General features: G+C 41.5%; 3 protein-coding genes and 1 non-coding gene across 4 annotated transcripts; 1 reads left to right on the top strand and 3 right to left on the bottom strand.

The window, feature by feature from the left end:
* Positions 1 to 7,286: 7,286 nt before the first annotated feature.
* On the top strand, positions 7,287 to 17,813 carry LOC131911374 (zinc finger protein with KRAB and SCAN domains 3-like). The gene is made up of 3 exons (XM_059263356.1): positions 7,287 to 7,941; positions 10,258 to 10,414; positions 16,328 to 17,813. Exons 1-3 carry the CDS (start codon positions 7,525 to 7,527, stop codon positions 17,188 to 17,190), a joined length of 1,437 nt encoding a protein of 478 aa, XP_059119339.1. The 5' UTR covers positions 7,287 to 7,524; the 3' UTR covers positions 17,191 to 17,813.
* A 9,664-nt stretch (positions 17,814 to 27,477) lies between these two features.
* On the bottom strand, positions 27,478 to 27,559 carry Trnas-gcu (transfer RNA serine (anticodon GCU)). The gene has a single exon. It is a non-coding gene; the product is annotated as a tRNA-Ser (tRNA).
* Positions 27,560 to 40,378: 12,819 nt separating this feature from the next.
* Zkscan8 (zinc finger with KRAB and SCAN domains 8) lies at positions 40,379 to 57,437 on the bottom strand. Its single transcript, XM_059263347.1, has 6 exons — positions 57,286 to 57,437; positions 51,908 to 52,408; positions 50,519 to 50,687; positions 47,470 to 47,561; positions 47,060 to 47,183; positions 40,379 to 46,188 (listed from the first exon to the last, which is right to left on the bottom strand). The coding sequence occupies exons 2-6, from the start codon at positions 52,325 to 52,327 to the stop codon at positions 45,227 to 45,229; spliced, it is 1,767 nt and encodes a 588-aa protein (XP_059119330.1). The 5' UTR covers positions 52,328 to 52,408; positions 57,286 to 57,437; the 3' UTR covers positions 40,379 to 45,226.
* A 6,432-nt stretch (positions 57,438 to 63,869) lies between these two features.
* LOC131910452 (putative olfactory receptor 1F12P) lies at positions 63,870 to 65,007 on the bottom strand. The gene has a single exon (XM_059262383.1). It carries the CDS (start codon positions 64,911 to 64,913, stop codon positions 63,972 to 63,974), a length of 942 nt encoding a protein of 313 aa, XP_059118366.1. The 5' UTR covers positions 64,914 to 65,007; the 3' UTR covers positions 63,870 to 63,971.
* Positions 65,008 to 71,743: the final 6,736 nt, after the last annotated feature.

Below are 71,743 nucleotides of genomic sequence, written 5' to 3'. Positions count from 1 at the left end.
CAACCTCTACCTTTGAAGTGTTTGGATTATAAGCATATGTCACCACACAGCTCTGATACTAGGACTCTTAAACAATAAAATACGTTGAAACTGAATAGAAATGGGACAGGACATCTGTTCTAAGAATATCCTTCAAATAAAAAAATTTTTTTTTTAAATCTGGAATCAGGGGTTGGAAAGGTGGTTCAGTGGATAAGAGCACTGGTTGCTCTTCCAGATGACCTGAGTTCAGTTCCTAGCGCTCACCTGGTAGCTCACACTAGTCTGTAATTCCAGTTCCAGGGACTCTGATGCCCTCTACTGACCTCTCAGGCACCAGGTATTCACTTGGTACACAGACATACGTGTAGGAAAAACACCCATACACATAAAATAATAATAACTGTAAAAATAAAAAACAATTGAAAATGCGTTTAATGATTGTGGGTTACATATAATCTCTTTAATCTATAACAGTTTCTCTGCCTGTACCTCCATAAATGGCTTGCATGTTTGTTCTTTCAAATTCATATGTTGAAATCTTATCACCAAATGTGTTGGTGTGAGGAGGTGAGGCCTTTGGAAGTTATTAGTACGAGGGCTTAGCCTTCATGATTGGAGTCAGTGCTGTTATAAAAGAAGTCTTAGAGAGCTGCCTCACCCTTTCTGTAGCTAGATGATGCCTTCAGTTGAGAATGAAAAAGGCCTACAGTGTCTCAGATTCCAGAACCATGAGAAATAAATATCTGTTGTTTATAAGCCACTCAGTTTGTGGTACTTAGTTATTGCAAACAAAAAGACTCCACTTCATTTCTTCTCCTAACTTTGAAGAGTCCAGGCTGACTGTTGTGTGAAATCTCCTACAAATTTATCTGACTGGTTTGTGATGTAAATCAGGGTAATCTTGCTTGATCACGCTGGTGATATGACTGTGTTACATACATCAGCAGGCACTTAATATCCGTTTGTCCCAATATGTATTCATTAAGAAATTCCTAACAAGCAAATTAATGAACAAATTAACAGCAAGGGCAAGGGCAAGCTGGAATTCAGGTCCTTTCCAAATTGCATTAGACTGTTTTCACAGATATATTTAATGTAATTTAATATGTTTGCACACAAAACATCTATATATTATATTATTATACAATATATATTATGTTAAATATGCAAATTTAATATACTTGCTCACAAAACATCTATAAAGGCAATGTTTTACATTTCAATTGAGATATTTGCTAGTGAGAATTATTTATAAAAATGAAAAAAGTCTGATATAGAATAATGTTTAGAATATGAAGTTGATAAAACATTGAATCAGTAACATGTCTGTTCAGCGGTTACAACTGTGCAGAAAACCACATTAGCATGCGCATGCATGTATGTGTGTGTGGTGTCTACATGGCTCAGTCAGCAAAGCGCTTGCTGTGAAAGATGAGGACTTGAGTTTGATCTCCAGAGATGAAGATGGCTGGATCCCTGAGGCTTACTGGCCAGCTAGCCCAGCCTACTTGGTGAGCTCTGGACCAACAGAGCCTAAATGCCAAGGTTTTTTTGTGCTCTCCACACCCAGGAACATGTGCTCAAGCATGTGTACACACACCTATCCCAAGGAAATAAATAACTTGTGGTTCTAATTCAGGATTGCTGCAGGTTGCAGGAATATATCATAAGACCTCAGTTGATTATGGCAAAGTCACTACCTGGAGGGATCAAGGAATTTCTTCAGAGGAAGCCAAATCCCAAGGAGTTTTTGGTGTTACTTGGCTTGTTATATATCAGCTGTCTTCTGTTATGAAAATCATGTGTGCCTTCATAGTTTTCCCAATTGACTTTTCCCCAAGAAGGGCTAACAGTGTAGACTGATCACTCTCTGGACATACACATTCCAGGTATTTGGAGAACAGCCTCAGGAAAGTCTTTCTCTAAATCAGATATCTCCCTTAGCTACTTTCAAGGACTAGTAGTAATAACAGCCCACATGCAACTCTCCTGATTTAAGGTAAATTCCACAAGGAGACACCGCCTAGGTCATGTGGATGTTAAGTAATAGCTTTACACAATTTAGCCCAGACCCTCCCTTCTTACAGCCTTACTAACTTTATGGACCTCTAACTCCTTACCTAACCACTTCTAGGAATATTTAGATAACCTGTGTGCTAACAGCTATCCTCAGCCGGAACCCCAGTTCAAGCCTCCCTGTAATTATCATCATTGGCAGCATCCGGCCAGGTCCATCCCCAGATGGAGGAAACTACCTTATCAGAGATACCTCTACACTCTCTAAGAACAGACTTAAGTGTCCGGACTACCTGTTTAAGAAGGCCTGGCGGATGTGCCAATTAAGCTTTACTTCCTGCTTTCCTAAACCTTACCTCTAGTTCCAGATCTCCCTTTAACTATCACCAAAGGCATCTAGCTGTACACAGGTTGCCTAGCGACCGAACACACTTTCCCCGACCCTGCAGAAAAAACGGCAGATAGCTTGGACAGATAGGAACAGGAAAAAAGAAGGCAGTTTTATTTTCTCCCATTGACCTAGCAACTTATAGATTCTTAACATTTTTTTTACCAATCACGTTTAAGACTATAGTGGAGCATGTAAGATCCCTCTTCTTAGATATTACCCGAATTTAGCCTTTAGTTAATTCATTTCCCCATTGGTCACTTCCCTTTGGAAGTGATAATGATAATGATCATTATCAAATGATAATTAACGGTTATTGCCCCTCTATGTGATTCTTCTCACCCCTTCGTTTGACCCTGGAAGCCTGGCTTTACACTGCTTATGGAATACTGCTTGTAAATGTATATATACCAGGACTTTCAGGGCATGAGGGGATGGAGAAGAAAAAAGAGAATGGAAGAACTAGATGAGTAATAAATTGAGAGGAAGAAACTGAGATGTGAAGAACTAGATTGAAGGGCTAGAAGAGAGTACCAGAGGAACAAGATGGAAGATGAGGAAGAGCCAGATGGGGAAGAACAAGATGAGAGAGAAGGAGATGGGAGAGGAGCTGATATGGGAAAGAACAAGAGGGATGAGAACCTAGATGGGGCAGAACTAAGATGAAGGAATTAAGATAGAGCCTAAAGGGGACAACAGAGAAATTGGGCAAGAAAGGAGCTAAAAATGAGAGCAGAGTATAAGCTTGTAGAGAGAACTGACAGAATAATAAAGTGTATGGACTAAGGAGTTTCGTGTAGATAGACTCATTTCTTTTCATCAGAGATTATTTATCATCTAGTTATACATTCTTCCTGGACCCTGGTAGGGGACTATCGAGGGGCTGGACCCCCCTAGTCCCCAATATAGGATACCTTTGGATGTGTCTGTTGTACTGGCTTTTCCCAAAAGGACTGGCTGAGGGAAAAAGAACCACAGTGATTGTGGGTGGCTCTATTCTATAGGCTGGAATCCTAGACCAAATAAAATAAGAAATAGAAGAAAGGCAGATGGACATCCGAATTTATCTCTCCCTGCTTCCTGATATGCCAAGATATAGACATGACCAAGTAGCTTCATGCGGTCTCTGCTGTCATGTTCCTGCCAGAATGGACTGTCCCCTTAAACTGAGAGCCCAAATACACTTTCCTTAAGTTGCTTCTTATTGTCAGGTATTTATCATAGCTATGAGAAACTAACTAATAACACTGGTATATTAGTTAATTTTGTCACACTGTGACAATATCCCCAACAGAAACAGCTTGGGAAGAAAGACTTATTTTGTCTCATGGGTTTAGGTGGATTTCAGTCCATCATGACAGGGAAGGAATGATGGCAGTCGTATGAGGCTGGGGCTCTTCACATGTCAGCTAACTAGGAAGCCAAGAAAAAGAATATGGGAGAGAGCCAGAGAAAGATATGGCCCCTGAGGGCAAAGCCACCAAGACCTACTTTCTCCAGTTAGGCTTTGCCTCCGACTTTTTACCTCCACCCAAGTTATATCATCTTATAATGAATCCATCAAGACACTACACTGCTTGTAGGGTTGTAGCCTTTGTGACCACAGTCTAGAAGGCGTGTGTTTGTTAATCCCTAGGTTTTTCTGAATTGTCAGAGCCTTCCCACGAGTCAACTGAGTTGCTGGGTAGAGGCGTGCGGATTAAAGAAGAGACAAGGATTCAGAACAGAGTTGGCAGGACTGCCAGTCAAAGCCGAACAGTCTCAAGTTTATTTCACAGCCTGTGTATACACCAACTGAAAGGCTGAAGTAGAACAATGCCCAGCACAGACAGTCAGACTCTATCTTAAGAAAAAACCTTATCCCTATTCTGTCCTTGGAGTCAAGGAACAGGCAGTTTCCTTATCTCATCATGTGCCTCCTGCTAGCACCAGCAGCCTGCCTAGGGTTGCACATTAGCTAGATAATTTGTTCTTTCCCATGGGCTAATCAGGACATTCTCACAGCTCTCAAGGAGAATGGAGCAATCAAACTTGAACTCTTTTGACTTATAAGTCAGAATGGACTCCAGATTCCAACTGAGTCATATGTGGGCCCCCACACTGAATCCACTCAAATTGACAAGATTAATATCACAACAGGTTAAGCCAGAATGGGATGTCACTCTGGGCTGAACTGCCATCTCCTTTCCCATCTCTTTTAGACCTATGTAATAGTTTTTGGGCTGAATTATTTACTAATGAAGGAAAGTAGAGTTAATTAAAAAGAAAATAACTGTGGAAACTTTGTTTTTGTAAGTCTACAGAGACATTACAATGCATCCCCATATGCCTCTCACCCAGCTTCAACAGTTACCATGTTTGTGTTATTTCTTTCCTTCTTTCTTTTTTGCTAAATATCTGCTTCAACAAATCTCAGACATTGTATTGGCTCATCCATCTGTACAGGTATTTCAATATAAAGTTCTAAAGGATGACTTTAAAAATGATAGAGAGGCAGGAGAGATGTCTCAGTAGTTAAGATCATTTACAGTCCTTCCAGAGTACCTATGTTGGGTAGTTGTAATCAGACGGTTCTCTCCTGACCGCCAGTTCCTAGAGGCTGATATTACTTATAAATGCTTGGCTATTAGCTAAGACTTATTACTAACTACCTCTTACAACTTAACCCATTTCTATTAATCCATGTACTACCTCAGGCTCGTAGCCTTTATCTCTATCCCATTTTGTATGTCTGGCTCATTCTCCATCTGGCTCTCAACCCTCTGGACTCTGCCCTTCTTCCTGTATCTCCCTTTGGCTTTCCTGCCCAGCCTTGTTCTGCCTGGTTATAGGCCAAATCAGCTTTTATTATGAACCAATGAGAGCAACACATATTCCCATCGTTCAGAAGGACATCCACAGAAGTTAGTTTTTGCCAACTTGAGAAAACTAGAGTCATCTAAGAAGATGGAACCTCAACTGAAAAAATGCCCTTATGCTGACCTGTGGGCAAGTCTGTGTGGCATTTTCTTGACTGATGATTGATGTGAATGAGCTAAACCCATGGTGGGCTGTGCCATCCCTGGCCAGGTAGTATTGGGGTGTATAAGAAAGCATATTGAACACACCAGGAGAGCAAGCCAGTGAACATCATTCCTCCAAGGGTTCAGCAGCATTCCTTCAAGGATTCTGCTCCAGTTCTCAACTTGGGGTTCTTGGCTTGAGTTCCTGCCCTGACTTCACGATGGACTGTGATTGGAACTTGTAAGGCAAATAACCCCCTTTTCTCCCCAAGTTGTTTTGGTTATGTTGTTTATCACAGTAATGGAAACCCTAACTAGGACAGGACCTGAGTTTGAGTCACAACTGCCTGTCACTCTAGCTCCAGGGGACCTGACATCCTCTTCTGGTTTGTACAAGCACCAGCATACATATGGCATACACAGAGCACAAATAAATAAAAGTAAATCTTATAAAAATGATAGTATCATTCTAACAGTTAAATTGCCAATAATTGCTTACTATTACTGAGTTCTAGTTTTCCCCATTGTCTCGGCTGTATTTTTTTTTTTTTTTTTTTGCAGTATTATGGGAAGCTTACCAGAGATGACCACTCAGACACAGCCTACAGCCAATTGAAGTCTTTATTCAGCTGGCTGGGACCGTACCCAAGTGTTCTTGGGACCTAGGTATGGTCCGTAGTGTCCAGAACATGAGGTTTTTAAGGGCGGAGACCTCATCGCGGCATCGCCTTGGGCAGCTGCAGCGGGGACTTTGCAGAGGAAGCAGTTTTAACAGAAGCTAAGAGAAGCGGTTGGTCAACCAGAGGGGGATTCTGCCCAAACAGCTAAGGCAAAGGGTTATCTGTAGAAGATTCCGCACAAACAAGCAGTTCCAACAAAGGTTAGGTAAGTTAGATAGGACATCCTGACCTTTGATTCCTAGAACAGAGGTGGATAGTTTTCCCTGGGATACCCCAAGGAGATCAGATTCTCCTTACACGGGGAAACGGCCTCAGCAGGAATTTAAGATGGAGGAACTCATGCACTATCTTGCCCCCATCACAGCAGTTGTTTTGTTCTAATCAGGGTCGAAATAAAGTTTATCATTGCACCTGGCTGATCCGTCTATTGAGTTTCTTTTAACTGACGACAGTCTGCCTTTCTCAGGTTTGGGAGTCTCTGCATCTTACACTTGTGCCTGTCTGTAAGTCAGGGCAGCAGAGAAACAGGAAGGAATGAAGTAGGAACGGGATGTCCCGAGGCTGGAGACTAGAGAGTTTCTGGAAGTGCACAGAGACAACTTGGATGCTTGTCATGTGCAAGCTTTGTTGCTGAAGAGCTCAGAAGAGTCGGGACTCTAGTTATTTGGGCAGGTGCCACAGCAGCGGCTGCACTGGCGCTTTACTGCTTACAGTGTGTCATGAAGTGGCAAGAGGTGGGGGAGGATTTCTAAATGGATGATTTCTCTCAGGTAGTTTGGCCTGGAGAGGAAGGAAAGAGAGCAGCAGGAAGAGGGCAGGACCAGGGGTAGGCATACTCTCCAGACAAGTGAGTGCCCTGCTTTTTTCGTGGTTTCTAAGAGGTACCAAATTTCCTACCACGTTTTACCTTTGCATTCAGCCAATGTACTTCCCAACCGAATTTTCGTGTCAGCATTGTGACAACTATGAAGGCAAGCTTTAGACTGGAAAGAATCTAAGATTCCTGGTAACTTACTGTGCAAATACCACTACATCCTGGGCTTAAACCTCCACTCCTGTAGGACTGAGGGCCTATAATCCTTTCCTCAACAATCATCCCTTAAGCGGAGGTACTGATAGAGTCACTAATGAGTTAATTCGGATAGAACCACTGAGAAGAGCATCCTAGATGGCCCAGGAAGTGGCTTGGGTTCCCATGTTTCCTGTGCTCCAGCCAGTGTCTGGATGTAGTTTATTTGCCCCGGGGCATTCGTTGAGACTTTTTATTGTGCGGTTAGGGTGAGGTGCAGAGGAGGACTCCGCAAAGGCAAGGATTTCTGGAGAAACCTGTGCAGCTGTGCCTCTGGGTGTCCCGGGGAACAGGGGGAGGAGACAGGTCCATACTGAGTTCCCGTCTTCCGAGAATCCTCTGAGGATCCACAGCTTGCAGCTAGCGTGAGCCTAGGCTTAGCACAGAATGGCTAGAGAGCCCGGAGTGAGCGCAGCCCTAAACGCTCGATCTGCACTAGAGGGGACTGGGCTTCTGGTGGTGAAGGTGGAACAGGAAGAGGCCTCCCCCTTGGCAGAGGAGGCCAGTTGGCTGGGCAGCCCTGGGCCCGACCGCTCCCGCCAGCGCTTCCGCGCTTTCCGCTACCCCGAGGCCGCTGGGCCCCGGCAGGCGCTGAGCCGGCTCCGGGAGCTCTGCAGACAGTGGCTGCAGCCAGATATGCACAGCAAGGAGCAGATCCTGGAGCTGCTGGTGCTGGAGCAGTTCCTGACCATCCTGCCAGGGGAGCTGCAGGCCTGGGTGCGCGAGCAGCACCCCGACAGCGGGGAGGAGGTGGTGGCGCTGCTGGAGTACTTGGAGAGGCAGCTGGACGAGACACCTCCACAGGTAGAAGGAACAGGTTTAGGGTCTGAGCCCTGTGCTCTGTGCCTTCCAGAAACCTCAAGCAAGATCCGAGGGAGGCATTGCTTAGAGCCCGAGAAGTCTCGGTCTGAACTGGGAACCTGAGGCAACCAGCGAAGTGACCTGGACCCCTCAGAATAGTTAAGAGCACAAAGGAAAGTACGAGGATTGGGAAGAACGCAGTCCCAGTGAAGCTCGGGTAGAATGTGTTGAGCAGAGTGGTGACAGGTTAGCTATGCACTTTTTAGCTCGTGGGCTGAGTGAGACCCAAGGACAGGGCGGAGCAAGCGATGCTAGGCACAGACGACTTGTAGTTTTCTTGGTTTGTCAACGTGACAGCATCTTCAGTGCGGCGGAGCTTCTGCCGCCTTGCTTTGTTGTTCTCGTTGACAGTGGAGGGAAAGTCCAGTTTTCTTAGCATCTAGAAGGGTTTTTCCTATCCAAACTCTTGAACCCCTGGTAGAAAATGGGCTGGTTTTAACCTCTACCTTCTGGCCTTAAAATACCTTTTTTTTTTTTTTTCAATTTTATGCACGTCAACAATGTGTCTCCATCATATCTGCCACCAACCCCTCTGCCCTCCAGTTTCCCCCAGCCACCACGTGTCCACTTCCCCTCTTCATACAACCGTCATCTTTATAACCTACTAAGTCCAGTTAGTGCCCCTAGCTGGAATGTTGACTGATCATGTTGTTTGATCTTGTCCAGGTAACCAGAGCTGCAGTGAGTTCCTGAGCCAGTAACTATGTCTTTTCCAGGAAGTACCATTTTGCAATACTCTTCTCCATCCCAGGTCCTTTGTTCTTCCTGCCCTACCTTCCTTGAGGTTCCCTGAGCCCTGGGGACTAGGGGTTGATGTAGATGTCCTATTTAAGGATGAGCACTCAGCAGTCATTTATTCTCACGTCTTCGACCAGTTAGGAGTCTCCACATTAACTGCTGCCCACTGCATAGAAAAGCGTCCCTTGCTAAGGTTGAGGGCAGCACTAATCTATACATGCATTTTGACCTGTTTTAGGAGATCTCTTCTCTGCAGCCTGCAGTGTCCTTGTGTCAGAGGACACGTGGTTAGAACCTTCTAACTAGTGACCAGAAGGCCAAGGTTCTGGACTTGGACTTGCTGTTCTGAGCCCTGTAACAGTGGAAAGTCAGTTCAAGTCTTAGAACTTCATTCTCTGTAAAAGATGTAGGAAACTCTGAGCATTGTTTTGCTATCAACGTCTGCAAGGAAACTAAGCTTTAATGAAGTCTCACTACCTATTATGTTCTGTGTTAGTTGGTTTCACAAACTGCAGTCAATTTTGTTAGTTTCTTAAAAACCCTGTTGTATAGAAATTACTATGTTTATCTTTCAGATAAGATGTTGATACTTTTATAGATTTTCCCATCGGCTTCCTAAGGGTAGAGAGGCAGAGCAAGGAAACAAAGTCATGGGGGTAATCCAGAGGCTCTGCAGCTGATCCGCCTGAGCTCCCAGTACAGCATTGCTACTTAGGAGCTGGATGACATGGACAAGCTGCTTAAACTAGGCCTCAGTTTCAGCTACAAAATTCCAAACAATTCCATAGTTTACTGAGGGGGGTCCCTGCAGGTGTCATACAGGGAAGTGTACCCCACAAAGAGATAAGAATGAAAATCTGGTGCAGATTGATTTAGTCAACCTGGATCAGACTTTAGGAAGTCTAATACCAGGCTGTTTATTGAGAAAAGTTTCCTGGCATAATAAAATCCTCGATATACAAGGAAGTGTAACTACACTGAAATGCAACTCAGGGTGCATGTCATTTCTTCCAAGAAGATGGGTTCCAGAGATGGGCTACCTGTACTATCTTAAGGGCCTAAGGGTCTGGCCTGGTTTCAGTCTTACAGATAGCATAGAGGTCATTTGGGATATTATTCATTGTGGGAGCTTGGGGGAGCCGCTGGTTGTAAGGGTCATTTACATTACTAGCCACCTCCGGTCTTGGATGTAAGAGCTTGATAAGGCCTGCCCCAACAGATAACACAGATCACCAGGCAGTTAATAATTTGTAATTCTCAGCTTTCTGGTTAGAAGAATAGGTTTTTCGTCATTCCCATTGGAAAGACAATCCTGTATGCTTAACATTTCTGGTTTCTCTGGAGATCTGTGGGTGCAAGGACCTTCACACTATGTTCCCATTGTTTCACAGGGCTGTCTATATTTCAGTGAATTAACATCCTTGAAGCTCTTAGAATCAGTGCCTGATAATAGAAAGTCCTCACAAAAAGTGTGATGGGAAAGTTTGATTGAATAAATAAAAGTAAATGAATGACTTTTAGGTCCCAGCTCGTGAATGGAGTCGAGAACTTCTCTGCTGCAAGGTGGCATTGTTGACGCCATCCCAGAACTCACAAAGTAGCCACTCCCAGGCGATGAAGTGCCTGCTCAAGCATGAGTCTCAGGAATCTTTGGAGTGTTCGCCCTTACAAGCAAGAGGTGAGAGAATGTTTGTGAGTGAGCGAGTGTGTGTGTGTGTGTGTGTGTGTGTATTTGTGTATGTGGGTATATCTTTGGAGCCCTTTCTACCATAGCCATTGGTGTTTGACACCGGGAACAGAGCCATTAGTAAAACTGAATTTTTGCTCTGATAGATCTTAAATTCTAATGATAGCAGAAAAATCAATAGTGCAATTTTGGATGTTCAAGAGTGCTGCAAAGAAAATAAGGTACATTTTAGCCGGGCGGTGGTGGCGCACGCCTTTAATCCCAGCACTCGGGAGGCAGAGCCAGGCGGATCTCTGTGAGTTCGAGGCCAGCCTGGGCTACCAAGTGAGTTCCAGGAAAGGCGCAAAGCTACACAGAGAAACCCTGTCTCGAAAAACCAAAAAAAAAAAAAAAAAAAAAAAAAGAAAATAAGGTACATTTTGTAAAATCAGAGCATCCCAGTGTCTTAGTTACTTTCCTATTGCTGTGATAAGACACCATGGCAACTTAGAGAAGAAAGAGTTTATTGGGGTCTTGTTTACAGTTTCAGAGGGTTAGAGTTCATGACCATCACGGTGGGTGGGGAGGGGGTATGGCAGCAGGCATGGCACTTGAGTTGTAGCTGAGAGCTTACGTTTTGATCCATAAACATGAGGCAGAGGGAGCTACTTGGGGATGGTATAGACTTTTGAAACCTTAAAGTCCACCCCAGTGACACACTTCCTCCAACAAAGCCAATCTTTCTAATCCTTTCCAGACAGTTCCACCAACTGGGGACCAAGTAATTCAAACCATTTGAATGTATGGAAGCTGTTCTCATTCAGACCACCACACCTAGAAATAGTAGAACTGGTGTAAATGAAACCTATTAAACCTTGCAAGGCGTGGAGGCTGGATTCCAGAGTGGTCTTATCTAGAGCTTTCTTCTGTCTTAGTGATCCAGGTCCCTTGGCTAGTTCAGGGGTGCAGGAGCAGGGGAGAGTCTATGATAGCCGCCAGGCCCACTCCACCACCCCAGATGAGCTTCTTCCCATCTCCAGCATTCAGGATCTTCCTTACTGTGGGTCCTCCCATTAGGTCCTTGTCGTGGTTTGAATAAGAACGGCTCCCATAGGTTTATGTATTTGAATGCTTAGTCGTCAAGGAGTAGCACTGTTTGAAAATGATTAGGAGGTGTGGCCTTGTTGGAGGAAGGATGTCACTGGGGATGGGCTTTGAGGTTTCAAAAGCCCACATCAGACCCAGAGCCTCTGTTTGCCTACAGATCAGGTTCTCCAGCAGCACACCTACCTGCTGCCACGCTCCCCACCACAATGAAAATGGACTAGCCTCTGAAACTGTACACAAACCCCAGTTAAATGCTTTCTTTTACAGGAGTTGCTTGGTAGTAGTGTCTCTTCATAGCAATAGAACAGTGACTAAGATGGTCCTTTCTCTACAGTTCTCCATCCTCATCCTAAGTTTACACAGCAGCAGCAGTTTTCATTTTGGGCTCACTTAAGGGAACTTTTCTGTTCTATGGCTGCCTTGGAGGATTCTCTGTGTTCTCAGATCTCTTCTAGCCCATTTATTGCTTTGGTCAGTCCCCTCATTGGTGGGTTTCAGGAAATTCAGGAAATGCAAATTAAAGAATCTGTGTGTGTGTGTGTGTGTGTGTGTGTGTGTGTGTGTGTGTGTGTGTGTGTGATAACGGTAGTTTAGGTGTTTTGTTTTGTTTGTCTTTGGTAATGTTCGGGTTCCAGCTGAGGGCTTCATATATTCTAGGCCAGTACTCTGCCACTCAGCCATTGCAGAAGCCTTATTTTGTTGTTTTAAAGTATAATAAGATATACTCTCAGCGAGGGACATAAAGACTGGGATTCTACCCTCAAAGACTTATAGTTCGAGGGGACAGATACAGCACGTCCTTTAGGGCTACTAAAGTGGTGGTTATATAACCTAGAATTTCACATTCATTCAGTTTTTCACATCCTGCTTGAAGTTATCAGTGTTTGGGGTGGTAATACTACTCAGTACTTTTTTCTTGATTTTTTTTTCTTACCCCGGACCCAGATTTTATTTTATTAAAAAAATTAATAGAATAAAATGCGCCCTCACCTTCAGTTTGCCAGATCAAACCACACATCTTTGGAAGCTTGGAAATGGTTTCACAGAACCTTGTTTTCTAAGCCTGCTTACCTCCTGCGCCAGTTATATATTCATAGGAAAGCACTTACTCTCAAGCAGGTAGTAGTTCCTACCGTTTATATAGCCATGTGAAAGCACTTACCTTAACTCATGCAGTATTTTTCACCGTTGACAGTTTGTTTCTTTTTGAGACACGGTCTCTCAGTATAGCCCAGGCTTGACTTGAACTGAGATCTTCATTGTCTCCCAAGTGCTCGGAATACAGGCATGCACCATTGTGTTTGGTTAAGAGTTTTGTATACAGAGTTAAGTAAGTGGAGATATGCCTTAAAAGACTTGCCCCCTTTTCAAGAGTCCCTTTAAACAGTTTGTATGTACTGTTTCATGTGTCCTGGTTTGGGAGTGTGAGAAGGAGGTACTAGTGGGATCAGTTATTTTTTTAAGAGTTGCTGACCTTCTCAGGTGGGTGGACAGAGCAGGATTAATCTCAGATGAATCTCTATAGAGATGAGAGGCAGGAGAGCTCTGGTATCCTAGTTCCTTGGAGAAGAACTGACAGGCACGATCGGCTCCCAAAGTCTTTTCTTCTGTGTGTTATTTGAGCCAGGTGGTGGTGGCTCAGGCCTTTAATCCCAGTACTTGGGGGGCAGTGGCAGGCAGATCTCTGTAAGTCTCAGGCCAGCTTGATCTACAGAACAAGTTTCAAGACAGTCAGGGTTACATAGAGAAACCCTGTCTCAAAACACCAAAACCAAACCAAAACCAAACAGAAACAGAAAATAAACAAACAAAAGCTATTTGATTCTTAGAAGCAGTTTGCTGTGTTTGGTTTCAGAATTACCATTTCTGAGTCCTGTTAGTGCCCAGCTGTGTAACTAACTCTTTAAACTCTCTGATCCTTGCTTTGTTCTCTACTAGGTGTCCACCAGGGGGAGGGAGCAGAAGCAAGTGAGTAGGGTTGGACAGCAGTGGGTCTATGGAGGTAGCACTTTGGGGAGACAGTTTAAATGTTACAGCTCCCAGAAAGAGAGGGAGATAAAAAGACTGGGAACAGTGGCTGGGACATCACCTAATTTGCATTGAATAGCACACTTCTATCATAAAGCTCCTAGTACACGTCATAGTTATCATATGTGGAAGAATGGTCCTATTGTAAAGCTCCTAGTACACGTCATAGTTATCATATGTGAAGAATGGTTCTATCATAAAGCTCCTAGTACACGTCATAGTTATCATATGTGAAGAACGGTCCTATCATAAAGCTCCTAGTACACGTCATAGTTATCATATGTGGAAGAATGGTCCTATCATAAAGCTCCTAGTACACGTCATAGTTATCATATGTGGAAGAATGGTCCTATCATAAAGCTCCTAGTACACGTCATAGTTATCATATGTGAAGAATGGTCCTATTGTAAAGCTCCTAGCACGAAGTCTATTCACCATATGAGCAGCAGGGGAGAGCTCTAGAAGGGAACTATGCCAAGGCTCACACTAGAGATAAATCAGGCATCCAGGCTTAGGGACAGCTTTCAGATAAGGTGAGGCCTCTGGGCCTGGAGATCTCTAAAAGGGCAGGTAGAGAGCAGGAAGTCCTGCTGGGGAAGGAGTCCTCCATGTTGTCAAGCTTGGAGAGAGCTGCCAGGCCATTGTATGTGGTGATATTTTATCTGTGTCCCCAATAAAGTTTATCTGAGGATTAGAGGAAAAAGATAGCCAATATATTAAACATAGAAGTCAAGCAATGGTAGCACATGCCTTTAATCCTATCATTGGGAGGCAGGGATCTCTCTGGATCTCTGTGAGTTCAAGGCCACACTGGGAACAGAGCCAGGAGTGGTGGCACAAGCCTTAAATTCCAACACTAGTTAACCATAAAGGTCTGGAGGTCTGTACAGACAGACAGGAAGTGACGGAGCTGGGCAGGAAGAAGAGGTGATGTAGCTGGGAGGAGAGAGGAAATGAGATGACAGAACAGAAAGGCATATAGGCATAGATATAAGGAAGTAGATCTCTTTGGAAGCTACAGAGGCAGTGAGGTGAGGTTAGCTGTGGCTTTTTCTATTCCTCTTGTTGTGCCCAGATTGCGACCCCCAGAGAGACCACCAAAGACGAGCATGCCGGAATGCAAAAGCAAGTTTTAATTCTGGATATACAACACAAGCCTAGGCAGGGACTTCGTCCAATACATCCAACGCAGTGGAGGCTGGAGGAAGTGCCCGCCTGTCTGCAAGCTCTGTTTTTAAAGGCAAAAGCCACAAGGTTACATCATTTAGGGGTGCTAGTATGGGTACAATTCTGATTGGCTCGCTTCTAGGGGCTTTCTAGAAATCATGGCTTAATCTTACTTCTAAGGTAGTGGTTACCCGCCACCATTTCTCATTGGCTGCCCTCAGGTGGGGACATTTCTGTGGTCAGTTACCCTGGAAACCAGGGAGAGGAAATTCCATAGTCCAGCAGTCATTACCTCGTGACTACCTTGTGACTCTGTACTTTTACACTTCCTGGTTTCTGGAATCTGAACTGACTGGTTTCAGTAACTAATGGCCTATTCCTAAAAGGAGAAATCTTAGGCTTTAATTTTAGGGTGAAAGCATTTTGGTCTTATTTCTAAGATGGTTCATTTTGGTTTCACATTCTGATCTCTCAGGTTTTAACCCCAATATCTGGCTTCAGGTTTTTTATTTATTAAGACCTTTTAAGATTCGTGTTACAGGGTTGGGGATTTAGCTCAGTGGTAGAGCACTTGCCTAGCAAGCACAGGCCCTGGGTTCAGTCCTCAGCTCCAGAAAATTAAAAAAAAAAATTCGTATTACAATGGTAAACTACAACCTCTGACCAGCAAGTCCTCCTAACAGGATACTTCAGGAAGTGGGCCACAAAGTCACATTCTGGGAGTCTAGAAGTGACCGTAGGTGCTAGACCTAAGTCCCTGACCTTGGAGGTGAGAGTGCCAAGTCACAGAGGGCAATATGGCTTCTCAGAAGCCACAGAGTTCTTTGATGGTGCCTCCAACTTAGAACCCCCTCGTCAGTGATTGTTGGGAACAGAGGTGACAATGCATATCAGCCACCCATGACTGATCTGTGGGAGGTTTCTACCTTCTTAGTCTCTTAGAACATGTTTCAGAAATCTTTTACTTGCTGTTTCTGTTGCTTTTGCGCAGCCTTTGGTATCTAGTCTTAGATGCCCATCTCAGCCTTATTATTGGTAGAGTCCACGCTCTCACCCCTCCACCACATCACAGTGCCTCCTTTCTCTAGGCTTCTGACCTAAAGCCTGGCTAGAGAAGACAGGGATACAGAAAAATATTTTTAGAACCTATTATTCCAGACACTAGAAAGGATTTATAAAGTCAAAAAAACGACACTTTTCATGTTTTATTAAATGCTTGTCAGGAATTTTTTGTGCTGATTGGTTGGCCACTGGGTTTCATGGTCTTGGTCCTTACCACATTTCCCCCACTTTCTGTTTTTCCATTTAATCCCAATTCCCATCAGGTTTTTTTCCTCCCCAGTACTCCTGTTGTCCCCTCTACTCTCACTCTTATTTCTGCATTGAAATATTAAATATAAATATTAAAATTAAAATAATATCATTTAAATTATATTAAAATATACAGTTAATAATTAATAACATATTAATTTATTTATTAAAATAAACGAACTATTAAAGATTTAATTTAAATATTTGCCCTTGGCATTCAGAGAGCTCTGTAACTTTTGCCTCCTAGTTGTTTTTCTCAGAGCTTTCTCCCATGCAAAGCACAGTTAACACTTGCTGACAATTGTGTTTCAGGCCTGGAAATGGAGACTGAAACCAGGGACTTGTCTCCAGCTGAGGACTACACAGAACAAAAGCCTGAGCAGCCAGTGTGCTTCCTGACTGAAGACACTGCTCAGGTTCCTGCAGGTGCAGAAGCCAGTGAGCAGGAAGGCAAGTCACAGACAACACAGAAGAATGCCACAAGGAGTAGGCGACACTATTGCCATGAATGTGGAAAGAGTTTTGCTCAAAGCTCAGGCCTGACCAAACACAAGAGAATCCACACTGGAGAGAAGCCCTACGAATGCGAAGACTGTGGGAAGACCTTCATTGGGAGCTCTGCGCTTGTCATTCATCAGAGAGTTCACACTGGTGAGAAGCCATATGAGTGTGAAGAATGTGGCAAGGTCTTTAGCCACAGCTCGAACCTCATCAAGCACCAGAGAACCCACACTGGGGAAAAGCCCTACGAGTGTGATGACTGTGGGAAAACCTTCACCCAGAGCTGCAGCCTCCTTGAACATCACAAAATTCACACTGGAGAGAAGCCATACCAGTGCAAGTTGTGTGGCAAAGCCTTTAGGCGTAGCTCACATCTCCTGAGACACCAGAGGATCCATGGTGGTAAAACTGCCCACAAGCCTCTGCATGGAGAGGCCCGGGAAGGTCAGAGTAGGGTGGAAAGCCAATGGGATGATACTAAAACTCCCATAACTTATCAATGCAGTGAGTGTGAGAGAAGCTTCACTCAGAATAGAAGCCTTATTGAACATAAAAAAATCCACACTGGTGAGAAACCCTACCAGTGTGATGCATGTGGAAAAGGCTTTACCCGAACTTCATACCTTGTTCAACATCAGAGAAGCCATGTGGGGAAAAAAATTGTAGCACAGTGACCGGTATGATATCTGCCAGAGATGGTGCTCACTTGTCAGTGAGCTGAAGATACTCTGGAGCCCTTACTAACTGCAGAAGTGGGGATATTGCCAATACACACCATCTAGTGTTAGTTGTTATAAGCTGGCTGAGGTAAATTATCTTTTATGTTCTAAAAGTAACTGGAATTAGACTCATTAATAGGCAGATATGAGAGTGTTCTCTTGATAAGGTAGCACTGAAGTGTTTTGTTCCCACTCTTTGGATCTACAAGGCCTTCTAGAACAGTTGCCCTTAGCCCGCACATCTTTCTCCTGGGTGGATGGTTCCAGAGTTTGGAGCATACTCTTCTTACTATTTGTTTGTCAACATGAGGCTTTCATGCTTTGGTCAGATTCCTGAGGTCTTGGCCTCCTAATGTGCCTTGTGTTAGTAAACATTTACCACAGGGACTAATGAAATGAATGATCTTCAAAACTCTGAAGCTCTGTGTCTAGATTTCTGAAGAAGTTCTAACGTGGGCCATTTGTGTTTGCATCTAATTTGCTAAGGTTCTAGACTCTGAGTCAGTCCTACAGATTTCATACTAAGTATGTGATGTTACAGAAATTGAGTTGGTGATTCCATATATCTTCATGAAAATAAAGAGTACAGTAAGAATGCCTTAAGCAATATCTGAAGACATTGGGAGACTTCCTGTCCATAAAACTCCATTAGTGCACATTTAGTTTTTCACTCTTTACAGTGAACGTTTTTAGTCAGGTAAATAAACAGCAATTCTATCTTCATAGGACAAACTATTTAATTAGAATTTCTATTGCTGTGAAAGGCACTATGACAAAAAGCAACCTGGGGTGAGTGGATGGGGGTTTATTTCAACTCACAACTCATTTGTTTCTACTCCATCACTGAGGGAAGTCAGGGCCGGAGCACAGGGCAGGGACCTGGAGGCAAAAGCTGAAGCAGAGGCCATGGAGGAATGTTGCTTACTGGCTTGCTCTTACTGGCTTTCTCAGCCTGCTTTATTCTAGCACCCAGGACCACCAGCCCCGGGGTAGCACCACCCACAGTGAGCTGGGCCTCTGACATCAATTATCAATCAAGAAAATACCCCACAGACTTGCCCTACAGGTCAGTCTGGTGGCAATATTTTATAAGTCGAGGTTGCCTTTTTCCAAATGACTATTTTGTGTTGAGCTGACATAAAACTAGCCCGCACAATAAATGATGGCGCAGTTGATGTATTGTCTATACTGCTCAATGTATCAGTTACTTTCCCCAGGGCTGTTACCAGAAACCTGAGAAAAGCAACTTAAGGGGTAAATGGTTTGTTTGGGTTCAGGGTTTGAGCTGATACATTATGGTGGAGAAGCCATGATGGCAGAAATGTGAATCAGTTGGTTGCACTGTGTCTGAAGACAGGAAGCAGAGATCAATGCTGATGTTCTGTTGGCTTCCACTTTTTTTCCTTTTAATTCATTTCTGGACCTCAGGCCTCGGGATGGTGCTGCCCACATTCAGGCTGAGTCTTCTTTCTGGATTCACCTTCACAGACATGCCCGAAATGTATCTCCTAGGTGATTTAAAATCCAGTCAAGTTAATAATGAAGATAGATAATCACACTCAACATCTTGCTTCTCACTTTTCCCGTACCTTGCCCCTAGCCAGATTTTAGCACATATTTTGTATCCCTCTCCTCTTGGAATCAAACTGAATAAAGACTATGCTAGCTGAGCTCAAAGTGCCTCCAGGCCAGAAGCTTCACACCAAATAGTCATCCTCATTATTTGTGCCTTCAAAACTGCCCTGTGGGTTGGAGAACAGAAAGCGATGGGTGAGGGGTGTTAACCCCAGTGGAGACTGTAGGAGAACACATGTCTGCTAGGAAGCAGGTTGAGAATCTTGGATGGAAAGTGCTCCACAGGGTGAACCTGGAAGTCATGGCTCAGTGCTCTGTGAGTTAGTCATAAGAAGGAAGGTTTTCTAATGATGGCCCCCATAGTTCAACCCAATCGTCTGGCCCTTTTTGTGAAATGACGCCGTGCTTTGGTAAATCATCAGCATGCTGTTCTTGTCTACTCCAAAAGAGCACCTGTTTATGAATTCCTGTTTTGAAGTCTCATGAGTTGACCTCTGGCTTTCAAAACTTAAGGGCTCGGCTCTCTCTTTAATAATGCCCTGGAATCCTCCATTGCCTTCATTATCCCTTCATTTCTGCCTTGTTAACACTAATTGAGCCTTCCAAAATTCTTTAGACTTGACTATGGAATCTTCTAGCATTTAATTTGTTTCTTACTTGTGCTGTCTTCATGAAGCTGCTCAGCAATTACTCTTCTCCTTTAGTATTTTTCTAGGATCACCTGTTTAAAGCCAAATTGAGACATGGTATCAATGTCAAGCAGATTTAAAATAAGTTATATGACAATAAATTAAAAAAATATTTGCTTTAGCCCTAAAACTTCAATACTCAAATTCTTTATGAACTACTTGGCTTATTTTTCTTTGGTCTTTAATTTGCTTGGCTGTTACCTGACTGTTTATGAAGTCCTTTTACAAACCAGAAAACTTGGTGCAAGTGTGACTTACATTAACCAAGAAGCCCTGTGTCTCCTTTAGGCTTCTGAGCCTAAAGCCTCTACAGAGCAGGGAAATATAGAAAAGTGTGTACTCTTCTAGACACTGAGATTGACTTATAAAGCACACAAAAATGCTACTTTGCATGTTTTACTAAATAATTTTTAGGAATTTTGTGTTGACTGGTTGACTATTCTGTTTCATTTCTCCAACTGAAATGAGACAGCTTATCGCTATTCGTTTCCTTCTGTTCCTTTCTTTCTCATTTATTTATGTTTGTTTTATGTTATTTATTTATTTATTTATTTATTTATTTATTTATTTATTTATTTATTTATTTATTTATTTATGAGTCATGTGGCCCTGGCCAGCCAGGAACTCCCTATGTAGACTAGACTTGTGTTGAACTTACAGAGATCTTAGTATTTGAATTAAAGGCACGTGCCACAATGCCTGATTTGTAACAAGTTTTTTTTTTTTTTTGTCAGATTATCTTTGGATTGCCAACCTCCAAATAATGACATGGAGACTTATTATTAATTATTGTTATTATTAATTATGAAAGCTTGGCTTATTTCCAACTAACTCTTATAACTTAATTAGCCATTATTTTTTAATCTACATTCTTCCTTGTGGCTCGGTTACCTCTCCTCAGTATGGTCCAAGTCAGCTGGCGAAATCCATGTGCCTGGATTCTTCTTCCTTTTCCTTTCTCTCCCTAGAAATCCTGCTTACTCTCTCCTGCCTAGCTATTGGCCATTCAGCTCTTTATTAAACAAATCAGAAGGCACCTTAGCCAAGACATATCTTCACAGTGTACAAAAAGATTATCCTACAACATGAATTAACTTATTCATTTTCCTGTCTCTTATTTGAGTAAGAATTGGTTGTGATACCTTTCCTCTTCTCCGGTAGAATGCTAAGAACTTTCAGTGAATGACCCATCTAAATTTCTTCTTTTTCTCATTTTTAAAGGGTTTTTTTTTTGTGTGTGTGTGTGGTGCTGGGATTTATCCCAGGACCTTGAGTATCTGAAATGTCCTATCACAGAGCTATCTTCATGCCTCTTTTTGGTTTTCTATTTGGGGATAGGGTCTCACTTCTCACGAAATTGCCCAGACAAGCCTTGAATTCACTCTGTGGCCCATGCTGGCCTTGAACTCACTTTGTATCTCAGGTTGGCCATGAACTATTGATCCACCTTCCTCAACCTCCTATGTATCTGGAATTGTAGATTGATATCACCAGGTCCAGCTAGATTTCTTCATTGTCTTGGCAAGGAACATATATTCCTATGAAAGGTTTTCTCTACCTCTTCCTTTACTGGATAAAAGAAATAGGAGTCATAACTTACCTCATAAGGTTGTGATCAAATGCTTATACAAGCAAGAAGTGTTATGTGAATATTCTGGAAATGCATATTGGTATAGAAATGGAGATGAAACACTTTGTTATGTAAAACCTCTGTTAGAAGTATGTTTGTTAATTGTAAAGATTGCATTTATAGGTTTCTTATAGCTTTGTGATAGTGTTGCTCTTCTTGCAATCTAGTCTGTGTGATCATCTTCTTAGAGATCAATAATGAGGACTTCAACAACTAAGAAACTTAGATATCTATTTTTCTCCTTTAATTCATCTTTGTTTTTCCTGTGATGGTCAAAAGTAGGTTTGACAGATTCATCCGAGGACGGTTTGTTTTTTTGTTGTTTTTGTTTTTTCCAGTCAGCTTTATGTACTGTCTGCACATTTCAATAATTTCTGCCACAGAAACTTGTTCCAGATGACTTGCTTTTTGTGAGCGTTATGTCTCTGTCAGAAATACTCTGACAAAAGCAGCTTAGGGGAGAAAGGGTTTGTTGGACTTTCGATTCCCGGTCACAGCCCATCATTGTGGAGAGGTCCGGGTGGCAGGAACTTGAAGCAGTCAGTCATACCACATCCACTGTCAGGAGCAGAGAGCAAAGAACCAGCTAGAGTTCCCCATGCTTACACATTTCAGAATTCCCTTCCTAGAGGATGGTGCCACTCACAAAGGGTGAATCTTCCCATCTTGATTAACATGATCGAGATTATCCCTTGTAATAAGCCCACAGGCCAACCTAATCTAGACAATCCTTCCTTGAGTCTCCTCGAGTGGTTTTAGTATCAAGTTGACCAATAAAACTAACTGGCCCATTGACTGTAGAAACATGTTTTTTTGTGGTTTCTGGGGTTAGTGATTATTCCCTGTTTACAACACCCGTCAATCCAAGATGCTGGAGTTTGAACACAGCAAGTTTCTGTCTTCTTTCTCGATTAAGCGTTGAACACAGAGAAGTCAGGTGTGGTAGTACAGGACCATATTCCCAGGGTTTATGAGATGGAGGGAGGAGCTCAGCTCCATGGTAAGTTTGAAGTCAGCCTGGGATGGATACATGAGAGCTTGTCTCGAAAACCAAAGAAACACGAAAAGATGTCATATATTCTTACCCACTCCGTGTGTTTCCTTATTAGAGTTTAGGTAATTATCTAAAAATACATACATATATATGGAGATATATGATTATATATCTTCCAAATCCTTGAGGTGTTCATTTGCTCACTTGTTGCTTTCTAGAAACCAGTCCACCCACTGCTTAGTCAGCTGTTAGATCCACACACAGAGAGTGTACTACCTTGCCTGACTAAGACTACGAAATTCTCCATGTCCTTCCTGCTGCCCCTCAGCATCCCCTTCCTAAGGAACTCACTACATGAGGAACCAGCACGGGGCAATGATGCCGGCCCTGGTGCAATTCCCTGGGAACGGTGGAAATGAAGGCTTGGTGGGGAGGACGCTAGCTGGCCAGTCTTCATGAGCGGACCCAACCGAGACACTCACGGTCAGGTCTTGGGCTGCAAGTCTCAGCGTTCTTCCTCTTCCTGGTATCAGAGAAACCAACTTGGGCTTTCCTGACATCCAGATCCTGAAGGTACTGGATCTCATTGTCTGAATTGCATGCATATATGGAACACATACAAGACTTAAACCGAAAACACTGATAAGACAAGCACCATTAACTATTGAAAACGCCTATTTCAGAAACATTTAAAAACACGTTCTTTATGGTTTAAAAAAATGCCAGACAATGCCAAGATCAATAAAGTTAAAGACAGAACATACCCATCCCTCCTCAGTCCTATCACCTGTGATAGCTGCTGCCACTGTTAGTTTGGACTTTTGGGTTTACCTTTCTGACATTTGTGTTACTTAGCTTTTTACTCACAACCCATGTTTTCATTTCATGTACTGTGTCTTTTTTTTTTTTTTTTTTTTTTGGCTTTTCAAGACAGGGTTTCTGTGTGGAACAGTCCTGGCTGTCTTGGATCTCGCTCTGTAGACCAAGCTGGCCTCGAACTCACAGAGATCCACCTGGCTCTGCCTCTCGAGTGCTGGGATTAAAGGTGTGGGCCAGTGCTGCCCAGCCATAGACATCTTTAATCCATCATATAAATTACATTTACTAACAGCATTAAGAATCCACGTGGTCCCTGAACAATGTTCTTATCATCATCTTCCCCTCTCAGTTTCTCCATGCCACCTCTGTTCTTTCCTTTCTCTTTCTGTCATTCTGCTATAAAAGTCATCAGGGTCCTTAATAACTATACTAAACCAGGCTAAAACCAATTAAATAAGCATTATTGTCACAAAAACATAGTTACTGTTGCTCATAATTTTATTGTGTCAACCAGAATAGTGGCACTGGGTAGGCTAAAGTGTGTTTTGTTTAAGCAGAATCCCATTGTTTATTACTGTGGACATGTTCTGATGCGCATGGCTGCACTAGTCTCACCCGAGACAAGGCTGCTTTTGCTTCAAAGAAGGCTGGACTCAGTGTAAGGCCCCTGCCGCCTCTGAGTAGGACCAGAAAAAGTTAATCTCAAACTCTGGCTGCATTTTGTTTTATGGCATTCGGACAAGCGCGCTGTAGGGAGAGAATTCTATGGTTGATCGAGTAGGCTCAGATCTTCAGAAGTCTGACTCCTACTGGCCCCAGTGCCTTGCACAGCCAGCCAGTGCCAACACATGACAACCACACTGTAAAACTCATTCCTCAGCAAAATAATGAGATGTCTGCCTGACCACCTAAATATGAACCTCACGCACACAAGTGTCTCAGCCAATAAGACAACAATTTTTCTTTAATTCCTGTAAAAAGAGCTTTCCCTTCCGGTGGGTGTGATCATTTCTCCTAGAACTTGCCCACCAAGGTTTTTGCAGTATCTTATTAAACCTTGCTTTTCTTCTCTGGTCTTTGGTGAATTTGTTCCCAGCAGGAGCACCAGTAGCCTGTCACTGCCTTTCCCCCTATAAAGGCTGCATAATCAATTATCGTCGGCTCTCCTTTCTGCTTTGTTGACTGAGAGTGCATGTCTACCAAACCCTTCGGGAGAAAATGTGACAACATCCTATGTATAAATAGACCAAAGGTGCAGAAATGCCCTCTTAGATATTGAATACACTCAGCATGGTGGACCCAAAATTATATATAGACATTCTTCCAGCTTGATCTCTGTTGCTGTAAGAAACACCATGGGGTGGAAAGGGTTTATTTGGCTTATACTTTCAGTCACAATCCAACACTGAAGGAAGTCAGGGCCGGAACTGGAAGCAGAAACCACAAAGGAATGCTACTTATTGGCTCCCTAGTTCTGCCCTTCTTAAAGCCCAGGCCCACCTGCCTAGGATTGGTACTGCCCACAGTGGGGTGGACCATCCTGCATCAACTGGCAATCAAGAAACTGCTGCTAGGCATGCCCAAGTGTTGTAGGACTGTATCAGAGTCACTGTACCTAGGGTGAACATTAGAAGGCACGGTTGTTTTCTAGAAGTACTTAGACCTTGAAGGAATCATTGTGGAAAACAGTGATTGTTTTCTGTGATTTGTAGAATTGTTTTTCTGAGTTTGCTTTATAGCCTTTGCATGACTGGCCACAAGACCGGCCTGGCACACCTGGAGCTCTTGGACTATTGGGTACTGTAAATGGTACGCAGTAAGACTGAAGTGGTGGGGGTGTGCTTTCCTTCAGAAAAACAATATAGATTAGATCAGGGACTTTGGTATTAAGAACTTGTTTGCCCAAAAGCCAACTTTGTGTAACAGTCAATAAATAATGCCTTTGAACGGCTGCTGGAAGTTCAGTTCACCAGAAGCTGGACCTTCCTGCTGCCGCACAGGTGGAAAAAATTCATTTTTCTTCGACCAACTCAAGCAACACAGAACACCCGACACCCAAGACCAATCTGATGGAGGCAATCCCTGAAAGATATTTCCCCAGATAACTCTGCATCAACTTGACAGCTGAAGCTAACTAGGAGAGATATATTTACCACTTTTTGCAAATAGCACTCATGCATACATATACATTGTATCATGCCCTTTTTTCCCACTTAACAATTTATCTTTGTTTGACCTCAAAACCACAAACTCAAACTAAAAAGAAACAAAACAAAAATAATATATGCCTGAGATCTTAATTTTCTATCACTTGCTCACTTTATTTTAAGAAAGATACACAAAATCTAGTAACAGTGTCTGGTGTGAAGGGTAATGGATGAGAATTTTTGTTGTGTATATTTTTGTATTTTCTGAATTGTATGAATGCAGTACTTGCCAAAATAGAAGTAATAAAATAAAAATGTGAGGAAACGTGCTATTCATTTTCTCTTTTGAAGATCAGCTAAGAGTAAATCACAAGTAGAAACTATGCAGTGCTGATATTCTTTAATTTTTCTCAGGAAGAAATCTTCAGTATCAAGATTATATAGAATGAGCTTTTCTGTTTGTGACATTTCTAAGAGAAACACAAGTGTTCTTGTCAAAGGCAGGGTCTATGTACAATGACAGTAGCCTTAAAAGTTTGCAAAGAGCCAGGTGTAATGACTTGAATCTCTTCCCAAATACTCAGGGCTCTATGTTTCTGAGGCTGGAAGTCACTAGGTAGCCCTAGGCTGGCCTTGAACTTGTGGCAATCTCCCTGGTCCTAGCTCCTTTGCATTAAAGGTTTTTTCATCATGAACAGCCGAGACACACATTTTCATGAGTATAACTCCATAGATGAATTTTCAGCTCATTTAGATTGTTATGCAATATTTTCCTTCTTGTATAATATTAGAGGGACCAGCCTTAATATTATACATCGCAGGGGTTCAGAAGAGAGAACTACTAACGGCGAGGACTATTTTGTGGAAATAGAATCTCAGCACACCAAGCTCTATAGTCCACTTGCTTTAATTCCTCTGGGATAACATCCTATATACACAGCTTCAGTTCTGTTCTCATGCCTAGCTCCTTTCTTGCCTGATTTCTCTCTATATTTATCTACTCTTAATTCTGCCTCATCTAGGTCCTTTTCATCTTGTTCTTACCCAGCTAGTACTTCCCCATCTGACTCTTCCTCATCTTCCATCTCATCCACACGTACTCTCCTTATCCCTCCCTCTCCATTCTCCATCTCTCTGTTCTCCACATTCCTCCTAAGTCTCCCAGGAATCCAGTTATAAACCCAACCAATAGCAAGCCCCTGGTCGAGCAAGGTCACCAGGCTTGAATTCTACAGGGTCATAAAGGCAGGTAAGAATTTTCCTCAGGCAGTGACCACCAGGCTTCTAGGGTCAAACGGAGGGGTGATAATCACATAGAGGGGTAGTAATCGTTAATTATCATTTGCAACCCAAAAGGGAAGTGAGTAATGGGGAGATGAATTAACTAAAGGCTAAATTTGGGTAATATCTAAGAAGAGGGATCTTATATGCTCCACTATATGTGATTGGTAGAAAATGTTAAGAATCTGTAAGTTTCTAGGTCAATGCGGAAAAAATAAACTGCCTTCTTTTTTTCTTGTGGCTTCTATCTGTCCAAGCTATCTGCCGTTTTTTTTCTGCAGGGTGGGGGAAAGTGTGCTCAGTCGCTAGGCAACCTGTGCACAGCTAGATGCCTCTGGTGATAGTTAAAGGGAGATCTGGAACTAGAGGTAAGATCTGGGAAAGGAGGAAGTTAAGCTTAATTGGCACATCCGCCAGGTCTTCTCAAACAGGTAGCCTGGATGCTTAAGTCTGTTTTTAGAGAGTACAGAGGTATCTCTGATAAGGTAGTTTCCTCCATCTGCGGATGGACCTGGCCGGATGCTGCCAATGATGATAATTACAGGGAGGCTTGCACTGGGGTTCTGGCTGTGCATAGCTGTCAGCTCAGGTTATCTAAATATTCCTTTAGTGGAGGGGAAATGGTGCCCCAAAAATGATGTAAAAGCTACAATAGCACACAAGAAACTCATAGCAGGAAATAGCTGATAATCAAAAGCCAATACCACCAAGGCTCCTTGAGCCTCTGCTTGACCTCTGGAACGCCCTTGGCCCTGTCATAATCAGCTGAAATCCTACTTTGTATATTTCTGCGGCTTGCAGCATTCCTATGGCCTTCAATTCATTTGATTCTTAGTGGGAAGTAAAAATTTGATGGGGCTGTGAGGCATCAATCAATTAAGTTGCCTGATAAAATTGAGTTGACAGCAGGGATAAAGATCAAGTGTGATACCAGAGCATGGAAAGATTGGGGGGAATTACTTTTGATGAACAAAGAATTAACTTATCAAAAGAGAATATCCATTATCTAAGATTCCCTCTAAAATTCAAAACAAATTTAAACTCCAAAGTAAAAACAAAACTCTCAAACACTTGGCAGTTAGGACTGATGCAAAACCATCTGACAGTCGATGAGGATGGGATTCGAACCCACGCGTGCAGAGCACAATGGATTAGCAGTCCATCGCCTTAACCACTCGGCCACCTCATCTTACAAGAAATTGCTCTTTATAATTTCTTCTCCTGTGAAGGATTCCCAGAAACCTTCTGTATGAGTGTTTTAATAGCCTTCCTCCAGCTAAATCTCCAAAATTGTCTGAGTCAGATATCATAAAGAAGATTTCAAAACCACAACAAAAAGAGAAGTGAGCTTACTTGGCACATATTCGATGGGTTGAACCAGTGCCTGGCACACAGGACTGGACAGGCAAGGCAGTGGTCTTGGCTCCATTCAGTCCTGGCTGAGCTTGCATTCAAGGGAAGGAGCGTTCCAGCCTTTCATACAGAGCTTCTTCCAATTCCCTGTTTCTGGGTCTCTACTAACTGGGCTCTTTGCTTCCTTTTCATTCATTTCTCTCCACCGTCACCCCTCCCGCTTTCTGTTCCCTGGATTTGGCATTGATCACCCTATGGTGGATCAGTGTGAACTTGGCTGAAAAGTGGTGAGCAAGGTGATGTATCTAAGGCAAGACTGGTCCGGCTGGGAACTTAGGCGGTTAACTAAAGGATCTCACTGACATTTGAGAGACCATTCTCTCTCTAGGTGCAGGGTGGGGAATATATTTGTGTTCATCATCTTGGTCATTGGTTATTTCAGTGTCCAAGTAAGCAAGAAAAGAAAACAGCAATAAAACACTAAAACAACAAAACAGACCCATCCCCGAAATTGTTGAGTTACTGAAGCAATCCAAAGTTAATCCAAAATCGAATCACTACAATTAAGGTGAACAGGTATTTTCAACTAGTTAAACCTTTGCAATTAATAATCAGTTTTCTAAAGAAAAAAATTCAAGCTGGGAGTGGTGGCTTATACCTATAATCCCAATAATTGGAAAGCTGAGGCAGGAGGATTGCCACGAGTGTGAGGCCAGTCTGCCTACATGTGAAATCTTATCTTAAAGAATCATAAAATTAGCTGGGCAGTGGTGGTGTACACTTTTAATCCTAGCACTCAGGAGGCAGAGGCAGGTGGGTCTCTGTGTTCAAGGCCAGCCTGGTCTACAGAGTGAGTTCCAGGACAGCTGTCTCCAACAAAACAAAACAAGTCATAAAACTATGATAAATGTTAATGTGTTACTATCAGTGAAAGTGCTTAGAAAGTTAGAGAGCAAATTGTTACCACTGTGTAGGTCATTTGGTATTGGGGTTGTTGTTTATCATCTAAACTAACAGAATAGATATAAAATACTAATCAATTACTTGCAATTACGTCTATTAAGAAAAGAAAATGTAATAGAGAAAAGCTTTTCCTGTCAGGAAATGTATGTGTATCTGTTAAGCTACTTGTTCTCTTTGAATGTATTATTTGTTCTTCCCTGGTCACACCACAAAATCTGGCACATTTATGCCTCAACTTCAACCTCAACTAGGTGAAACAACAAAACCGAAACCTGATCCACCAGATTGGAGAAGCAAGTCAAGTACTCACGTGTCAAACCTCGCTCCACGAGGAGGGCGGTCAGCAGCCACTTTACAGTCTGGCTAATGGTCCAGAGGCAGCGCTATCAGCAGGTGGTGGTACCAAGGGGGGGCGGGCTACAGGGCAGGAGATGGAGCAATGTCCTTCCATCTGGTTCTCATAATTCCGGGTCAGAAGTTTAAGGCCTGATGGGTAATACCTTCCTAGCTTTGGACTGTGCTAAGCTCCGTTCTGAAACACAGTGTTTTCTTCATTCGTGGAATCCCAGAGCCACCACTATGAGGTACCACCTCTAGTTTTCTGCTTGCCCAGGGTCGCAGGAACTGCAGTGTTTAACAAGAGCAGTCTGTGTCTGCTCAGCCCGCTTTCTTACTCAATCTTGAGTATCGGATGAACACTGAAATACCAAATACTAGAATTTGAAATGCACCCCCTGCTAAAGTTCAAGGAGGACACACAAGTTAGAATGGTTTAAGGCTTGGTGAAATCCTTCAGGGTTAGTGAAATTTTGGGTATTCCTAAAATTAGAAGAAAATCTTGGAATAGTTCAAGCCTTTAATCACTAGGAGTACTAGGGAGGCAGAGGCAGGAGGAATGCCTGGGGTATTTAGTGGGACTGCCTCAAAAATCCCCCAAATAAATGAGTAAAATAAAATAAACAAGAAAGGTCCAGAAGGAACTCTTAGAACACTGCTGCATCCTAAAACCCAAACTAGAATAGAACCTACTGACACCAGTGCATGATGGGGTGGCTTTCTTAGGGTGTCACCCTGAGCTTGAGTCCCCAGGGCCTCATAGGTCCATGCCCCTTCAAGTCAGTTGCCAGAGGTGAGTCTTTCCTGTGTGAATGCTTCAAGTGTGGAGGTGAGGACGCATCTGGTCCATCCTCATCTGGAGGGATTGCTAATGAACCACTAGGAATTTGGCATGGTTGGCTTTCCTCCAGTTACCGGTTTATGTGAGATCCCAGGAGAGCACCCAGCTGCAGCCTGGGTTCAGGTCCTGAGACAGGGAAGGGGCATTGGCGTGAAGAAATGAATTATCTGACCACAAGATGCGTTTCACACAAGTGGTCAGCCAGGAAGAGCTCCAGCTGTCTTTATTTATACATCAAAAACAAACATGCTTTTCCATAGCAACAAACAAGCTTTTCCCACCCTCCAACGTTAACCTCCTGCAAAAACAAATATGTTTTTCCCAACTTTTACATCAAAACATCTTTAAACCCCAAACAACACATCATTTTGCTAGTTTGGCCAAATATTGAGCCAGGTACATCCTGTCTTTACAAAACTAAAAGTGATAAACATAGGCACACATTTCCAAGAACAACAATCTCGTTCAAAACACATTTACAGAAATAGGGGTGATCTGCCTCCGATTCTGTCAGCGCTGAATCAGGACAGCTCCCGGGGTCTGAAGTGACAGCTAGCATCCCCAGACAAGATACTGGGAAGCATCAGCTCCCAAAGAATTTTAGGGGAAGATATTCGAGAAAAAATAGGGTTTCCAGGAGTGATCATATCTGTCCCATGCATGATTGACAAAATGACACTGAAACTGCCAAGAGAATCATCACTACTAAGAGAGAGAGGAGAGCATGCAGGCTGTGCAGTCCCAGCAGTATTCTGCACTGTCCAGAAGTCACTGGTCCTTGCTGAGTGAGACTGTACCCATGGACTTTTGCCTCATCTGGAGACCATGTTGGATGCCAATTGTAGACAAATGGTCTTATTAAATAAAAAACACAGAGCCTGATATAGGGGTGAAAACCTGATAGATCAGGGAAATAAGGAAAGCCACAGCTAACCTCACCTCCCCAACTCTGACTCTGCAGCTTCCAAAGATGAGATACGTTCTGTCTACCCACATCTGTATGCCTTGCTGTTCTGCCATCTGATTTGCTCTCTCTGTCCAGCTACATCACTTCCTCTTCCTGCCCAGTTCTGTCACTTCCTGTCTGTCTGTACAGACCTCCAGACCTTCATGGTTAACTAGTGGTGGAATTTAAGGCATGTGCCACCACACCTGGATCTGTTCCCAATGTGGCCTTGAACTCACAGAGATCCAGACAAATCCCCCCTGCCTGCCAAGTGATAGGATTAAAGGCTATGTGCCACCATTGCCTAACTTCTATATAGTGGCTGGCTTTTTCCTCTGATCTCCAGGCAAGTTTTATTGGGAGACACAGTATATCGGGGGACACAATACATCACCACAGTTGGGTGTATGCATATTCCAAGCCCAGACATTTCCATTCAGAGGCTTCTTTTATTGGGGCTTTCTGCAAATAAATCTAAGTCCCCTTTACTGTGAATAGAGAACCCTGAAGACCTTACCCCTCCCCAGTACTTAATCATTTCCCACTTGTAACACTTCCCCTTCATCTTTCTCCGGGTCCCCACATCCATTACACGGATAGAGGCTTTGGTTTGGGGCTCTGTTGGTAGAGGAATGGTTCCCATATCTGTTCTGATTCCTCTGCCCCCGGCTTGGTACTTCCTGAGGTTATCCCTTCCTCCTCTTGCTAATGCTATCACAGAGACTAAAGGCTGGACTACTGATCTATTAGTGATCACCTGTTTTGCCTTACCACCATAACTGGTAGCTTAGTATGCTCCAGATCAGCCCAGTTCTTGACAACAGTTTCTCTCCTAGTTCAAATGACTCAGCCATTCCTGCGCCGTCGCATTCGCATATAAAGGTTAAACCAACTATCAGTGTACTCACCTAATAAATATGTATTGAGTTGTTGTTGGGATTGGGTCACAATGCTACTTATAAAAGTAAAGCCTGTATTAACACAAAGTCAATTTTAAAAATTATTTGACAAAGGAAATAACATAAACTGTCTAAGAATAAATCCAACAGAGATTGAAGACTATGTTGGATAGTTTTATGTCAAGTTTTCACAAGCTATAGTCATATAAGAGGAGGGAACCTCAATTAAGAAAGTGTCTCCTCTTGCCCTTTTCTGAAGAGAAATGGAGGAATGGATGGGGTGGGCAGAGGGGAGGTGGAAGGGAGGGAGAGACTGGGCAGAGAGGAAGGAGGGGAAATTGCAGTTGACATGTAAAAAATGACAACAGCAATAATAAAACTATTTAAAATTAAAAAAACTTGAAGGGTACATAGAAAATATTTCATAGTTTCAACTTTGAAGGCAAGTAGTTGCAATAATTTAATTATTTTCTGTGAGACCTGAAAATGAATCATCTATTTAATATGATTCTTAAAAATTATGAGATCAAAATATTTGTCTTTTCAAAAGAAAACTTCTCTTAATCATCATGTAAATATCAAGCATCAGCTTTGTAATACATAACCATTGGTTGAATTCTATAAGTACATACTGATAAAATAATTTTAGCTATAAAAGAAGAAGAAGAAAGTGCCTCCATAAGATTGGGCTATAGGCAAGCCTTTGGGCATTTTCTTAATTAATGATTGATGGGGAAGGGCCCAGCCCATTGTGGGTAGGATCACACTTGGGCAGGTAATCCAGGGTTCTATAAGAAAGCAGACTGAGCAAACCAGGAAGAATAAGCCTGTAAGCAGCACTCCTCCATGGCCTCTGCATCAGCTCCTGCCTCCAGGATTCTGCCCTATTAAAGTTCCTGTCCTGACTTCCTTCAGTGAGGAGCAGTAATACTAAAGCCAAATAAAACCATTTCTTTCCCAACTTGCTTTTGGTCATGGTGTTTCATCACAGCAATAGTAACCCTAAGACAAAGGCCTCTGGCAAAGGAAACAATAAAACATTACTAAGAAACATTAAGCAGCATAACCCCATAGAAATAAAAGGCTATCCATGCTCATGCATTAATTTGGAGAGAATCAATAATTCTAGACGATTCTTCAAACCCATGAACATAGATAGCATTGTAATAATTTATTTGTAGATAATCTGGTGGTTTATAAATACTACTTGCAATTAATGACAGTAGTATTTCCTGTTTTCCAATATTTGTAGTTTTGTTCTTCATTACATTAGAATGACTCCCATTACCATGATAAAATGTAGTATCAAGTATCTCTCTGGAAAGTATGATGTTATATCAGCAATAAGTACTCTTCAGTGACCCATGATGACATTAGCCTTGTTGCATACATACATCCTAAATGTTTGAGATGTAGAAATTCCAAATATGTTGGCCATTTAATTTAATCATTTTTGAAGGCTGCCAGTTCCTTAAGTTGGAAATAAATAATTTTTTGGGTTTTTTTTTTTCAGGTCTTGTGCCTTGGACAGTTGAGCTGGTTCGGATAGGGCATGACATCACTTCAATTTTGACCCAGAAAGGAATTTTGTGCCCAAATGACTATCTGAAAATTCCATCTTAAGAACACACCAAGTAGCAAGGTCAGAAAGGGCAAACACTAGACATTGATCATCACACCACAGAAACATGGTGGTGACAGATCCAGGAAATTCGTTCTTTGGTTGCCAAAGGCAGGAAGATCAAAGAATTCCCACTTTCAAACATGCACAGGAAAGAGAAGTTTCCGGTGTTTTGCTGAGGCTCTTGACTTTTACCTATAAGTGTGTGCTTTGTTTTCTGATGTTCCCCATGTGAGGTTTCTGACTTTTACATTTCAGCTCCAGCTGAGTTTGCAGTGGTAGAAGATTTGCCTAACATACACGAGGCCTGATCACTAGCTCTACAAAACAAACAAACAAACAAACAAACAAACAAACAAACACACTACAAATGAGCTTCAGAGCCATGGTCCTCTCGTTTCCAACTCCTTTATCTAGCTTAAGGTTACCTGGGCTGAATGGCAAGTGCTACCATACAGCAGAAGCTTTACAGCATTCGTTTTCACTACTTGGCTCAGAATTTCAGAGTCTAACATGACTTCCTCAAGTGCTAAAAGAATTCAGGTAAGCTGCGTATTCCTTTGCCACATTGAGCCCTCCTCTGAAAATGAACATCATTTTACTATGCCAGGGTATTTCCTCCTATGTGTTCAGAACGTGGACCCAAGCAACCTGCAATTTAAAACAATAATTTTTATTGAAATGTGCATGTGCAATGTAAGTAGAGGTTCCTGTGGAGACCCGAAGAGAGTGTCTGATCCCCTGGAGCTGGAGTTGCAGGCAGTTGTGAAATGCTGAGATCCAAACTTTTCTGCAAGAGCAGCATACTGAGCTGTCTACAGTCCACAGCCTGCAACTTAGAGTAACTGGAATTTATTTTCAATCTCATATACATTATTTCAGGGGTGAAAAGAATTTCACTTTTGTTAAGCAGGTGTGAAAAATTAAAGTACAAAACTAAACAGTTTTAAAGTACAAACTCCTTATGTACACATATAGGGCTTATGGATTAAGGTGAGGAAGTTAGGCTATGGCCTGATAGAGCTCTACTGAGTGGGATTCCCACATCTAATAAATATTTTCCAAATTTGGTTCATTAACTTCCATCTTTCAAATCTGACCTCTCCTAGTTGATACTGGGTATGACACATCAGTTAATAAGTAAATCTGCGAAAGTTATCCTAAAACCAAATGCTAATCCTAATCTAGAAAGCATTTTCCAAATTTGCTTTACTTTCACATCTACGTTTGCATACACACAGAGAAACACTAACTACAAGGGTCAGAAGGCAGAAAGTCCTCTTAAAAAAACCTTTTTTTTTTGACACAGAGTTATGGTGATATTTTATTTGTATTAAAATGTTATTTATGTGTTAATAAATAAAGTTGCCTGGGGGTCAGAGCTATTAGCAAGCCATAGGAAAGCAGGGCAGTGGTGGTGTACACTTGTAATCCCAGCACTTGGTAGGCAGAGCTGGGTAAGTCTCTGTGTGTTCAGGGATACAGCCATTATTGGACACACATGCCTTTAATCTCAATACCAAGCAAGGAAAACCTGGAGGCCTATACAGATAGGCTGTGACGAGGCGGTCATGTGGTTGGGTTTACAACCAATGAGAAGGCAGAACAGGAACACTATATAAAGACTTTAACACAGGGGTAGCTAGTTCGGAGAGGTAGGACCACTGCAGGAGGAAGGGTAAGGTTTTAGCTCTTAGCTCTGACCTCTTGGCTTTCTTCTTTGCATTGGTTCTGTGTTTCTTATTTAATAAGAAGGTTGGTTACATCTACACAGAGTATCCTTGGCTGTCCTGGAACTCACTCTGTAGACCAGGCTGGCCTCGAACTCAGAAATCTGCAGGCCTCTGCCTCTCAAGTGCTGGGATTAAAGGATTGCACCATCACCACCTGGCCTAAGAAACTCTTTAGGAGGTGGTTTTCTTTGTTTTGGCTCAGGATCTCAGGTAAGTAAGGAGCTGGAAGGTGGGCCTGATGTGAATGCAGGTAATTTGCAGTAAACGGTGACCTACTACAAACAAGCTGAAATAAACCCGTCCATTCCTCATCCAAAAGGAAATAGCATGGTCACTGTACGCATAGGTGGAAGAGCAAGGAAGCATCTCCTGAATTTAGAGTACCGGATACTATTTCCGGGTTATTTGCACCCCTATCTGCCCCCCTCCCCCTGTGCACTTTGGCTTGGAAAAGCACCTTATGGACAGTGGGATACGTACGACCTGTGTCAGGAGCACCCTTGCAGTTAAGACCCACTGATGGTGGCAAGAAAAATTCCGGTTGTGGTCCCAAGAGGAAAGCAACTCCAGCTCACGGATGCAATGAATATTGAGAAAACCCTTTTCCTTAGGAGGATGCATTTGGGGGCAGTCTCTGTATCTCTTGCTTTCTTGGGTTCCTGCTTGTGACCTATTCATCTGAGGTGACATATAGAGAACTCCCTCCCAGTTCTGCAGGGAGGCATCTGACAGCTCCCAGGTCTCTGGAAAGGCTGAAATCTGTTCTTTCTGGGAGGGGCCAGGTGCCTCCAAAGTCAGGTAAGGCCTGACTTTGCTCTGGATTAGCTCCGTGGTTGCTGTCTAAATTTGGTTCTGCTTCATGACCCTTTTGTTCCTGGTCATCAAGACTCTGATTTCCTATTTTACCTTCCAAGAAGTGGGTTTTGGTTCCTTTTACTAAGGTATAAAAACTATCAAATCTTGGGATTTAAAGTCATTACAGCTGTGAAACATCTCTAGTGGGGCCTCACTATGGCCACAGGAGTTCTGGTCTTAGTAGTGATCCTGTGTGCTCTTTTATAGACTAGAGACCAGACACAAGTTTGGTCTTACTGCAAAGTTTCTCAGGCCACTTATTTAAGAAATTCGATTAAGCCAGGCATGGTGGCACACGCCTCTAATCAGAGCACTTGGGAGGCAGAGGCAGGTGGATCCCTGAGAGTTCCAGGCTAGCCTGGTCTACAAAGCGAGTTCCAGAACAGCCAGGGCTGTTACAGAGAAATCCTGTCTCAAAAAAAAAAAAATGCTTAAGACATTATAGCCAAAATGCTGGTTTGGACATATAAGCTGGTAAAAAGAATAATCCTTAAAATGAAATACTTAAGTGGAGTCATTCATCCTGTGCAGAGTGTGGATTGAAAACGTGGAGTACACTTAAAGTACACTTACAGGGTGACTCAGTGTAAGTCAGTTAGCTTCTGTGGCTCTACAGTATCAGAATGGGTTGACAAGCTAAATGATATAGCACCATTGTTTAGATGCTGACTACTTCACCACAACAGAGAAATGCCTCTTTTGTGAGGTAGACATCAGATGACTTGCTAACTCTGGAGTTGATCCTGTCGTACTTGGTTGAAGGATGCATGGCTGAACTACAAATGAAGACTAGTGTTTTCAAATGCTGGTTTAACCACGTACTTTAGGGCTCCACATTTCCTTAGACACCTGTCTTCTAAGCAGGACTAATATCGACTATGTAAAACTTGAGGTCTGAGTTCTGCTTGCAAATAGAACATTCAGGTTTATGGTTTTCTTGGATAAATGGTAGTAAATCTGTCTAGTGGCCAATGTAGACTGTGTCTGTAGCCATGTTGTTCCCAAAGCTAAAGCTTTGATAGACTGCAGTCTTTTTTCCTTTGCTTAAGAGCTAGCCCCCAACATTTTCTCTTTGATGGTATAATACAGTAACCAGTCAACATGTGAAAGCTAGATTTGTACTCTCATCTGCTCCTCAGCAGAGGCTGATGGCAGATCTGATGTTGAAAACCTTAAAACATTATCATACAGGCACAAGTGTATTATATAGTGTTTTTGACGTGCTGGTCACCAAATGCAGTGCCTAGTGTGGGCAAGGCAACAGCTCTACTACTGGGCTGTACCTTCAGCATCAAAACTGGTGTTCTGTAGATTGGAGGATAACTGTAGTCAACAGAAATTCACTACATGTTTACAAATAGCTAGTAGGAAGAACTCTGAAATACTACACACACACACACACACACACACACACACACACACACACACACAGTGTCAACAGATACACCAGCCATCCTAATTTGACCATTGACCATATTCCAATGCTGTTACCCCATGAATTACTGTGTCAATTGAGAAATAACAACAACAAACAACAACAACAACAAAAAACCAAAACTCTAATGTTACTGTGAATCCCAAATACTAAGGCTTTCTTTAATCACACAACAAAATACACAGGCACCTAGGATTCCATTGCGAAGGATACCTTCAAGGAAGCTTAGCAGCAGCTTTGAATTCTATCCACTAGATGCCAGAAGCATTCCAGCTGCTCAACAATTATATAATCCCAAATGTCTCCAGACATAGTTTAACTTCCAAACTACTACGTACACAGCAGATGCAAAACCTATCTTCCAGCTCCTTTTCCAGCTGAACTTTTATCAGAATAGGTTTGTGTGTGCATGTTTCTTACTCTTTTCTCTTTGATTTTGGAAATAAGATCTCAGGTAGTCTATGTTGGTGTGAAACTCCTTATGCAGCAAGGGTAATCCTGAACTTCTGACCTTCCCACCTTCACTTCCCAACTGCCGGGATTCTTGACTTGGGGCACTACCCATGGCTTGTTTCCTGTTTTTAGAACTCATCAATGACTTTGGCCAAGAAGATAGTTTAAAACCTTGTGGTTTCTTTTTTTAAACATAGACCCTCCTCGAATTTCCTTAAGGCTTTACTCCTGATACAAGCAAATCTTGATGAATTATAATACTTTATGGAGACTTTTTTTTTTTTTGGATAGGGTTTCTCTGTGTAGCCTTGGCCACCCTGGAACTTACTCTGTAGACCTAGCTGGCCTCCTACTCTGAGATTGGCCTGCCTCTATCTCCTGAGTGCTGGAATTAAAGGTGTACGCCACCACCGCCCAACCAGTTTTGTACTTTTTGAGTGTACTAAATAGGACTTGTCACTGAAAAGCCTGAAAGGTTTCAATATCACAAAAAATCCACACAATAATTCAACAAGCATTTATTAAACACCTACTGTGTGCTCAGCACTGTACTAGGCACTAAGAGGGTGCTGTGATACAAATGTTACAGTTATCCCTGCCCTCGAGGAGCTTACAATTTAATTTTGGAAATAAATACAAATGTGAAACTACTATACAGACTTCTAGAAAATAATTACAGAGCAAGGTATTAGTAAGAGCATGGATCACAGTACAAGCCTGAAAGTTAACTGCTCCCGCAACACAGAATACAGGAAGATCTTGATGTGAGGTGAACTCAATCAGGAGGTGCTCACTCAAAAGACACAAAAGTGGCAAGTTTTGAAGAGTGAACAGGAGTTATGGCCAAAGAGTAATCTAAGGAAGAAAAAGAAAAACATGAGAAAGGCACAGAGGCAAAGGCTTGTAAGACAACAGTAGAAAGCTGTAGGAGGTTTGAGTGTGATGTGTCAAGGCGAACATGTTAGGGAGTGAGGAAAGCTGAGGCTGACTAAGAATGGAGAGCGAAGTCATGTACCACTACCATTCTGGTGGAATTATCTGCTGGGAGATCAGTAAAAATGAGGATCATTTCAAAAGTGTTATATAAGTTGGATATTCTGAAAGGAATTCCAGTAACCTGAGCCTACATAATGTGGATGTGTGTGGAAGACTATAAGGGTATGTCAGAAATATAAAAAAAAAACAAAAACAAAACAAAACAAAAAACTAAGCAACAACGAAAACAAGCCTCAAGAAGAATACAATCGAGATCAACAAGATTCTAGACTTGGAGAGTGAGGACAGAAAAAGATGAAATGGTGACTTTAAGGCTGGGATGAGAAACACAAAGGGCAGTGATTCTATTTAGGGTACAGCAGCTAAGCAATGATGTCTATTTTAACAGAAAATACAAACGGAAGGAGAAAAATGGTGAATTTTGGTTTCAAATATCAGGTTGTGTAGGTACCTGAGGAAAATTCCCCAAGCAGTGAGATGACATACAAAGTGGGAAATATGAAGTCACTCAAATACATGAAGTACCAAAACAGAAAAACAGGAAAAGAGACACAAAAAGTGAGTAAAGTAGGAATGGGGATAATTTTTAGTATAGGGGAGAAAAATGACTAATAAAGAAAAGCCAGATATTGAAGAAAACTGACCTAAAAAGACCCCATAAGACAAAGAAAGGAGAAATCTTGAAGTATGGAGTATTTGTCAAGGTTCTCTAGAGAACAGAGCTTATAGAATGAATCTCTGTATATGCAGAGAGTGGGAATTTATTAGAGTGGCTTACAGGCTGTGGTCCAGTTAGTCCAGCAACGGCTGTCTACCAATGGGAAGTCCAAGAATCCACCAGCTGTCTATTCCACCAGGCTGAATGTCTCAGCTGGTCTTCATTATAGGCCAGACAGAATCCTGAAGAAGTAGGCTCTAATTCCAGTGAAGGAATGGACTTGCCAGCAGGAGCAAAAGCTTCTTTCTTTCCTATCCTTATATAGGCTGCCATCAGAAGGTGTGGCCCAGATTAAAGATGGATGGATCTTCCCACCTCAAAAGATCCAGATTAAAGTGGGTCTTTCCACTTGAAATGATTTAAAAACAAATCCCTCACAGGGGTACCTAGCAGTCTAATTCCAGATGTAGTCAAATGGACATCTGAGAATAGCCATCACAAACCCACCCACTGTCAACTTGACACACAATCATATCTCCTTATGTCATGCTTAATTTCCAAGTGAAAATAATAGTCAGGTCATAATTCCACCCAACATATGACTATCTCACGTACAATTGCAAATGCATTATATATTTAACCAGGTCATAATTACATCTAACATGATATAACTGTCCCTTGTACAATTGCAAACCCATAATAAATTTTAGAATATATGGCAATGTCCCTTGAAGGACATTCTTTTTTTTTTTTTTTTTTTTTTTTAGTTTTTCGAGACAGGGTTTCTCTGTGTAGCTTTGCGCCTTTCCTGGAACTCACTTGGTAGTCCAGGCTGGCCTCGAACTCACAGAGATCCGCCTGGCTCTGCCTCCCGAGTGCTGGGATTAAAGGCGTGCGCCACCACCGCCCGGCCAGGACATTCTTTTGGTATCTCAAAACTTAAATATGGTAACCGCAGATATTCTCTTAATTGATGTTACATTACATGATAAAGAAATTGAGGAAAGAAACACAAATATCTGTACAAACACATTCTTAACAAAATACGACAGAAAGTTATGTCAATTATAATCCTCATTTCTACAACTGGTTACACGACCATAGCTGGTATTTATAACTACCTTCCTCTACTACCCATTCTGTTATTTCCTCAAAGCAGAAAAGGCAATATTTAAGGGGTGAGAGTACATCTTCTGCTGAGGGTAGAGAGACTATTCTCTCAGGTGAGATAAACCCTCGAGAATCTGAGGGTTGAATCAACAGGGTCCTCCCACACATCTCCATTGCAAGTTACAGGATTTGATTCTTTACCAATTTAATGCTCTTCCTTGAACCACTGATACCCTCTGAGGTTGAGACTTGAATATTTTTTTTTTTAATGCAGCCAACCTTATAATGAAGGCTTCGGCTTGATTTTCTACAATTTCAGCTGTAGCTGCTGAACATAAGATTCTCTTCTAGGGTACACTTACTTAGAACCCTTTAGACTGTTTATGTACATCTAGAGTTGGCCAGTTTTATCCATGAGTACATTGTTGTTCTTCACTGTATTCTGAGATGCTACAAGTTGGTTAATTTTATTGAGTACATTCTTTTCCTTTGTCAGTTTATGCAGAGATGCTGGGAGCAACCAACCACCATCATCCTTTTCCCCATTTTTCTACAAATTGTCAAAAGTTTTATATACAGTCACCAAATCTCTTGCCTCCCACAACTGGTCAATCAGGATAACCAAATGCATTTGTCTCCTTAAGTTTGTAAAATAGTTCACCATGGGCTTGCAACACACCCTGAGTTTCTGAGAGGCTTCAGTAGATGCTGGTAAATTGGAAACCCTATTCCAGATACTTAAAAATTTTCTTCCTTACTCTTTTATTGCTCTAGAACTACTTCTGGTACAAAAATCTGTATTAGTCAGGGTTCTCTAGAAGAATAGAACTTATAGAATGAATATATATGATATATATAGGATTTATTAGAATGGCTTACCTGCTGTGGTCTAGCTAGTCCAACAATGGCTGTCTACCAATGAAAGACCAAAGAATCCAGTAATACTCAAAATGACAGCCAAGAATAGCCACCACATATGGGAAAATCCAACATTATGACATATAAAAGAGATTAAGAAGGACAACAATAAAAAGCCTTAATTTATATACTGGACATTCTACATACATTTTAGTGGAATGTTGACTATGACAGCAAGTAAGGAAATGTTTTAAGAGCTAAAGCAGAAATGGGTTAAATGAATAACATTTGAAAAATCAAGAAAAATACAGGACACAAAGAATGGTGATTGGTAATGGGCAAGAAGCTTGAAGGGTTTCTCATTGCAGACTGTGGATGAACTTACTACTGCCACCCTAACTGCCCATCTGCCCAACCTGGAATCTACTCACTTCTCTTTCCCTTAGGCAGTCTACAGAGAAATGTATTTGAATCAGTAAGTTGATACTGCTTTATCCTCCTAGTTACTCCTTTAAGCATATTTTACTGACAAAATTTACCTTTCTTGTACTAAAATCAAGATCAATGTCTAAAGATGTTCTCACTCCAAACAGTATTTTAAACCAATTTTCCAGTAATTACAATGGATCCACACTATACTATTGTATGCTATTTTACCTAGTATCTCTCACGACTGGTACATGGTTTAACTTGACAGGCCAGAGTTTAGTCAGAATTGGTAGTACAGCACAGTGGTCATCACAGGCTTCAGCACCAGGCTGTATGTGTGGGTTAGAATCTTGTCATTTGCTGGCTGTGATGGTGATTAGTTCTCTAAGCTTCTGTTTTTATCATCTGTAAATGGGGCATGTAGTGATACGAGCTTTTAAGTAGGATAAATGTTTAATTTAGGGTTTGGCTCACAACAACTGCTTAAAAAAAAAAAAAAGGTCGGCTATCATTCTGGAGATGTAGAAACAAGGGCAAAGCTACAGTGGTCCACACTGGAATCAATCACCACATTCCTGAATACCTATCTGGTCTCATGGAGAAATTCTTTGAAACCTCAGAGGTTTCTCCCAGTGGTATATTGATGACATGTGATTCATGGAAGAACTACTTTACCATGCCAGATCCTAAGATGAGCAGCTGAGGATGGTAGAAAAAAGTACTGGTGAACACTTCATTTCAGATTGAAAGAAAAAAAAATTTTGATTCTATAGGACAAAAGCTTAATGAATGCCACTGATAGCTAAGAGCTCTAAATGGTGTAACATAGATTAATGCTTGATGAATTCAAGACTAAAAATGACTTCTATGTACTTCTTCAGACTCCACAGCCTTCTCTATTATAATATGCTATAACACTGACCTCTTCTATACAAGTGCTAAATCAGCTTTGATAACTCATTTGAATTTTTTTTATTATTTGTAATTATGTGTTTGTGTATATGTCCATGTGTACCTGTGTGTGGGTGCCTATGGAGGCCAGACATGTTGGATCCTCCTGGCGCTAGAGTTACAGGAAGTTGGAAGCCACCCAACACGGGAACTGAACTCAATGGTTCTCTGCAAGAACAGTCCATACTCTTAACCTCTCAGCCATTTTTCCAGCCCCAGTTACCTTTTTGGGTTTTTTGAGACTGATCTCACTATATTCAAGGCTGGCTTTGAACTTTCTATACAGACTAGGCTGGCCCATGAGTGCTATGATTAAAGGTATGCATCACTAATAATGGCTCCAATAATTCATTCTTAAATGACAACCTTTTTTCATATTCACCCCAGTGTAACATTAATCTTCCCAATTATATTACTTTCTTTTCTTTGGACTGCTTCCACATGCTTAGTAGTTCTGAGACTGAAGAGTAATCTGGTACACATTATTCTAGATACAAATGCTAAAAGAGCAATTTATTGGAGATGAAATCAGGTGCTCCACAAAAGTGTACGAGGAGTGGGCATGCATATATGCACACATGCAGACACCTAGCTTCTCTGACAATGTATGCATCTTATGCAACTTTTGCACACAAGGTAGCACTGACCTATGCAGAAATCCTGTCATCTAGACAGTGGAAGGCACAACTCAAGCCAATTGGAGCTGGAGAGATGGCTCAGTGGTTTAGTGTGTTAGAGCAGAGTTAGGGATGGCAATCTATACTAAATAGGAAGGAAGCAAACAGAAAGGACAAGAGAATAAAGAATCATGAAAAGGACTGGTCTGAGAGAGTAAACCAAAGAAGCTAAGATGAATCTTTTCATGGTAGTCACAGTGTGGAATTGTTTTCTTGGATATTTCATCGGAACCTACTTATGTTCTTCTGAGTAAGATTAATGGAATAATTTTAAGTGTGAGGATTAATGTTGCAAAGCAAACGTTATTCAACTCCAAGCCCATTGTCTAATCAAATGGTCAAACATGAAATATAATTATTAGTAACACATGGTTTTCTTGCTCTTCATTAAATGAAAATTCTAAGAATGTTCCCAATATTGGAGTACTAGTAGCACTACTAGAATAAGTAATAAGTATAATTACTTATCTGAAAGGACACTAAATTTTAGATGCACAAGATCTGGTTTGTTATTTTAAAACAAGTCTCATTATTTTATACAATATCCCTATGTTATGCTGAAAGCCTTAGAGGTGAAATATAGGGCCTGGTGACAATGAGTATAATAGTCTCTCTTTGTTGTTAGATGACTGATGGAATGCACCAGAATTCAGAATGAGGAACCAGAGGTGAGGTATTTGATATATTACCACTATGGATACTGAAGATATGCAAATGGAAGGAAACAGATGGAAGATGATGGAGCTGCAGAGGCCATCTGAGAAGGTCAGTCCAGGCTGACCATGTACTCGGGGAGTTTATATAGATAGGAACCTGAGAGCAGTACTGTAATGGGCCAAAGGGATGATGTACATTCTTTGTAAGGATTTTTAATGTCTTTTTCTAGCACCTCTGTCTCCTATGTGGTGCCAAAGCTTTGATAGTGCAAATATTTTTTCGAACCACAGTGTACAGTGGTAAGGTAAAGGAGAGTCAGGAGAGTCACCTTGAGGTTCAACTGTCCATGCTCACTAGCCAGGCCGAGTCTCCACTCACCTTTCTTGGCATCACTCCCAGCATCATCACTAATGCATCCACTTCCTTTGTTGACACATGTACTGAGACTGGGGGTGGTAAAGGATATGAAGGATATGAGCTCAGGGACTCAAAGGAGTCAGTAAAGGTGCTAAATGAAGAAAAATGCTACAGTGCTGTTAAAAATATAGCATTGAGTTTGTAGAGGAATATGGATTTCTACCACCTAAGAGTATTAGAATAATATGTTAAGTGTCTAACAATTTCCCTCTAACTAGGGTATTAGAAAGCTAAATACAAATCATAGCCTCATTGAGGTTGCCTCGGAGTCAAGCAGCTTCTTAGATTAGGATTTACAAGGGCACCTTCAGAGGGATGACAGAATGGGACCACAGGAAATGGGGAGAAGAGCAGCTTAGGAGTGGCCCCTCTCAAACTTACAGCTACTCTTGGGAAAGACAAAATATAGCGTTTTATGTCCCAATAAGCAATTTGCTATTATTTTCAAGTTCTGAAGAATATATTAAGCTGCTGAGGCTCTCTGCTTCACCAGATTCCTCCAAACACAGTCAAGCTAATCGGTTTGTATCAGGGACTGGGCTCAAACAACTGAAGTGCTATTCCTAACTTTGTCCCCACTACAGATTCTGCCTCTTTCACTAGACTTTCCCACTACTACATGGTTTCTCTAATGCTGAATACTGCTCCAATGACAACCAGAGCTTGCCCTAAACTCCGGTGGTTTCAGGCTTTTCTCCAGTGTGGATTCTTTGATGTCGAATGAGGCTCGATCTCTGAATAAAGGCTTTCCCACACTCATTGCATTGATAGGGCTTCTCCCCTGTATGTATTCTCAGATGCTGAATGAGACCAGTGTTCCCATTGAAAGCTTTCCCACATTCTTTACACTTATAGGGTCTTTCTCCAGTATGGATTCTCTGATGTTCAATAAGGCCTGATTTCTGACTGAAGGCCCTCCCACACTCACTGCATTTGTAGGGTTTCTCCCCAGTGTGGCTTCTTTGATGGCCAATAAGATGGGAGCTGCGTCTGAAGGTTTTCCCACACTCATCACACTCATAGGGTTTCTCCCCAGTGTGGATTCTCTGGTGTCCAATGAGGTGTGAACTATGACTGAAAGCTTTTCCACACTCACTACATTCATACGGTCTCTCTCCACTGTGGATTCTCTGGTGTAAAATAAGGCCTGCACTCTGACTAAAGGCCTTCCCGCACTGAGTACACTGATATGGCTTCTCCCCAGTGTGGATTCTCTGGTGCAGGATCAGGCCTGTGTTCTGACTGAAGGCCTTCCCACATTCCTTGCAGTGGTAGCGCTTCACTTTGTTGTGGATATCTTGATGGGAAAGAAGGGCTGACCTGTAACTGAAGGCTTTACTACACACATTACACTGGTAGGGCTTCTCTCCAGTGTGGATTCTCCAGTGTCGAACAAGGCCTGAGTTCTGAGCAAAGCTTTTCCCACATTCATCACATTTGTGCCGTCTCTCTTGTGTGGGATTTCCCTGCTGCCTCTCTAATCTGCCCAGAAGGTCTTGGGTTTTTCCATGTGCAAGACCCAGGATAACATCCCCATTGCAGTTGGCAGCTGTCTGTCCATGTGGCTGGATTCCAGTCGATATTACCTGTTTTGAAAATAATTCCTTGTTCTCACTCCTGGTCTCACCATCTGAAATAAACATGTAGTAAACAATCATTCTCAAAGTCACTTTCTATTTTCCATACTAGAAGAAAGAGGGAAATGAAGTTCTCATGGAAGCTACAAGCAAATACAAGCTTCTCTATCCCAAATAGGGAGAGAGATATGCAGGTTGATCAAGCAGAAGCACCAAATGCCAACTGAGAAAGAGATGCCAGGAGAAAAGGGTTTCCTGATAGGTGAGTAAAGCTGGAAAAAGATTGACTGAGAAGTGTTAAGTTGGGGAGCGGGAAGAGATAAAGAACTCCTACAAGATCTACTGAGTAGGACAGAATGCACCAAACAGTTCTGAAAGGAGTGGGATTACAACTGGCTTATACAACAGAAACACTCCAAAATGGTCTAAGGAGACTGGAAGAAAGGTGTCAACGCAGGGAGTACTACAGAGATGTCAATTTCTAACTGGCAAAAAGAATAGTCTTCACTATACAGATACAAACTGGAAGGAATTCTGGGTTGGAGAACAAAATGCTTCATTTCAGACCTCAGAAATCTCAATCTAATATCCATTCCTTGAATTCTGAGTTTCTTTTCTTTAAGATTGAAACAATTTTAAAGTAAATTTATATCTATGTGTGTCACATGTATATGGTGTCTGCAGAGGCCAGAAGAAGGCATCATAACCCCCTGAGTTGGAGTTACTGGTGGTTCTCAGGTACCTGATGTGGATGCTGAGAAAAGAACTCCAGTCCTCCGGAAGAGCAGGAAGCACTCTTAACCACTGAGCCATCTTTACAGCCCTGAATGCTGAGTTCAACTAAGTCCTCCAGAAACCTTATAAAGCTACCAGAAACAAACAAGGAGAAAATTCTTAACTTATAAAAACTACAGCTCTCCTTACCCAGGGAGAACATGTTTCTGTATTTCTCGGGCCTGTTCTCTCTATTCAGATCCTTCTGTGATGGATCAAGAAGCCACTCCTCTCGAATAAGAGACACAGCCATGTCTTCAATCTTTTCCAAAGTCTGAAACAAAAGAAGACCCTCATTTGGGGCCTAGAAAGGTTCCATAGCTCAAAACCATTGTTTGAGGTAACTACAGTGTTAGGAGAGGTGAAGAAGCAGGAATGTGAATAGCTGGGAGCAAGAGGGAAGTGCACTAGATTTATTGGGGTAAATCAAAGAATGGTTTGTTACTAAGCAAAAAGAATTCAGGGAAAGTTCTTAAACAGGCACCACTATAGACAGATATGGGCATTTGCCACAATATTGTCAGAGACATGGGCTTTTAGTGAGAAGGAACACAACTCACCTGGAACCCTGCAGTGAGAAGTCTAGCTGTCACCTCCTGATCTCCAGAACTTCCTTTTTGGGAAGGAGTAGGACTCTGAGAAGCAGACATGGCTGAGGAGAAAGGAGCTATGAATTGACTAGTCTTATTGTACGGTTGTGGGAGCCAGCATTCACTTATCCAAAAATTACTTTAATTTCAGCATATATATATATATATATATATATATATATATATATATATATATCTCAAGGATTTTGCACATAAAGTGCTGACATCTTGGACTCTGGATGTCCATGGATGCCCAGAGAGCATCTGTACTTTAATGTACCTGAACTTACATAGTCAAATAAACAAAGCATACTGATTTCCTAACAGAAGCTGCTTTCCAATTTCTTCTCTACCAAAAGTACTATCTCTGTGTAGCATTCTCCTAGATCCCGAAGTCCTAGAAAACTGAATATGAGAACCAACCAATCTGTTACCTTTCTGATATCTGCCATGGCTGCTGGTGTCTGCTTTCATGGATAGTGAGCATCTTATCACCAAAATCAACCTCATAGTTAAGCAACATATGTCTTGGGCAACAGGATTTAGGACTTAAGAATTATATAATTAAGTAAATAAAGTATTTCTATGCTATTTCTTTAGAAACATTAAAAATTCTTAGCCTTTTGACTAAGATCAAGTGTAGGAATATTAAAAATTCACTTATATGTTGGTGGGGTGGCAAATGCCTATAGGCATAGCACTTATGGTATAGGCAGGAGGACCATCACAAATTTGAGGCCAGGATGATCTACCTTGTGAGTTCTAGGCCAGGCAAGACTATATAAATTCCATAAACAGGAAAATAAAACAAAAAACCCCAACAAAGACAAATAGCCTAGAATAGGCTGTTCTGTATAAAATAAGACAATTCTCAAAAAGTAATAGGAAAAAAAACCCCTAAAACAACAACAACAACAACAAAACCAACCAACCAACCAAACAAACAAACAAACAAAAAAAAACAACTAACCAAACAAACAAAGAAAACCAGATTTAAGGGGTTTCATCTGGCCAAATATGATTTAAACACAGTTAACACAATGTTTCTGGAACAAAGACTTTATATGTCCGTGGGTAAATAATGGCAATAAAATGGAAGAGTTGAGGACATAGCTCAATTAGAAGAGTGCCTGCCTTGGATGAATAAGGCCGAGTTAGTTCTTAGCACTGTGTAAAACAACAGACACACCCACCCAAACCTACACACACACACACACACACACACACACACACACACACACACACACACTCGGGGCTGGAAGGATGGCTCAGTGGTAAAGTGCTTGCTATAGAAGTAAGAGGACATAAGTTCAGAATCCCATCACTCACATAAAAGCCCTATGTCTGGAGTCCCAGTGTTAGGGGTTGGAAGAGAATAGAGACAGGCAGATCCTTAGGGCCTGCAGGTCAGGTAGTCTAGCTGAAATGGTAGACTACATGTTTAGGGAAAGACTCCATCTCAAAAAATAAGGTAGAGGGGCTAGAGAGAGCTTGGGGGAGGGGAATGGATAAAAGTGCTTTCCATATAAGCCTGATGGCTCAAGTTCAATCCTGGAACTCATGGTGGATGGACAGAAGCAACTCTTGAAGATTAAAATTGTTCTCTGACCTCCAGGTGCATGCCTGAGTACACACACTAATAATAATAATAATAATAATAATAATAATAATAATAATAACAATAATAAGTAAGGTAGGGAGAAAATAGAAGACACCCAACATGACTTCTAGTCTCCACATGAGTACCTGGGGGTAAACTAAAAGGGAAGGAAGTAAATGTTTTCTTTTAAGATTAACAATGGAACAATGTAGAAGGAATGACCGAGAAATTACCATTTGTAATTGGTTTAGTAATAATCACTGACTTAGTTGAGAAGCATCAATGAAATAAAGTAAAAAAGAAACATCAATAAATATTAAAACTCCTGTTTTAGCAACAAGTATGATAAGGATTAAGATATTTACACACCTTCACGGGAACTTCCTCCTAAATTACTCCTTAATTATAAAGGGAAGAAGAGTAACTTTACAGTGATCAGCTTAAGAAGATTAATCTTAAGTCTTCAAAGATAACATCACAATAGGTCATATTTCTGAAGTGTTCTTGCCAAACACACACAACTTGAACCTAAATATGAAAAAATACCAAATAAACCTAATCTGCAATCATTCTAATTCTAATCTATGTTCTTTAAAACTGTTATGGTCAAGAAAAGAAAGACTAAGAAATAATGCCAAAAATGCCAAATTAAAGGAGACTGAAGAGACTTATGACTAAATGCACTATGATCATAGGGTGGGTGGGCTCTGGACCAAACAAAACACTGAGACAACTGGCAAACATGAGTATGAGATGTGGACTGGATCAGCACCACACCAGCACCACAATTCCTAACTATGTCATCTGATTGTGGTTATCAAAAATGCTCTCATTAGAAGAAAGCCATATTGAAGTACTTGTAAATAAAATGTTATGATACTAGAAAAATCTAAAAAAAAGTCTGCTGTAAATGTCCTGGGGTAACAAAGTTCTTTGTTTGGAAGTTTACCACTAGAACTGATAGTCTATTGTCCTCTGGGCATGACATGGTCATTGCCCTCCTGAACTCTCAGCCGCTCTGACTGTATGCATACAATCTGCAAGCTTGGACCCATTAATTTTTGCCACAGAGTAGGTAAGGATCACAAGAGCCTCCCCATTCCCATGCAGGCAATTAACTGGTGCTAAGAGATTTCTTTAGTGGTGTGGCTGCTGCTAAGCTACTCATGTTCCTATAAGAATCCTTTATCCTCCCCCTAATTAAACTCATTGGTTAGTCTTCAATAAAACTGTTTCATTGGTGTGTTGTTCCTGCCCCACCTGGGGTGCATAGATGTTTATCCCCCACAGGAAAAGTTCACACACTACTTCTATAAACATTCAAAACCAGAAGATCGGGGACTACTCAAACACTGATGCTAGTTCTTGAATGAGACAGGTACCCCAAATATAAATCCCTTTCCTCTCTACGTTCCTCACCCTTATAAGTGAAATCAGGCCTCTCTCCTCTGTCCTGTGGCTTCTGGGGCACTGAAGATTTATGCTTGGTTGCCATGGCTTGGAGCTGAGTACTTGGAGGTTCTGGTGCAGATTCTGAAGATACAACTTCCTCCCAGAGTACCCTGTGCCCATGTGTATGAGCTGAGACCTAGAAACAAGGGGACAGTGAGTTACAAAGAATTCTTTTGAGAAATGAAGTGATGGCAGCAGCAGAGCCAAGAGGCCTTCGATGGGTGTTCAGATTTGGGAAAGCAAGCCGTATAATCTCATTTCCTTCCTAGGGCAACAAGTAACACTATATTAGAACAAAAAGAAGGGATTTGTTCCGCTCAGTACTAAAGAAAAGACTTCTGTTGATGTTTCTCTACTGCATCAAACACTAATATTTGTGCTCCAACTCTAGGACAGAGAACGAATAACAGAAAGCTAAAACAGGGCCATAGAATACCAAAATACTCTTGTGACAAGGAACTTGGAAGCCTATATTCTAGTAAGCAGTCATCTTTAATTATCCAGGCAAGGCAAGCAGACACAGAAAACAGTCTAGTAAGCTGGGCTTTACTTGTTTTGTGCTAAGCATGCTCCCCTCCCCCTCCCAAACGCACCTGGCACCTGTTAGCAATCTAGAACTCACAACCACATTAAGCTATACTCATTCATACCTTACTCTGAGCAATGGAATAAATTTCCCCTCTCCTTAACAACCATGAAACCCGGACAGCTTGTACCCAGTCATACTCCAGTTATATCTGGTAAGGAAGGTAGGGGGCCAAGCAGACCTAGGCTGATGCTGGGTACATGAGCAATAAGGCAAACTGTGTCCTTTGAGAAAACAAAGAACCATCCCCATCATGCCTGTTAGCAAACAAACTTTTTCCTCTCAAACTTCATAAAAAGAAGCCCCAAATAATTGGGGCCCTTAAGTACTCTCACTCAAGTGGCCTGTCACTCTTGACTGTATTTTCTCCTTTGTACTATTGTTCTGCCAGTGAATAAAGTTTTCTTCTCCTTGTACAATTTCTGTGGTCTTTAGTTTAATTTCTTGAATAAGAGGCTAAAAGTGTGGAAACACTTGACCCAAACCCTGACCACAGGTACCATGGGTACCCTGGAAGAAAAGTAATTTAAGCTCCTTGTGTCTCATGGTCCCATTTAGCAAGCAAGGATAATAAAACAACTGTAGGAATTTTAAGAGGATAAGAAATGGGTTCTCTCCTTTACAAAACTACAAGTACAATACATAGTGCATTCAATAATTTTCATCTGCATTCAACAGAAACCAATGCATAGAATTTATTCCTCAAAGTGAAGTCAATGTCTTTCTACCCAGCTTCCAGGAATTCAGTCACAGCATGCATAGCTACTTACTGGTCGTCCTAGGATATTAATCTGCCTTTCCAAGTCCTCCAACAGGCTCACCACCTCCTCTCCATTTTCTAACTGGTGTTCCTTAACCAGAGTCTGCAGCTCCTCAGGCAGGATGGTCAGGAACTGCTCCAGTACCAGCAGCTCCAGGATCTGCTCCTTGCTGTTCAAGTCTGGCCGAAGCCACTGATGGCAAAGTGCACGAAGCTGGATCAGAGCTTCCCGGGGTCCTAATGTCTCCTGGTAGCATAGCTGCCTGAAGCGTAGGCGAAACAATTCTTGGCCAGAAGTATTATTTTCATGCACACTAGACTCCTCATCCCAACCATGATCCTCCTCTATCTTGACAATGACAAGGTCCTCTTCAGGAGCCCGGTCTGGTGGAGATGGGGCCGAAGAAGGCTTTCTTGATTCTGTAGCCATTTAGGGCCAGAAAAGCTTAAAAGTCCCCTTTCCTCTACCTTCTGTATCTTCTTAAGTCTTCTGAGGACCTCCAGGGTACTTCTTCCCAAACAGAAAATAATAAATATGTTAAGGTAAGGCAAAAGTCATAGTAACTCACCAGCATACCTCAACAAGCTCCCCTAAACAATCTGCCACACCAAACCTACCCAGGGTACAAACCCTTCCTTTTGATTTCCTGTTTAGGGCTGTGGGGGATGGAGATTCGGCCTAACTGAACTTCTGTATTTAGTATCAGGCAGTTCTCAGGACAACTAATTGAACTCCTCATAGCACCTTTGTACACTTCCCACTCAACTGTGTTTTGTACTTCAGCGCCCAACCCCGTTCTTATTCTCAACAGATGAGGTTACTTTCTCTATCCTCTACTCCAAGGACCTTTTGAACCCTTTCCTCTCCACTACCTAAGATTCAGCATCCTATTAATGCTCTCCATCTTCCCTTTTGTCTCAGGGCTACTAACTCTTGGACTCCACCTCTTACTCCTAAAAATCTGTTGGAGCAGTGGAGCTGCAAAGAACCTGGACGTCTTAACATCTACAATGCCCAAATCTCAACCCACACACCAATGACCTTCTAGAATGTTATAGAAATAAAACATAGTAGTGTTGGAGTTTGACAACTTTCACTTAGCAGAAGACACCTGATATTAATCAATGCTGTGTCTGTTTATCTTATACAAATAACCACATGAGTTGTTTCCTGTTCCTAATTATGAATAAAACACTATGATTATGTGCATACATATTCTTGTGTGAACAGTTTTTAATTCAGTGGAGTAAAACCCAGAAGTAAATTGCTGAGTCTTAAGTGTAGTATCTAAAAAATTGTTGAACTGCTTTCCAACATGGCTGTAATATTTTGCATTCCACTAGGGCCTGACATTGTATTTAAAATTTTTAAATATTATAATAGGTATGTAGTAATGTATCATGGTTTTAACTTGTTTTCTTACTAACAATGTTGAACACACACATATTTTGGTGAAGTATTGATTTAAAAATTTTGGCTTTTTTTTTTTTTTTTTTTCAGTCTCATTCTATAACCAAAGGTATCAAACTTGTGATTTTCCCACCTCAGCTTCCCAAGTGCTGGGACTATGGGCATGTACCACCATGCTCAGCTTTCTTTATACACTTATTTAATTTGTTTAGACTGTTGAGACAGGGTCTTATCATGTAGCCCAGTATAGTCTGGAACCCAATGTGTAGCCCAGGCTGATCTTTAACTTGGGATCCTCTTGCCTCCATCTCTCAAGTATTGGGAGTATATGCATGTGTCATCAAGCTTTGCCCAGCATTATTTTTGTAATTGAGGTTTTATATTGTTTGTATGTTTAAGATTTGAGAACTCCTTATACATTTTGGATACAAGAGATACATGATTTACAAATATTGACTCCCTTCTATTTTTTTTTCCCCCCGAGACAGGGTTTCTCCGTGTTGTTTTGGTGCCTGTCCTGGATCTCGTTCTGTAGACCAGGCTGGCCTCAAACTCACAGAGATCTGCCTGGCTCTGCTCCCGAGTGCTGGGATTAAGGCATGTGCCACCACCGCCTAGCTGTCCCTTCTATTTTTTAAGCAGTGGCCTTTGAAGAAGATATTTGTAATTTTTTTGAAGCATAAGTTACCAATTATTTTTAAAGAATTGTACTATTGATATCATATTTAAGAAATGTCTGCTTAGTCCCAAATCACAAACGTTTTCTTCTAAAAGTTTGTAGTTTTAGGTTTTACTGTTAAGTCTATGGTCTGTTCTGAATTAATCTTTGAGGAGGTGAGGGTATGGCTAGGGGTCCCCCTCCTTGCATAAAGATGACAATCTGCTCTAGCACCATTCACAGAGAGGGTAATATACTGAATTGCTTGTCTTTTCATCTAGGGAAGGGGTGGAGGAAGCTGACTGACCATGAATACTGTTTCTGGAATCTCTATTCTGTTACCTTGACCTAGAAATCTACCTTCTCTTGATAGAAAGCTGCCTGAAGATGGATTTTTAAATGTTAAAATCAAGTAGTTCCAATCCTGCAACTTTTCTGTTTTTGAAGCTAATTTGGTTTTGCTGGCTGTCTCCTTTTTTGAAACACATATTAGAATAAGCGTACTAATTTCTAATAATGCTGGGACTGAACTTGTACTGAATCTATAGCTCAGTTTAGAGATACTATCTTAATAGTACTGTTATCACATTAGGGATGATACCTTAACTAGCACGTTCCAGTCCATGAATACTGATATCTCTTTTCATTTAAGCTCCTTGGACTACTTTCATTATTGACCAAACTATTTTCCTTTATATCTACACATACTACTTTTCTCATAACTGTACATTACTGGCTGTACAGTTTTTCTCTCTTAATTTCATAATCCTTGTTGTGGGAGCCCACAACTGACTCAGTTTCCCAGTTTGAATCTGAAGATTATTCTGAGTCAACAGAGTTCAGGCTTGCTTGCTCCAGGGCTGTGAGAAAGTCCTGATTAGCCCACGGGAAGGAACACACTATCTAGCTAGATGCAGGCTGCTGATGCCAGCTGGAGGTACATTGAGATAGAAAATGAAACCGCCTGCTCCTTGACTCAAGGACAGGATAGACAGTGGTTGAATGCCTGTGCTGTGCATTGTTCTACCTCTGTCCCTCCAGACTGTGTATAAGCTGGCTGTGAAATACACTCAGGCACTGTTTGGCACCGACTGGCAGTCCTCTCGACTCTTTTCTGTCTTCTTCATTGTCTCTTCAAGCCGCACGCCTACCTAGCTACCCAGTCAATTGGTCGGCAGGCTCCAACACCTCATGAAAATTTTATCTCATTGATAGAATTAAAGAACATCAGAGGGCTATATTTACAACACAACACCGAATTGTCTGGATTTGTTGTAAGAGTGATAGTTACAGCTAGAACTCCAGGTCCAAAAGCTCACTTGAAGAGCCCTGTTTCTTCGTGTGTTATACGTACTTTAAAGTTTTCTTTTCTTGTGTAGATACATCCCTTGCTAAGGCTGCAGCAGTGACTTCTCCTTGACTTTGGCTACACTTCTCTTTCACTCATGTTCCATGATGCTACTAACTCTGTCTTCAAAAAAGATGCCCTAGGGAGTACCTATGGATGTAACCTTATTTGCAAATAGTAGGTAGATACAATCAAATTAACATGAAATTACAACTGGAATAAAATGGGTCCTTAATTCAGTGTGACTGCTCCACTGTTAAAGAGACACAGGGGTCTGCAAGACAGTTCAGAAGTTAAAGGCACCTGCTGTCAAGTCTGACAACCTGAATTTAGAGTCCCAGGACCCACATAGTTGAGGGAGAGACCTGACTCCTGCAAGTTGTCCTCTGATCAATACTAGGGCACTGTGGCATGAGCAGACCTTATTCACCCTCTCCAAACAGAACAAAACAAATATCTTACTCTATAACCCAGGCTGGTTTCAAACTGGTGATTCCCCAACCTCAGTCTCCTGAGTACTGCATGCAATTACAGGTGTGCATCAATATACATGGTCTTTTCATTCTTTTTAGTGACTAATATTAATCTTTTTAAAAAATCTCTTCCTTTTCCAACAAGCTTTTATTTTTCTTTAATATTAAAGCTAGAGATGAATAAAAAATTAGTCCTCTAGGTATTCTCCCCTCTAATAATTTTGTGCATACAAACTGCAATGTTGGTAAGCACCTATAAACACTGATCCTTACATATTATCCTTAAAGAACATCTAGTTAGATTTATTGACTCACGAATGTAAAGGCAACAGTCCTAAGCTTCTTCTGGATCCAAAATGTTAAAGTCTTAACAACTAAGGAAGGCACAAGTCAACTTAAACAATACTGATTTTTCTTCCCCCCCCCTTTTAAAAGTTATTAAGAGATTTTCTATTTATTTTACATACCAAAACCAGATTCCCCTCTCCTCCCTCCTCAACTGACTTTTCAATAGATGTAGAAGATGTATTTTCCCTTCAGATTAAGTTTAACTTGAGAAATGTCTTGGTACTGAGTGCAAATCAGGAAAGACAATCTCCAGGCTTTAGAGATCAAGGAAAAGTAAATGAAACAAACACTATGCTTTGTAGTTACTTCAAATTGCATTCACTGAGTATTTTTCTTTTGGAGATTTCTAAAGCTATTTTAATACAGGCTTAAGCATGGGGGTTGGCAGAAATGGCACTCAGGAGTGGGCCAGACACATGTGTGGGCATTGCTTTCATTAATGGTTTTAAGATTTATCACATTCTCATATTTAACCACAAGAGGAACTCAAAACGTGCACATTTGCTAAAATAATGACTGCCACATAACTGTACTTCGGTGAATTTGTCTAACAGAAGTATGTTGTCAAGTGGTGGTCAACATCTTAGAAGTCTGACAAAGATTACTCATGACTGACTTGAGTTTTGGAAATGGGAACCCACGGAGTTTTCTCCCCCACGGCCCCAACGGAGTTTTCAAGCATCTATTTCAGTTAGCTTTAATAAATTAAGTAAGCAAAGTATTCTGAATACGGTTTAATTTTGTTACCCTGGAATTAAAGTATTTCTTGGGCACACAACTGTCCAGCCATCACATCAACCATTTTCTGAGCGAAAAAAGGAGTAACAACAACAACAACAATAAAATAAAATAAAAATAAATCAAAGGTTTCCATATGTAGCAGAGGCTTGAAAAGAAAGAAGTATTTAAAAAAAATTTTTTTGAGACCGAAAGGCAAAATTGCTGCGTAGAAACAGCTGACACACTGGCCGGCTTTACAAGTAAAAGCGACTGCAAAATAACACACGGCCACTGCCGATGAAAAGAGGGACCCCGCAGGAAGTTGGGGCCGGGTGTCGGCCTGCTTGGCCGGCGCAGGCCCTCTGCCGACCCGCTCCCCGCGCTCGGGGCTCCGCAGCCCGCGCGCCCCTGCCCGGCCGAGCGCACTCACCGAGAGCTCCGCACGCTGCCCGAGGGCGGGAGGCGGCACAGCGGACCGGGAAGCGCGCGAGGAGACGCGACGGACACCGAACCCGGGCGGGACCCCTCCTGCCGCTAACTTCCAAACCCTCGGAGCCGCAGAACCGGCCAGCACGCATCTTGCCCCACAGCCACTTCCGGAAGCTCTCTAGGAAGCCCGGAGGTCTGACAGCTCTATGGTCGGCGCGCAAAGGGACCAAGCACCCCGCCTCCCGGCTGTCAGCAGCTCCAAGAGGATGGCTAAGCTGCTGCTGGGGACTGTGGACATCCCAAGGAATGTCATACGTTTATGTCACCCAAGCTTTTGCCTGGCCAGCCTCCGGCTTTAGCTGACAAGGGTAAAGGTTGGGGGGCCGATCGCAGATCTCGGCTGGGCTCAGGAGGGCGCTTACAATGCCTAACGAATTTCTTTTTATTCCTCCTAGATACCCTGTGCTTTCCTGTTAACGCTTCATGAATTACTCCAAATTTCCATCATACACTTCAGATTGAGGAATTTAACCCTTTACAGTACCCGGGAAGAGTAGTGATCTTGTATTATACAGCTCCTACTGACCAGTGCTTTCCCTTTGACTATGATGTGTGGTCAGCCTCCCGGTACTAGATACTTTATAATTGGAAACCGTAAGAGTTCCACAAAATGACCACAGCCCGTATCTTAAGGTCTAAAAAGGATATTTAGGCCATTAGTAATGGTGGGAAACAATGAACATTTGTTTACTTTTTAATTTCAAAGATGACTTTTTATCTATTTTAAGTTGTCAAAACAGAGCTGATGGGTCTCAATTCTCTTCTGGGGAAAATGAGGCAGAGAAATTTTGAATGTCTTACCTAGTGTCATATATTGAATGGCCCAGCGAAAACCTAGAACAGACGGTAGAAGTCATGGTCAAGCAGGAATTGTCAACTTTGGGTCACAAGTGAACAACGAAAAGGTTGCCTTTAAAAAAAGATAGTCTCGCCGGGCGGTGGTGGCGCACGCCTTTAATCCCAGCACTCGGGAGGCAGAGCCAGGCGGATCTCTGTGAGTTCGAGGCCAGCCTGGGCTACCAAGTGAGTCCCAGGAAAGGCGCTACACAGAGAAACCCTGTCTCGAAAAACAAACAAACAAACAAACAAACAAACAAACAAACAAACAAACTAGTCTCTTTGTACCCCTAGCTGGCCTCACATTCAGGGAAAATCTTCTGCCTTACCTTCCCAAGTGTTGGGATTATAAACGTAAGTCAACACACCAGGTTAAAGCCTCCTGAAGTAACAGTTGATTCTTCTTTCAAAATTGAATTAAGAAATAAGGGAATATTTTACTCATTTTTTTTTTTTTGGTTAGAGTTTTTAAATGACTGAAGTTTTGCCCACATTTAGAACACCCGTGGGCTCTAAGGAAGAGTCTGACCACTAATTGGGCCTGAGTATTAAAAGAATTTTTAGTACTTTTCCCTTTTTAGTAGAGCTTATTTACTATATAAAGTCTCTGATGTCTAACAAGAGCTGAACTTACACACAGGTCTTCCACACTCCCTGCACCCACGGGGTTTTCAGCTCTGTGGGTTCTTTGATGTTGAATAATATCTGTGTGCTCACTGAGATCTTTCCCACATTCTGCATTTATAGCGCTTTACTCCAGTGTGTACTCTATAATGTCCAACAAGATTTGAGAGCTGAGTGAAGGTTTTCTCATGTTTATTATATTTATAGGGCTCCTCTCCAGTGTGAGTTCTCCTCTGAGCTACTACTGAGACTTTTGTCACAGTCTTCACGTTTGTATTGTCTTCTTTCCCTCTGTCACCATTTTAATCACTTTGCATTTTCAACAGCATCTTTGGGTTCAGGGTGCTGAGAGATGTCTTTGCTAGGTCTGTTGATAATCCCAAGGAATTCTATATCTCTGGGCATGTCTTCCTTCTGGAATGACTTCATTCTCAGTACTGGTTTTATCGCCAGTAACAAAGAGTACATAAACAGATCCTATTCTAGGTTTGAGAAATAAAAAGCCTATGGAAGAAATAATGTATAAATATAAAAGAATAAAAGTAACATACTATCACGTATTTGGTACTATTTTGATTTTTGGCAATATTTTAGCATATTGTCTCAATATAGGAAAGAAATGCCAAGAAGCTTGAAAAGGAAATAGCAGCAGGATAATTTATTTGAGAATTTGTTGAGAGGAGAAGGCAAAAATGTGGATTAAGGTATTATCTAGCAATACTACACGGTAGGAAACGGAGAGACTAAATATGCCAAGGATATGGAGGGACAGCAAGGCCAGAGGATAACGGAACAGAGAGTCTGCTGGACAGGGAATAATGAGACAAAGAGACTGCTGGACGGGGATAATGAGACAGAGAGTCTGCTGGACAGGGGATAATGAGACAGAGAGTCTGCTGGACAGAGGATAGCGGGGACACGAAGGTCAAAGGATATGAAGCAAACTGTGGAAGAGAAGATAAAGACATAGAGCGTCTCCAATGCTTTTCAGAATTGACCAATATTTTGATTTTATAATTGACAATACTAAGAATGCTACTTTGCAAAAGCATATAGTACAAGTATGGTTAGGGCCATTTCAAAAATTGTTGGGAATTCTGTCTTAATCACAAGCCAAAATCCATTTAATGATTTTGTTTTTCTTTTTGACACAGTTTCATTATAGTCCAGTTGGCTTCAAAGTATGTATTTGAGAATGATCTTGAACTCCTTATAGCCTCCTGCCTCTACCCCCTAGGTAGTGGGATTACAGGTGCACTTCACCATGTCTGGACTGCATAACAGTTTTCTTTTCTTTCTTTTTTTTTTTTTTTGAATGAAACTCAAGTCAGCAACTCAATAGAAATTAAAAAAAATCACATTCTAACATGATATAACCAAAGATACACTAGTATCTTTGATTTGATACATGCTGAGGAATGATAGTAGGAAAATGTAAAAGAAAAAATTGTTTTCCATGATTATGTTTCTATAAAAGTGGAAAACTTTGTATGTATAGTAGAAATTCTGAGATCTGTAAGATACAATAGTCTTATTTTTGAGCTGAGGTGTTTAAGGTCGTGTTTGTTTCACATGGCTTGATGGCTTGCAGTGTATGAAGTGCTCACGTTGTGTGTTCAGAAGCACATTTGCAGTGAAGTCGTGTTACACACAACACAGGCAAATGCTGCCAGAAATGTATGGGATTCATTAGCTGTTTGACTTTACTTCCTCACTTGTTACATGTTCAGAAGTCTTTGGGGTTGTAATGATCTTCTTGAATATAGACCCTTGTACTTTTAAGGGGATTTTGCTTTTTGAGACAGTGTCATACCCTGTGTTGCCCACACTGGCCCACAATTCACGATCTACTCGCCTAACTAATGCTATGCTACAATTGGAGGTTTTGGTTCACCATGCTCACCCATTTGTACTTTTATTAGTGCCAAGTCACTCATCGTGAATCCACTGGCAATGTTCTTGTTTGCCTGTGCTTGCCAATTCAGTGTTATGTATTTCTTCTTTGCCAATCCAATAGTTGAAAAAAAAGTCTTAATTTTATTTTCCCCTTTCAATTTTCTGCTGCAAGCATTATTCAATGCCTTCTCTGCCAGACACTGTTCTGAAAAGTAGAACTAGTTTTGAGCAGAACAATGTGTGCTTACTTTCATGGAAATATAATTGTGTGTGTGTGTGTGTGTGTGTGTGTGTGTGTGTATGTGTGTCTACTGGATGTTATTTTATTACTACCCTCCTTCTATAAGGAAGAATTATTGGGCCTAATCTTGTGATGGTTTCAGTGTGGATTATAGCTTATATCATAGCTTCTCTAATTTCAAGGTGGCACGGGGCATGCTGTACCCAAAGGACAGAGCTCCAGAACCCTTTTTGACCTGGAATGCTTTCCTCTCGTACTAATTCATAACTAAATTTCTACTCCATTTTTAGGGTGGATCACACATGTTGCATCCTCTAAAGGCTTTTTCTGACTACCTTCTCCCCATTATATAACTTATCAGTATATTTATTTGTTGCCTCTGGCACAACGATCTTTGTGAAAGCAATAATCATATCTGCTTTGCTCACTACTCCTAGTCCTTACACAAAATGTTATATTATTTACTGAATGATGAGTGATTTAAGGTTCCCAGGAAATCCAGTGTCAACACTAACTACAATCCTTTTGCTTTTGAGAGTCCCAAGAGTCGCCCATACATTGAGTCTCACTGGGTTAAGGCTGGAGACATATTACATGCTTAGGTAGATGTAGAGGCAGTGTTGTCTTAGAAAAGACTCTCAGAACATAAACCCAGGATGAAGCCAAAAATACGTAGGCTCATCTGGGCATCTGAGCACAGTGCACATGGTCCCCAGGGAGCCCTCCATTATGCATGGGACCCTGTTGTTTATCCCATGGTATAAAAATACCTGCCGTGGAAACAGGAAGATAGAACCTTATCCACAGAGAGAAAGATAAAATTGAGAACTTCAGTAGGCTGCCCCAAAGTCCTTATTCTATTTCTGCTAGTTGTTTGTAAGCTCTTGATCGAATGATATTACTTTTATTTATTCTTTAAATCATGATTCTCCATCTCTGCTGGATGCTGTAAACTCCTGATTTGAAGATCATTTACTATTTGCTACTTTCTATTTATCCTTTTACTTTTTGCTTGCTATATCATTAATAAACACACTCACTTCAAATTAAAAAACTGTCTATCATAGATCATTGTGCACACTGTACAGAACATCTGCTTCTATGAATCTTCTTGTCATGCATGCAGAAGCATTTCTCCAAGGAGTAGAACTACTGGGGAGAACATATGAGTGTCAACCTTGCCAAATAAAATCAGACTCTTACAGAATGTTTGTATAATTTGTGATCCCATTGCTCAGATTTAAGTAATACTATTTATTAATATCTCTTCAATGATTGGTTTGAAAGATTTATTAATTTTTCCAAATAAATAGGTATGGTATAGTATTATGATTACTAATGAAACTAGATATTAAAAATATTCTTGCTAGTGGGATGTGGTGTGCATGTCTTTGATCTCAGCACTCAGGAGACAGAAGTAGGCAGACCTCTGTGAGTTTGAGACCAGCATGGTCTACATAGTGAAATCCAGGCCAGTGAGGGCTATGTAGTGAGAGGCTGTCTCAAAACATTTTTTCCTTCCTATGTAGTTCCCTTACTGTGATATAACTGTTCATGTCTTTTGTTCATTTTTCTATTGGTCTCTAAACTTTTCACAATGAGTTGTATCAATATCTTTCATTAATTCATTTGACATAGGGTCTCATGTAGCCCAGGTTGTCCACAAACTCGTTCTGTACCCCAGGCTTGCTTTAAATTCCTGATGCTTCTGCCTCAGCCTCTCTAGTACTGAGATTACAGACATGAGTCACTATATATATATATATATATATATATACCATGTAGGTCTTGAACTCAGAGATCCTCCTGCCTTTGTCTCCTAAATGTTGTGCTACATGAGACCCTGGTCCAAGTCCTGCATTTTTATACAAGAGAATGAAACAATTATAGGAAATGTATGCAACATCATCCAAAAATTTAAATATTAAACACCCTAATGACTATCCAGTCACCATTTTTACCAGTTTCTTAGGTGGACTTTCACTCTATACAGGTTAATTTATTCAACATCTTTACTTTTAAATGCCATGTTCCTATCTACACATCTTCCCTACATGCTTAGACTATTCTCATGTAAAGTTGACTACCATGAGTTATACATTACAGACACTACTTTTTTTGGTTTTGTACATTTTGAACACTTTCTGCCAATGAATAATACTTCCTTTTTGCCTTCTTGATGATCCAGATTAAGTGTTATCTATCTCTTGCAACTTCACCTGATTTCTTTGGCCTCACCAATCTCTTCACCCTTTGGCCTCATATTATCCTTCCGTATGAGCCTTTCATAATAGTGTCTTTACTTTTTAATGCACGACAATTTGGTCACACACTTCTGTCGATTATAAGAGGCATGTAGTCCTGGGAAAATGAGCCATTCTGTACTTCCTGTGGAATATACCCCTATTAATTTGGACTGTTAGTTTTCTTCCTTCCTTCTTCTCTTTCCCTTCCTTCCTTCTTTCCTTCCTTCCTTCCTTCCTTCCTTCCTTCCTTCCTTCCTTCCTCCCTTCCTTTCCTCTCCCCTCCTTCCCTCCCTCTCTTTCTCTCTTTCCTTCCTTCTTTTCTTTCTTTCTTTCTTTCTTTCTTTCTTTCTTTCTTTCTTTCTTTCTTTCTTTTTCTTCTTCTGAGACAAGATCTCATTATATAGCCTGGCCTGGAACTTGATATATAGACCAGGCTAGCTTCAAACTCTTAACGATCCTTCTGCCCATGTCTCCTGAGTTCTGGTTTACAGGTGTGCACCACCACACCTGCAATTTGGGCTGTCTCAATGACACTCTAATGTTGGTTTCATATTTTATTGTGATTTTTCAGGGATTTAAGATCAAAGTATTTGTCTACAGCAATAAAATATTATGACACTCAAATAGATAAAATCTGTGGTTATGTCAGTTTTAGAATATGTAACAAATTGTGGTCGATGACAAGCTTCATTAAGTATTTAATGATAGCTTTTAAACTAACAATGAAAATAATGGTGTCAGCATGCTTTCCGGGCTGGTGAACTCCTCTCAGAGCAGTGTAAATCACCGGGAAAGCATCCTGCTCTGGCCAAGAGTCTTTTTAAAAGTCCCCTTCAGCTCATTGTTCCTTAAGCTGTAAATGAAGGGATTCAACACAGGGGCTACAACCATGAAGATGACTGATGCAGCTGAGTCTTTTTCAGTTGAGTGGTTGGATGAAGGGCTCATATAGATTCCTGCGATGGCACCATAGAAAAGAATAACCAAGGCAAGGTGAGAGCCACAGGTTGAGAATGCCTTGAGTTTTCCTTGAATAGAAGTTATTTTCATCACAGCAGAGACAATGCGACCATAGGATGCTAAGATACACACTGACGGTACCACAAAGATCAGTCCCACCACAAGCAGAACCATCAGTTGATTGAGACTGGTGTCAGAACAGGAGAGAGGGAGGAGAGAGTTGATGTCACAGAAGAAATGGTGGATGATGTTTTCAGAGCAGAAATGCAGTCGGGCCATCATGAGGGTATGTAAGAGAGGATTCAAAGTGGCAATGACCCAAGATAAAGCCACCAGAGAGGTGCAGACACGTGGGGTCATCATGGTGGAGTAGTGCAAAGGATGGCAGATGGCCACATAACGGTCATATGCCATCACAGTGAGGAGGAAATTGTCCATGTTGGCAAACATCATACAGAAATACATCTGAGCCAGGCATCCAGGGTAGGAGATGGAGTGAGACTTGGTTTGGATGTTCAGTAGCATCTTGGGCACTGTAGCTGAAGGAAGGCAGAGGTCTACCAAGGACAAATTGGCAAGGAAAAAATACATGGGTGTATGTAGATGATTGTTTGAGCCAACGGCGAGCAAGATGAGTAGGTTTCCAAATAGTCCTGTTAAATAGAGACACAGGAAGAGTGCAAAGAGGAGCCCTTGCTTCCCTGGCCAACTTGAGAAGCCCAGGAGGAGAAACTCGGAGATGCTGGTTTGGTTTTCTGTTTCCATTGGATGTACCTGTATGAAGAACTGTAGAGAGAAAGTTTCCTTTGGTAAAACACAATTTCTCCTGGTGTTTTTCTTTAAATATCTACCCAGTCTTAGTCCCATTTACCAAATGGTCTTCTTTTAGGCCATTCTGTCTCTTCTCTGATGCCCTCTGCCACACTTACGTGAACCCGAGTGTGCCTCTCCACCTCATCTGTTGTCTTTATGCCTGTCTTCTTTTGCTTTAAGCTCACATCATCAGAGAGCTCTATGGGGCCTTCATCTCTCTCTGTTCACTTGCTCCATTCCTTTTCACCCTTTCTTGCTGGTCTCACAAATAATGTTCCCTCTGCTTTCATGGCATTACTCTCTCTTGTCTCCCTCCCCTTAAACACCCCTCTCTTCTCAGAGTCCAATTTCTACTTGGGAGAAAACCCACAGTATTATTGAGTCTGGCTTAATTTGTTTAACACGATGACCACCAGCTCATCTATCTTCCTGTGAATACCATAATTTCATTTTTCAAGATCCACTGTCTTATATAGGAAAAAAACCCAAGAACTGACAAATAGGATCAAATGAAAACAACAACAACAACAACAACAACAACAACAAAACTTTTGATATTTTCAATTCAATTCAAATTCCAAACTCCAAATTCTGTTTCATGGCTCACGGTGTCCTTCAGAGACCTTCTTTACTTCTTGAGCCTTATTTCTTTCTATGATCATTTGTTTTTTGCTCAGAATTTTCTGACACACACTGAAATTGTATCTCTCTATGACTTCTTCCATTTTTGAAGTCTCCTACTACCCTGTCTAAAACTTTCCTGAATTATGATGCTATCTTCATATAACTCTATTATCTGGAATAATCTTGTCTTTCTATTTCTTTTTACTTAAATCTGCTCCTCCAAAATGTAAAGTTCACATGCACAGAAAAAATGTAAACTACTACATACATAGAGTAGTGTCCGGCATAGGTCTTCAGCATGTTGAATAAATGAATGAATCTTACTGAAGACTCAGGAGACTTTTCTGCTGTTATTAGATAGAGGTATGTTCCCCAGTATGCATCTATGGTGACTTTTCTCTCTAGCCATGTACTATATAGTTGTTTTGTGTTCATTCTGGCGGATTTTGGAAAGCATATAACCTGAATCTTACTCATCTTTATAGAGACACTCAGTTTCGTAAGTAATTTTGTTTATCAAGTCAGACTAACCTTTTTTTTTTTTTTAGAAGAACCATATGAACCATATGAAACTCCATCATTGGATTATCGATTGATACCCTAGTCCACTGGCTTGTGTCTGAGGCAGAGGGTTGAAGAGTCTATTTGTGGAAACTAAGGAAAATGAAGGGACTCTCCCAGATCACTTTTAATTGGCTGAATCATAAGGTGGGAATCTGAATGCAAGAGATAACACTGGTGCTTTGAACTCCAGAGAACACATAAATCAAGTGAGAATTTCCTGGGAATTCCCAGTAATGATTAGACTCTCTTTCCATTACCTGCAGTTATCCTGGTAGGTAAAATACCAACCTACTGTTTATAGTTGCTCTTACTCTAGATCTAAAAGACAGAGATGATTTCAGGAAACACAGGTTTGATAGTACTCTACCACTTGGCAGTTTCTTCCATGTAGCATTTAAAATGTTACTTGAATAGATGTTTGCCAGCATATGGCAAGAGCATAAGAGATATGATTTTCACAATAGACTATCGGGGGCCATAGATGAGGGGAAAGACAAGCTGTGCACTTTGCAGGAAGCAGAATTAGTAAAATACAAATGTCTGGAAGGCTTCTTATTGTGCCTTCCTCCATTTCCACATCACATTATCCCAACAGAAATGGCTGCTTTTACCTCTTACCACAATTTCATTTATGGTCACAGGAAGTTTTCTTATGAGCTGCCTGCCCTCTTCTTGGTGAGAGTCTGTTATCTTTCCTGTTCTAGTCTAGTCTTCTCTTGCTACTGTTTTACCAGGGCCTGCGTCTGCAAACTCAATGCCAGTGGCCACCCTCCTTCCACACCCACACTGACCGGCAGCCTTCTGGTCTCTAGAGTCCACAGCACCACCCCTTTTTCTGTTTGGGACATCAGTTTTGGTATTCTCTGCCTTGAGAGCAACTACTGGCAGCATGTGAATCCTCTAGTGCGACTTACAAAAGAAAGTTCCAAGAGAACACAGCTCCCGTCTTCTCTTTTCTTCTAAACAAATCTCTACTCTATTGCCCTGGAAACTTTGTGGGAGGCAGGGACTGGCCAGGTGAAATGGGGTTAGTTCTTCGATAGAGGAAGTATGAATATTAGGATTTGAGCTATGGCCACTTTATGCTGTGTGGACTGCACAATGCAGGACACCCACTTGCTGAGAGGGAGGAAAAAGAGATTTACAGAAAAAGACAAGAAAGTTACAGTGTGCTCATCATCCATGCCTCATGCCTTCATTTCTCTGCACGCCTTTGACCTTCATGCCATACTGAATTAAATTCCAGTCAGTTCTGAAGACACAGAATAATCATTTTGATTATCATTTAGGCCAAATACATACTCCTTGTTGTTTACTTAAGAGTTTCAACAACAGCTAATCTTTTTCTAGTTCTTTCTCCCTTATTTTTATCTATGCCTATTATTAGTGGTTATCCTAAGCTCTTAGTGTGGTTCTGTTAAGGAATGTATCTACATATCCAAGCAGTTACTTACAGAGAATGCAAAAAGGATTATTTTACAACAATATCCTGCAAGGAGCAAAAGGGGCTTCTCAATAATTTATGGTGCACATGAAGAGGCAGAACTATGCTGTAGATACGTCGGCTGCAGAGTCATATGTGGCCATGTTAAGACATAAAGGGTGCTACAGTGACCACAGTCCATCAAAGGCACCACCCTATTCACTTTTCCTTAAGACAGAATGTTTGTTTGTTTGTTTGTTTGTTTTACTAGAGGTATAAAGCAATGAAGAGAACACAAAGTCAACTGAATAAATTCTACAGCTATTCAGGAAATCATAAATTGTTCACCAAGATGGAAAACACAATAGTCACCTCTATCCAGTGCTCTGTGCCACACCATACATTTTTATCATTTGCTAATAACCACAGCAACCTTATAATTGTATGTCTTCATTCTGTGTATCGCATGTATATCGTGTTCTTATTATGCAGGCAATGTGTTTTAATAGAGTCAGGACCTGAAACAAGATTGTCTTTCTCCCACCCTCCCTCCCTCGCTCCCTCGCTCCCTCGCTCCCTCGCTCCCTCGCTCCCTCCTTCCCTCACTTCCTCCCTCCCTCCTCCTCCCTCCCTCCCTTCCATTTGATTAATGAATTCTACAGGTGATTATTAGTTACCTACTATAGGTTAGGCAAGGCCTCACCTGAAGTCCTAACTTGTCTTGCTTGTCTAAGTAACACATTCTCTCCCTGATTTTCCGGATCTGCTCACCTCCCCTGTTCACTTCCCACGTTCATTTCCAATACTCACTTACCAGGTGCTTATATGATTTTCTTCAGTGAATTAGCCCCCAAGCCTTACTTGGAGGTAATGAAAAATACAAAATGTGAGACTGTTGTCCTTTCCTTAGAATGCACACAGTCAAGGGAAGGCACAATTTTTAAGCAGGTTACAAATGGTGCAACGTGAATGAGAGAGACCAGAGAGGACTTCTCTATATTAAAGCTCACAGCTTCTTTGAGCCCTATGGGGCTCCAGTCTTGACAAGGTCCCTGAACTCCAGCAGGGAGATGAATAATTACTTCATCTCCTTTGTGGATTTCTCAGTTGTAACTGTAGGGACAATACTATGGAAGATGATTCCCCAGGGAGACTCGGAGAAAACATCTAGAGATTGTCTGTACGCTTCCAAGAGGGTTGTAGCTTGTCTCCCTTTCCACTCCCAGGGCACAAACAACAACTATCACAACTACTTCAGGAATTTCTTCTTTAGTAGTGTTGACCAGTTTCCTAAATGTAGGTTCTATGTTCCCGGATTGAAGCATTCTGTTAGCAATATCTTCCTCCGGCTTACAAATGCCTGATCTTTCAATGGTGCCTAACATTCAAGGACCCATTTTGTGACAAAGGAGGTGAGAATATGTACATGTGGCCAGGATTCATGTATTTTATCATAGATTCTATTCCCCAGTACTGGCACTAACGTATCAGTAGAATGAGCCATGAAAGAAGCCGTGCATAGGTTTTGCTGGGACTAATACCAAGGGTTTTGGAAATGTTCTGTTCCAGGATGCTGTATACACATGAGAAAGAGGGCCACTTTGTGTGGTGCATCCCTACTGCTGCTGTTCTTACAATGCATAGCTCTAGGTATCAAAAGGTCTACACTAGTAGATATTATATATATAAAAGTGGTTTTCTGTATAACAAATTTCTGTAAAACTAAATTGCTGTGGGACGTCTTTCTGTATGCTGTGAATATGTGTTGTTATGATTGGTTAATAAAGAAGCTGCCATGGCCTATGGTGAGTCAGGTTATAGCCAGACAGGAAATCCAAGAGAGAGACAGGAAGGAGAAAGGAGAGTGGGAGGAGATGCCAGTCTGCCATGCAAGGAACAACATGCCAGCAGACCGGTAATGTCACGGCCTCGTGACAATACATAGATGAATAGAAATGGGTTAATTTAAGATATGAGCTAGCTAGCTAGCAAGCAAGAATTCTTAGCCATAGGCCATACAGTTTGTAATTAATATTAAGCTTCTGAGTGATTATTTTATAAGCGGCTTTGGGACTGCGGGCGAGAGAGATTTGTCCCGACTGCGGGCCAGGTGGGACACAGGAAATCTTTCAACCACACTAAATAGCTTAATACTAATCCTTTATATAGTGTACAATTAGGTGCATCAGAAATTTGAGCTATACCAAGCTGAGTAGTTCTGTTTTTTTAATTGATTCATATATTTACATGACTTAGGTACAGGGTCAGCTTGGGGTGATTGGCTCATGTCTGTTTGATATTTGTCCCCCATCTTCTAAGTAGAATAGCCTGAGCATCTTCATATGATGAAGGAGAGGAGAGAGAGGAAGGGAGGGAGGGAGGAAGAGAGAGAGAGAGAGAGAGAGAGAGAGAGAGAGAGAGAGAGAGAGAGAGAGCGAGCGCACCAATATCCCCTGCAAAGAAGTTTCCTAGTTACCTTGCCTTTTAAAAGTTCTAACACCTCCTGTTAGCATCACAGCTAGTGGCTAAGCTTTCAATACCCAGGTCATTGGGGAATATTTATCTAAACCTTGGGAATCAACAATGTGTTTTTTAAAAAGATAAGATCTCATGTAACCCAGGCTGGCCCTAAATGCACTGTGTAGCTGGGGATGACTTTGAATTTCTAATCCTCCTGCTTCCACCTTCTGAGTAATGGAACTACAGTTCTGTGCCCCCTCCCTAGCTTATGCAGTGCTTCATGCATGCTAGGCACATACTTTATCAACTGAACAACATGTCCAGCAACAATGCATTCTTTATATATACATAGCATATCTGTATAAATACACATAGCGTACATATTATATAAGTTTATGTATATGTGGAATAAATTATGACAATGATACAAGGGACAGGAAGGAGGAATTAGGAATATTTTGTTGTTATAAGATACTTCTATATCTGTGAAGTGGCATTTTGAAAATATATTTAAATCATATGTAGATGGATAATACAAACTTTAGAGTATCTGCCTTGTTGTATTAGGGAAATATTGTTTCCATGATGTTATCTACCACCTCTGGCTCTTACAATGTTTTCATCCCATCTTACTCCAACTCCCTAAGAGAAAGGTGTGATTTGTATGTTCTGTGTAAGCCTGAGCAGTCCACAGTCTCTTCTAAAAATAATTAAAATTTTAATTTTATGGGTGTAGGTGATTTGTCTTCATGTATGTTTATTACCCCATTTGTGCTGTGCTTGCAGAGACCAGGGGAAAGCATTAGATCCTCTGGAACTGGAGTTACAGATAGTTGTGAACTTCTATGTGGGTGCTGGGAATTGAACTCGGGTCCTCTGGAAGAGCAGCCAGTGCTCTTAGCCATTGAGCCATCTCTGAAGCTCCACTTCTTAGTTTCTTTTCTTTGCATGCTGACCAGTTGAGAGTCTTTGTGTTAATTGCCTCTACTGCAAGAAGAAGCTTCTCTGATGAGGGTTTAGAGATGCTTGGTATATCAATAAGTTATTAGGAGTCGTTTGAATACTATGTTCATTTAGAACAGTAACAGTATTGGGTTCTCCCCTAGGGCCCATAACCAATACTTAGTCACAGATTCATGGCCCTTTTAACAATGCTAGGCATGGCTTCCACCTCACGGAGCAGTTTTTAGATCCAAGCAGAAAGTGACTAGTTACTAGTTATTAGTTACTCCCATAACCATTGTGCCACTAGTACATATCTTGTCAAGTCAGTCATTGTAGTTTTCTGGGTTCTCAGCTGGGTGAGACTGTTGATTTGTCTTCTGTTCCTTTAGTGTTCATAGCACCTTGCAGAACTGTAGTCAGTAGGGAGGAAGCTTCCAGGTGACTACCAGCTTGATTTCTCCATATTCTGTGATTCAACTATGTGATGTCTTCAGCAGTAGGGTTTTACCATCAAGTTCTGGAGGGTAGCCAAGAGTAGTGTTAATAGCCTGGAATACCAATGTGATCCCATTAGCCAACAACTCAAAAAGAGGCAACCCATTCTTGACACTGGACTCTTTATTTCCCAGCATGAGGTATCTAATTGGAGTATTATTTCACTGTTGTAGGGTAACTGACTTAAACCTACAGGAATAAGGACTCCAAATGGTAGGTGTTGAGAAGGAGATTTAGGTGTGAGAAATGAATGAAGACAGAAAGTTGGGAT

The sequence above is a fragment of the Peromyscus eremicus genome, chromosome 5 (genome assembly GCF_949786415.1).
Source record: "Peromyscus eremicus chromosome 5, PerEre_H2_v1, whole genome shotgun sequence".
Taxonomy (NCBI): domain Eukaryota; kingdom Metazoa; phylum Chordata; class Mammalia; order Rodentia; family Cricetidae; genus Peromyscus; species Peromyscus eremicus.
This window is presented reverse-complemented; position numbering and strand designations above follow the sequence as displayed.

What these genes read in the sequence shown, in the direction of transcription:
- Zkscan8 (XM_059263347.1), bottom strand. Translation starts at nt 52,327, where the DNA reads ATGGCTACAGAATCAAGAAAGCCTTCTTCGGCCCCATCTCCACCAGAC. An exon ending in GCCTGATTTCACTTATAAGG is followed by an intron (nt 47,562 to 50,518) that starts GTGAGGAACGTA and finishes CTTTCTCCTCAG; the next exon opens with CCATGTCTGCTTCTCAGAGT. An exon ending in CAGAAACATGTTCTCCCTGG is followed by an intron (nt 46,189 to 47,059) that starts GTAAGGAGAGCT and finishes TGTTTATTTCAG; the next exon opens with ATGGTGAGACCAGGAGTGAG.
- LOC131911374 (XM_059263356.1), top strand. Translation starts at nt 7,525, where the DNA reads ATGGCTAGAGAGCCCGGAGTGAGCGCAGCCCTAAACGCTCGATCTGCA. An exon ending in TGGACGAGACACCTCCACAG is followed by an intron (nt 7,942 to 10,257) that starts GTAGAAGGAACA and finishes AATGACTTTTAG; the next exon opens with GTCCCAGCTCGTGAATGGAG. An exon ending in TTCGCCCTTACAAGCAAGAG is followed by an intron (nt 10,415 to 16,327) that starts GTGAGAGAATGT and finishes ATTGTGTTTCAG; the next exon opens with GCCTGGAAATGGAGACTGAA.
- LOC131910452 (XM_059262383.1), bottom strand. Translation starts at nt 64,913, where the DNA reads ATGGAAACAGAAAACCAAACCAGCATCTCCGAGTTTCTCCTCCTGGGC.